We start from the raw sequence: 61736 nt of genomic DNA, 5'->3' as shown, positions 1-61736 counted from the left end.
ACATGAGACAGACCCGTCTGAAAGAGTGTGCACAGATAAGAGGAAAGATCAAACAGAAGAAGAACACTCAGTGACAGAAAGATTGTCCACAGGAGCTTGAGGAAAAACAGTCTGACACGAGCGGAGAGAAACTGAGAGAGAGAGAGAGAGATTCAAAGGGTCATCAGGAGAGGGAAGCTCACCAAACCTGTCAAGATCTCGGACAGCTCGTATTTTACCACAAGATCAAAAGAAAGAAATCAAGAAATGTAATAAAATTGTAATTCAAAGTAATATATATATATATATATATATATATATATATATATATATATATATATAATGTGACATTATTGTGACAGTTAACTGTATTTCTCCACACATTATCATTTTCATTTCTATTGCTTCAATTATAAAGTACAAAATATGTACAAAATTTATTTTTTATTGATTTTAATTACAATAATAAAATGAATTACAATGCAAAAAGTTAAATTTTATTAATATTTATTATATTATGATTGATTTAATTTGAATATATATTTTTAATAAATTACAGTTATGAGAATGAGAATTTTCATTGCTCCAATATAAGAAATTTGAATATATATATATATATATATATATATATATATATATATATATATATATATATGGCTTCAATCATACAGTACAAAAATGTGTACTGAATGTAATTCATGCTGATTTTAATTTAAATTACAATAATAAAACAAAATAAATAAAATTACAATATAATATATATTTTTTTCATTTTACATTTATTTTTATTAACTACAAAATAATTACAATAATGAAAATTTTTCTTGTTGAAGTAAAAAAAAATGCTATTTTTTGCATTAAGGAAATGAGAGTGTTTTTTTCTCGTTTCAATATTTCTCATGTTACACCGATAATATATTTATATTTTTTTGTCACAGTCATGAGAATGTAGTAGGATGAAATGTGCTTAATTTCCTTCCAGGCTTCATTTTCTTTACGTTAGTTGCCTAGTCTTTTCTTTTGGTTTTGTGGTGAAATGCGAGCTGGTCGTTTTCTTCATGCGACTCACCCATGCAGAGATAAATGAAAGGAGAAAGAGTGCGCAGGGAAGAGATGAAGGCAGACAGCTGTGTTTTTGTGTTGCTATTTTGAGCGTCTGGCCGCTGCTCTACTCCCCTGGTCTGGCCCGGCCTATTTCTGTCCTGGGCTGGTCCTGCTGCTATTCTTGGCACCTAAGCGAGAGAAAGAGAGAGAGAGAGAGAGCGCGCGGTTAGGAAGAGTAACAGAGAGAGAAAGCGTGAGACAGACAGAGAGAGTTTCCTGTACAGAGGTTGAGAGGCAGGAACAGAGCTGACGTTCTCACCTGTGACGTCTCCTCACTGATCTACCTGATGAAACTCAGCAGGGACAGCTAGAAGAAAACACAGAAGAGATCCGGAAACAGCAGAACCGCCCTGCAAGAGAGAGACGGATCAAAGGAGAGGAAGTTGGGACGCTGAGACCGAGGTCTGAAGCTTAAGTTATGCTGCAGACCATTTATGAAGCTGACTCCAGCATCACTGCAGAGTGGAGGAGGAGAAGCCTGGACACACACGCCACGGCCATCGGATCAGGTACAACACCTGAACACACGTCCCAGAGCACGCTTACTCACACGAGCAACGAAATCTCAGATGTTTCTCTGGGAATTACATCATTAGAATTTTAAATTGATGTTTCTGTGTTGTTGATGTTCAATATAGAGCTATTTGGTCAGGTGAAAACCTCAGACGCAGGTGGTTAGTCTTCATTTGCTCTTCATTAGATTTGTCTACAATGCAAATTATTACTTTGAGGTTTTTCATTTAAAAAAAGTATTTACTTGAGAAGCAACATTTTTTTCGGAGAAATCTATTAAAATTTTGTGAGTTTATGCTTAAAACAAGAAAAAATATCTATTAAAGATATTTTTTTTATTGTTTTAAATGGGCTATGTGTAATAATTTTCATGCATTAAATGTTTTTTTATTGCCAATGTGTGAACAGCTTGTAGTTAAACTTAAAAACGAGACATCTGTAGACTGATTTGTGACTCGGGACGTTTTTGCCGGGAGAATCAAAAGGATGTGAGCCTCTCTTCAATTATATGACACATGAAACGAATGCTATACAATGTTCAGATCAGGATGATGAAAAAGCCATTCTGTACTGTAATGTCAAAGTACCATACAAAGAAAAGGGATTCATTCAAACTATAGTCTATGTTTAAAAGATAGGTTATGTTATAGCCTAATCAAACTATCATCATAACGGTGTGATTATAATCACCTCATCTCTGTCGACATGATGCCTGTGAACTGCAGAACTTGAGCAAACATATCCACATCTCAGAAGCTCTTTGCCGTTTTCTCACCGCTGTGATATATTTATTGTGTGTTTATTTTGTCATTGAGAGGAAAGATCGCAGAAGATATTTACATAGGCTAGGTTACTCATGTAAACACCGCTATCAGCAGCGTGGATGGCGTCAGGGTGTTCGTTAACAGTAGGCCTGTATTGCTGCAAAGGTATTTCCAACTTATTTTTTACTTCTAAGTGAAGAATGAAAAATAACTTCGCCGTGACGCGAGTATATCAGGGCTTTAATCACGATCATTCTCTCGCGCGTAATGTGCGTGTTCACGAGCACGAGCAGGAAGTAGCTATCTGCAGTTCACTTAACGGCCACCGGGGTCGCTAATAACAAGCGTTTCTGAATTCTACATATGTCTTAATTAATGTGTCTTAATTAAATAAATGTTTAGATAATAGTCAGTAATACTGAGTAAAACAATAATTTTCTGCAGTTTACCAGAAACAACTGAGCTATTAAGGAGATGATCAGGTAACGTTAGGCCTATCACATATGAGGACGAGCTCAGGGAAATTGTGTTGCTCAAATGTCGCTACACACAAATAGTTGTCATATTTATAGTAAGAGTATAGAGCTTTAATGAATGTGAAAAGCAGCTCGGGTCATGTGTTCTTGGGAGAAGTCGATGAGAAGTGTTTGAGTTCATATCGAGATCTCTGCCGTATTCTGTTTCTGTTTCTTGTGTGATGCGAGTTATTGAGAAGTTTCACATCACACTATTCGTAGATGATTCAACAGCTCTTGACCAGGTCAAATCTATATTGAGATGTCAGATAGTTTCATGTCACATAATAATCAATTGTATCATTTAAAAAAAGGCAAATGACTCACATCAAATGATTCGCATCATGTTTCCTCACGACTCTGTTGTAAACACCAGACACTCATTTGTTAGTCAGGCCTTTTACAGCTAAAGTCCAGCAGGAGGTTGCAGATCTCAAATCAATATATTGAAGCTGTAGTATAGAAGATGGACTTAAAAGAGTCCTTTTTGCTTGGTTTTGGCAAGTTATGTTTCTAACTGAATACTGTGCAGTATACTGCATTTTGCATGCATTGCATAATTAGCCTATAATATAAAAAGTAGTAGCCTATGAATTGTGCAGTGATACACGTTTTAATCAGTTGAATGCTAAAGTGTTGTCACATTACCTCAATTATTTGCACATTGAGTGCCATCCAGCATTTATTCCAAAATGCAAAATCTTACTCAACATGTTTGTCTTGTTTTCCAGTACAAATATCTAACATTCCTAAATTAAGATTTACTGGAGAATCAAAATGGCTTAAGATATTAATATCTTATGTCATTTTCCTTCTCAAATAAATATATCTGGATTCAATACTTTTTTAGATATTTATACTGGAAAACTGATAAAAAAATACAGATTTTTTTGCAGTGAGAGCAGTACAGTATGCTTCCAAACATAGCTTTTAATCTACCAGTGTGTTAACTCTGAGTTAACAGCGTAAGAGTTCAACAGTGCAACTGTTTTTAGCATGTGTGTCGACTGTTTCTCTTAGACACCTGAAGTCGTTCTGCAGGGAATAAGAGCTCGATCAAGTGTGTGCCTGCGTCCCATTTAGCATATTTATACTATGCACTAAATGTATGTACTTGGCTGGTGATGAGAAAGTACACACTAAGAAGGTAAAATTGATAGCACAACCACCATTGTCACACACTGTTTGCATACGCATAAAAGCGCAAACGTCTAACCGAATTCATTCCTTTTGGCCTTTCATTGCAAAGCTGAATTTTCAGCATCATTACTTCAGCCTTCAGTGTCACATGATCCTTCAGAAATCATTCTAATATGCTGATTTGCTGCTCAAGGTATATATTTAGTTGTGCTGCTTCATATTTTTTGTGCAAACTGCTACTTTTTCAAAGGATTTTTTAATAAATAGAAAGTCCAAAAGAACAGCATTCATTTGAAATGTAGAAATCTTTTGTTACATTCTTTACTGTCACTTGCTGAATAATAGTAAATATCAATAGATTTTCCTAGCAGAATCTAATGTTGTCAAGTGAGATCAGAGTTTAGGAGGTGGATGCGTGTTTACTTCATACTTGATTTGTCGTTTCTTCTGAGAAACATCTTTTGACAGTGTTGTGTTGTGCTCAGGTGTGTTTGTGAGTGGCGTCCCGCTTTAGGAATAGCGTGAGAGGGCAGTTATTTACCCCTCTGCGCTCCCTTACTGCCCGCGGCTGCATGTTGAATGTTCTGGCCTCTTGACTTCAAGCCTGACTATTCTTAGCCACCATATTTTGGGCTTAAGGCATTAGGATGCTAAGATTAGGCCCGGTTATCGCTCCGTCTGAGTTAACTCCTCACGTAACTACATACCGGAAGGCTTTATTTATAATGCACGCAGTTTTTTTAATAACAGCAGGAGAAACAAACGATGAGATGTTTTTGAAGTGAAGGTTTTGAGAGTCAGAGAGTTGTCTTATTGGTGTTATTTATTGCGTTCAGAGCACATGCCGCAGTATTTTTGGTGTCGATTGACACCTTTGGCCAGTGTTGTGGTTCTGTTTTGGTGGCCTGTGCTTTTTGTGGTTTGTGTATTCTGGGCCGGGGGCCCGGTGGAGTCTCTGTGGCAAGAGATGGTCTCATAACGAGGCGGTTTTTATTTCATCGCCTGAACGTGGAGGTGATGCTGATATTCTGAGTCGAATGCAACTGTTGCCTTTTGCATGGTTACCCCATATCCGCCATCAAAGAATAACTGTGTGTGACCAGAGTGAGGTTTTATTTCACCGTGGTATAGAGTATTTAGAGAGCTACAGTGCAGTGGAGAGTAGCTCAGATTGTTTGATCATTGAAGAATTAGATACAAATGTTTGAGTTCGTATTAAGATCCCTGACGTATGATTGGAGACTTTGATATCTTGTCAAACCCCAGCACATCATTGAGATCTCTTATGGAAGTCCAATTTCAGCCACATTAAAAAAACACTTTATTTCGATGGTCCACTTTAGTCATTCTACTAGCTATAAGTAACTTTGCAACTATATGTCAACTAACTCTAATTAGAGTATAAGTACACTGTCTGCTTAATATCTGCTAACACATTATTTTGATGCTCCTCCAACAGACATTCTACTGACTTTGCAACTACAGTACGTCAACTTATTCTACTAACACTCAACCCTAACTTAACAGTTTACTACAGTCTAGTAGTACTATAATGACTGCTAGGTGACATGTGGTTGCAAAGTTACTTACAGTTAGTAGAATGTCTAAAGTGGGCCATCAAAATAAAATGTAACCAACAAAAAAAGAAAAAGATGATACTTTGGTAAATCATAATTATGACATAAAAAGTCAATTTTGACATACTATAATTCTAAGATAAAAAGTCAGAATTATGATTGTCACGAACTGCCGAGACAAGAAGGATGAGGATCCAAATGCAGTTTCATTGAAAGGGTAATCCACAATCGTATATTGTCGGAAACAGGTAAAGGTCATAAACACCGGGTAATCAGTCCAAACTATAACAGGGTTATAGGGGCACAGGCAAAAACAGAGGAAACCAAGATAAAGAAAACCAGGAGAATGCTTGGAATTGCAGTGTGACACTAAACAAGACTTCGCAGGGAATGACAGAAAGAACCAGGCTTATATGAGCAAACAAGATGATGAGACACAGGTGAAATCAATGAGTGCTAATGAGTCCAGGCAGGGAATTATGGGAGATGTAGTTTGTGAGGGAATGATAATAGTCTATTGTGGCTCTGGTGGCTTTCAAGGGCACTCCAGCTGGTGACCGTGACAATGACATAAAAAGTAAACATTATGAAATAAATGTAAAATTTATGACACACTAAAATCATAATCATGAAATGAGATATAGTCGAAATTGTCATACTAAGTCATAACTATAAAATTAAGTCATATGACATCAAAATCATGAGAGACTAGTAATAATAATAAAAAAGGCATAAAAATTAAAAGAATATGAGATAAAAGTCACAATTGTGACATACTAAGTCATAATTGAGATAAAGTCGAAAGTATGACAGACTAAATCAACTATCACAAAAGGTTATGGCATAAAAATATGACATAACAGTCACAATTATGAGGAAAAAGTTGAAATACCTGTAATGGCATACAAGTCATTATCATATAAAAGTCATAATTGTGAAAAGAAATAGTTATGACATAAAAAGACAAATTATGACACACTAAATCAAAATTATGGCACAAAAAGTCAAAATTATGACATAATTCGAAATTATGAGGTACTAAGTCATAATGAGATAAAAATAATTATGGCATAAAAAGTAGAAACTATGAGATACTAGGTCGTAATTATGACATAAAAACATGTAATTTTATTCATGTCTTATTGTCTCATAATAACTTATGTCATAATGACTTGGTATGTCATCATTTCAACTTTTCATATCATAATTTTAATCTTATAACCATTATAACTCCTGTATTGTAAATGGGCTTCCATACATCTGAAACTCCAGAGGAGACACGCATTTTTTACTGGGGTCTTTTCCTCAGGAGGAACATCGAAGAAACTATTTGAGAGACTGTATATTGATATACTGAAACTGAAAGTCTATCTCATTGTTGTCTTATACTTATGGTTGTGTTTGTGTGCTTTATAAAGAAAATAGCATATGCAGTAATAGGTTTATTAGTGAGGAGATTGGAGCAGCAGATTAAGGTCATGTTTACGAGCGCATTTTTACAGCGCAGCTTTTTTAAGGCATGAGACGCACATATACTAGACCAAACGCCTTTCCTTTTTTCCACCTGTGTAAAAATACATTAACTGCAACTTAAACATGACAGTCACACGGTGTCTCGCTTTAGAATTGAGCTCAAATAAGATTTCGGCCTCGAACGGGAGGTTGTTGAAATACCTCTGTGTTTACGCTCAAGGCATTTGAAACAGACCCCATAAAAAGACCCTCCCTGTAGATTATGCCCGTAATTGCCCTTGGGTTTATTTAAAGACCCTAAAGAAGGGTTTTAATTAGTCATTTTCATGCAGCTAACACTGCAATCCTTCACATATGAGCTAGTCTCAGAAATAAGTTTGCAATCTGTGAGGCATTTAAACTGTATTTGTGCACAAACCGTTTGGCTGAAATGAATCAAACTTGGGCAACGTAGCATGTTACTGGAAAATCTGAACAGTTATCTAATCTCAAGTGTGGCTTTATTGCATTAAATCAGGTTTGAAACTCTTTGTTGAGTGTATTTGTGCTGTCTCTCTCTCAGATTCAGAGGGGTTGTCCGCGTCGGGCACATCTGAGGTCAGCATGTTGGACTGGGACCGTGATTCGGATGACTGGGAGAAGCAGTTACAGCGCGAGCTGCTTCTGATCCAGAGACAGCAGCAGATCCAGAAACAGCTGCTGATCTCTGAGTTTCAGAAACAGCACCAGAACCTGCTGAGACAACACCAGGCCCAGCTCGAGGAGCACATCAAGGTACAGCCGTCTAACAGGGAACCTTCCCACAACTTTGGCAAGGTATACTTTCTCTCAAAGGTGTTATTAATATATTGTTCAAAAGTTTTAGTTGAATATTCATCTAACATTTCAAAAATGTTACTACTTGCTTTTAAACATGTTCATTGAACATTGTTTGCGTAATGATAACATGGAATGTTCCCAATGACGGGGACCCGTAATGCTTTATTTTTTTTACATGTACTTTCTAATGTTGTTGTATGAGCATGAGCAAAATTACAAAGCACGAAGTCCCTCCAGTGGGAGTTATTCTCTATATCAGCGTCACTGTTTCTGAACTCCCTGAAACGCCTCCATTGTAGTCTTGAGTTTACTTCCGGGAACAAACACGTCACAATATTCGTCTTTTAAATAATTCATTCACAGAATAAAGAGGCGGGCCTGTTGAGTTAGTTAGTAGTGTGTTGAAACTGGCGGATATGGTAAGGGGCGTTGACTAATGGTTGACCAATCACAACACACTGCTCCAGCCGGCCAATCAGAGCACTTTGTGCTTTTCAGAAGGAGGAGCCTCATAGAGACAGGAACTAAACAGAGCGTTACTGACAGACCGGGAAGAGAGGAGCTGCAACAGTGGAAAATATGGGGAAAATAATGTGTTTTTTGATCATTCAAGCATGTTAACCTATGCTAGTAGAGCCCAGAAACAAAATCAAGACTATGAAAAAGGATATATGGCCTCTTTAACAAAAGAAACTTGACATTTTGACTGTTAAGAGAAAATTCAAAAATAACGTTTTCATAACGTTCACAAAACGTTCTTTGAACATAATTTGATTACACTTCATTTTAAGCTGAAGTAGTTACATTGTACTTACTCAAATAAGAACTGAGTAATATTAATTAACTACATGTACTTACTATAGAGTTACGGTTAGGGTTTGGTTTTGGGTTAATTACTTGTAATTCTGAATGATTTACTGTTATTACTATGTAGTAACGTGTAACTACACCACCTTAAAATAAAGTTTTACACATAATTTTGTTAGCCGGGAATCAGCCTTTATTTACTGTGACCCCTGATGGAAAAACCACACACTGCAAATAAACATGCAAACTTTGCAGTTATCATACTGTTTAGAAAGGATAATCATAAATTGTTAAACTAATGACTGTGACTGCACTTCCAAAATTTATTTTCCTACTTGGTATTTTTATGTCTTGTTTTCAGTATAAATATCTAAACATACATTTACTTGAATTACTTACGATATTAAGGTTTGTTGTGAAAACTGTATCAAAATGAAGTGAGTATATGCTTAAAATAAGAACATATTCGTCAATGGGGTCATACAAATTAAAAAAATAATTCAGCTTTCTGACCCCATTGTCAGATATTTGTTCTTGTCTTCAGCAAAAACTCACCAAATAATAATAATATATGTATATATATTTTATTTTAGGAAACAATACTTCTCATTTTACATATTTGTGTATCTCAAGTTATTGATTGTAAATGATACATCTTGAGTAAGAATGTTTAGATATTTGTACTGGGAAAAAAGACAAATTTTACTGAGGAAAAAAAACAGTTTGGCAGTGAGTGCAAGTTTATCTCTGCTAAAAAAAAAGTAAACCTGGTTACTTGTTCTCTGTGTGAGAATACCAGGAAGTTACGTGCAATGACGACAATGTGACGTATCCATCTAAAACTGTTTTCATTAGAGCAAACTCCCCCCACAGACACTATGCCGTTAGTTCATTCATTAGTCAAATCAAGACGCTGTTTGTGTCAGATACTTGCAGATCGGATGAAGCTGATCTTCTTTCTGAAGCGGATCAGTGTGGTTTAAGGTCAGTTGTCTGACCTACAGGAAATGAATCGATTTAGTCAGAGCTGCTCAGCTGATCTCATTACCTCATTGTGTGTGTGTGTGTGTGTGTGTGTGTGTGTGTGTGTGTGTGTGTGTGTGTGTGTGTGTGTGTGTGTGTGTGTGTGTGTGTGAAGCATTGAATGAGTGCATACATGCAGAATAGTTCAAAATGGGCCACAAAAGTCACAAAATATTAAAGTAATTGTTATCTGCACTATTTCATTTTCAGTGGCATTTAATCTTAATCTTTAAACTTTTTGCATGTTTAGTTTGAAAAGCATGTTTTCTGATAAATTATATTTAGATTAGATTCAACTTGAGTCAATGTGCAGAGTACAGTACAAAGCCAATGAAATACAGAAGCATCTATTCAGAAGTGCAAATAGCAATAAGAGCCAAACTATGCAAGAACTATTAAAGTCCCCCTGTAGTCAATAATTTGATCCCTTAAAACTCCCCTTTTATCACCAATATGACATATTTAAACGTTTTTTTCCTTAAAATAGCTTGAATGTAAGTCGACACCCTTGCCTCATTTAGTATGCGCGGTTCTATGAATATGCAAATAAGCCCCGCCTCCACTCACTCACTCGGCTCAGAGATCCACTGGTTGACGATCACACGTTGATCTGATTGGTTACAAGGTAGTTTGTGACGTCAGAAACACCAGCGATTTCAATGCACATGGTTTGTCTTAAAGCATATTAAAAACACCACATAGACATACACAACATTAAAAACTTGATATTCACCATCACCACATGGGGACTTTAAGGTCTGAGTAGATTAGATGGTAAGCAAACAATCAGTTTTCGTAATCAAGGTGTTGGATGCAGGAGAAATGCAGGAGTGATGAAAGGCTTATTGGCCGCAACGCGTAGGTGTGCCGTTGCCTGTCACTTGTTTTTAAAATCTAAGCCATGAAATAATAAAGGCTTTTTTTATTTTTCTACAAACTAATACTCGAGTGCCTTGGATTGTTTTTTCTTATGAAAGATATGAGACACTTTGATAAGGGCCAGATTATGGCTAGACGACTGGGTCAGAGTATCTCTGAAACGACAAGACTTGTTTATTAAGGAGATAGAAATGGGAGATGATTGTCACAATGCAAAAAAAAATATATATTTTTTGGGGTTCATATTCATATTTGTTATTTAATACTACATTAATACATTAAGTGTGCACTGAAGGTCCAAATACTTCTTGGGGACACTGTATACACTGCAAAAATACACTGTTCTTACTTAGTATTTTTGACTTGTTTACATGCAGTCCAAATATTAAAAAATTCTTATATCAAAAAGCATTTACTAGATAAGTAAAATGACATAAGAAATGATGTCTTAATTGAAATGGAACACAAGAAAAATAATCTTAATTTAAATGGAAACAAGTATTTTTGGTGTATTTTTCTTACACCATTGGCAGATAATTTTGCATGTTTTATGCAAAAACTCACTTAATTTAGATTTTTTTATTTCTCCAGAAATATAATTTGACGTAATTTTACTTCTCTATAGTAAATGCTTCTTAGGTTTAAGAATTTTTAGATATTTGGACCGGAGACAAAGATTAAAAAAAAAAATCCTAATTATAATTATCATAATTGTGAAAAAAAAAATGCAGTGTATCGCCAATACATCAATCTGAAGTCAGTTTGATCTCTAAATATCAACATCAGCCATGTTGTTTAACTCTGCATGTGTTTAGGACGCAGGTTTGATGTGTGTTTTCCTCCGTCAGCTCCAGCAGGCGCTGTTAACTCTCCGGCAGCAGCAGGAGGTGTTCGCTGAGGAGCGCCGGCTGGTGTGTGAGGAGGAGAGAGAGGAGGTGCGAGAGGACCTCGAGAAGGAGATCCACAGGAGAGACACACAGAAACACCAGCACCACAGACGGAAGGAGCGATCCAAAGAGAGTGAGCAAACAACACTTCCCTGACAGTCTTGACAAGTTTCAGTTTAGAATTCCCCAAATTAGCCCTGTAGTTTTTTCTTTAGGCTATACACTTGAAAATGAAATATTTATACTCCGGAAAATATTCAGCTATGACTTAATCCTGGTTCACCACTAGGTGACGCTGTTTCTGCACATGTCTCTCCTTTCTTGAGTTGCACATGTAACTTGAGCAGTGAGAAAATCAAATAATAAAAATGCACTGAATTCATTATATAAAAATATAATGGGTTATATTAAGACACCGGAACAGAACTTTTAACAATATCAAATTTTATATGTCAAGCATACTTAGAATAGAGATAGCACGCAAAAAAATAGATATTTTAAATGACTGAATTGCAAGGAAAACTATTAGACTTAAGTGTAAAATATTTTAAATAAAGATGTATTTATTATAAAAATAGGTTTATTTAAATCTTATTTATTATATGAATCACATAATAATTATTTAAATATATTTAAATTATAAATATAATTAACAGATATATTAAAATATTAAAATGTAAAACTATAGAAAATGACTGTTTGCTTGAGATAATGTTAATGATAATGCATGCAGCAAATGATAATACATAATAAATAAATAAATAAATAAATAAATATGAACAATTAAATTGAAAATCAATACATTTATTTGAATATATATTAAATACATATATAAAAGAAAATTTAAATATAGCCTACATTTATTTCATTATTTAAAAATAAATATTAGGTAGCTAGATATATTAAAGAAAATTTCACGTCAGTTCCATATTAATTATATATATCCATTACCTATTAAGTCATTACATATATGCTGACTTTACATACGTTTCCGACATGTTTCCAGCAGGTGCGATGGCAAGTACTGAAGTTCGTCAGAAACTGCACGACTTTCTGATGAGTAAATCTGCTAAAGACCCGTCCGTGTCCGGCGCTGGTTACCCTCTCAGCCGCTCAAAACTGTGGTACAGGTACATCACACCCCTCCTTACTCTACAGTTTAGACTTCTTTTCCATGTGAGTGTTTAACAAAATAGACTAGAATGTGAGTGGAATCAAAAGTATGAAAAGTGTAACGCGCTCTCATGATGTCACCACAGCTCCGCCCACCCGGGTCCTGCAGAACAGAGCTCCCCTCCTCTAGGAGAGACTCCGCCCACCTTCAAATACCCTCTGACCTCTGGCCTGGACTACAGAGAGGACTTCCCTCTCAGGAAGACTGGTAGGTCAGAGTTCAGAGGTCACGCTGAAGAATCCTGTCCTATGATCCTTACCAAATCAGTATAATCTGAGACACGTTTGGAGGCCTTCAGGTTCGGGTCTCTGATGGGAACTGTGTGTGTTTTTTTCATAACTGATGCTTCTTAAATTTGATTTTATTCTGAAGTCTTAAATACTGTAAGTCGATGTGTTTTGCATATTATTGCTAATGGCTCAGTTTGATTATAGCGAGCTGCCTTGCTGTTTACTAGTACCTACATAGGCAGCATGTAGACTGTTTGCACCCTACTTAACTAACAATGCAATGTTTTATATATATATATATATATATATATATATATATATATATATATATATATATATATATATATATATAATTGACCTAAACACATTTATTTGTCTTGTTTTCCAGTACAAATATCTAAACATTCTTAAATCAAGATACTTGAGAAGCAAGTCTTATTTTCTGGAGAATATATCAAAATTAAGTGAGTTTATGCTTAATTAAGGAAGACATCATATCTGCCAGTGTGGTTAGAAAAATATACTTAATTCAAAGAGAAAACAAGATAATTTTTCTTACCCCATTGAAAGATATATATTTTCTTATTTTACGCATAAACTCACTTAATTTTGATGTTTTCCTTCTCATGTATATGTATCTTAGTTTAAGATTTTCTTTTAGATATTTGGGTAACACTTTATTTCACAATGTTCTTGTTACATATGTTACCATAGTAATAACAGTAAATGATGCATAATTACATGCAACTAACCCTCAACCAAATCCTAATCTAACCCTAACCCTATAGTAAGTACATGTAGTTGCTTAATATTACACTGTACTTAAATATATAATTACACTGTAACAACGACACCTTAAAATAAAGTGTAACCGATATTTATAATGGAAAACAAGACAAAAATACTAGGTAAGAAAAATATAATTTCTGCAGTGCAAACTTTCTCAATGTTCTTGCAAGGTTCTCTCAAAGTTATGAACAAACGTTCGTTCAAACATTTGTGCATCGTTAGTTTGTTTGTCCAAATGGATGGATTTTTTTAGTTTGTTTGCCCTAAATGCAGCATAACTTTTGCTGCTGTCTAGGTAGGGTGCTGGCTAGGTTTTGTAACAGAGCTCAGTGACGTCCAGCCACTGCGATATGAACTGATGTGTGTTCTTGCTCCGAGCTCGTGCAGAATCTAACACCATTGCACGAGTGTCACGGGGGCTCGGCGGAGGTGACACTGCCTAAATGTTTGCAGATGAATCTGGACGATATTTAATCACTGGGGTCAAGGGTCAACTTAGCATGTCACTGAGCCCGGTGGCCTGTGGGCAGAGCTAAATGGGGCCGGTGAGTGACCCTGTTTAGCTTTAGGGTCAGCGCGGTGAGAATGACCACGCTTGTGCCCACTGTGTGCCCCGGGGCGGCCGGTGTGGAGGTTTGCAAACAATTACCCAGCGGAGGGGTTGTAGAGACGGGACCCGGGCCAGGCAGGGGTGCGTTTCCCGAAAGCATCGTTAGCCAACTATGTTGGCAAGCTCCGTCGTTCAACGAGTCGGTGTTTCCCAAAACCATCGTTCCAGCGAACATTCGCAAACTGCATCGCAAAGCTGTGTGTTCGTAACGACAGCTCTCCACCTGTGGTTAGAAGCAGAGTTTCTAGTTTGCGTGACATGTGGACTCAATAAATCCTTATCTCGAGCCAAATATGCAAGCTGACATTCAGTGCAATATTTATAGTTTATTTATAATACATACAAATGTCATGTACGTCTCTTAGTTTGTCAAGAGACTACGCATGTGCGATTGTGCTCTACTACGTAAGAACGAGCCTATGATTGAATCTGGAAATAAAGCAAAATAACGGAGAAAAATGAGAAATAGTCCTCAGATGTCTGTAATTTATATCAAAACATCTAGCGTTAATTCGAGCTCAGACAGTTTCATTAAAATAAGTTATTACTCCACCACGTGCGTGATGTCATAAACCAACGTGTTTGAACGACCACTTTGCGACAATGTGATTTCGGGAAACAGTCGTGACTAATAAAGTTGATTTCTTCAACGATGCATCGTACTATGGCAGTGAAGCAGCGAGTTACGTCGTTGTACGGGAAACACACCCCATACAGAAATGTAATATATGTCAATATAAGTAAATTACATACATAATGTCAGTGCCCATGTCTGCTGCCTATATGAGAATATGCAAAATTCATATATATAAAACACATAGACATATATGAAACATATATTTCAAAATATAGCAAAAATGGCCATTTTCATGTAAGTGCCATATATTTTCCCATATATGCACATAAATGTTAAATATATGTAAGACGCATATAATATGTACTTATTTCAATGCATCAGTATCACATGCATGTTTGTTTACATACATTTATTAAATATGTGGGAAACAAATATGTATGTCACACATTTCTACTTAATGTTGTTAAGTAGCCAATAGCATACTGTAATATATGCAGATATATGGTATCATATATGGATGAACTCAAATATTTTCTTCACATGTTTGGACACAGGCATATTTTGTGTTCTAGATAAGTCAAATATATGTAGCCTATAGATATATGTCATGCTATTTAAAATATAAGTACATATATGGCCATATATTACATTTTTGTATGGCGAGTTCCCCGGGACGGCTCTCGGCCCCTAATCAGAGGTTAACTCGTCCCGAGGGCGTAGGTGGCTTTGGGTCGCACGGTTGCGAATCACCTCAGATGAGTGTTCAGGATGGTCGTTGTGCGCATTTGACCTTTCACCCTGTGCTTAGTCTTCAGGATTGTTTTGCATGTTTTATTGTCGGATAGGTTAAAAAGTCTGAGTGTTCAATGTTTTAAAAGTTTGGGGTTAGCATAAACATTGCGATTATTTTTTCATGTTTATGCTCACCAAAGCTGCATTTATTTGATCAAAAATCCAGTAAAAACAGCAATATTGTGAAATATTATTACAATTCAAAATGGCAATTTATTACATTTATTTATTATATAAATGTAATTTATTCCTGTGATCAAAGCTGAATTTTCAGCATCATTACTCCAGTCTTCAGTGTCACATGATCCTTCAGAAATCATAAAAAAATGCTGAAGAAACATTTCTGGTTATTATCAATGTTGAAAACAGTTTCATATTTTTGTGGAAACCATGATGCATTTTTCAGGATTCTTTGATAAATAGAAAGTTCCCAAGAACAGCATTTACATTATTAATGTCTCTGCTGTCACTTTTGATCAATTTCAAAAGAAAACAAAAGTCTTTTAAACGGTAAAAAGTAAAAGTGATGCTTGTCTTTGCAAACACCACAAAAAAAAAGTACAACATGCTCACTTTTCCGGGAACTCGCATTTGAGTCAACATGATCTTCAACCTCGGATTTTTTCTGCATATTTCGGCGTCTCGTAGCGAGGCTGATTTCGAGATGAGTTTGCAGAGGAAGGTGATACGCCTGACTCGATGATAAGACTGAAAACCTTTTCAAAGGAAATGTAAATATAGACCTGGTTTTCATCCAGGCACTGTTTTCATGGAATTTCTAGCATGGCCTAAAAACTGGGAAAGGGGGTCCTGAGGCTCAACGGGCCGGAATACCGCAAACCACCTGGGAGATTTTTCCTGAGCGCAGAGGTTTGCGAAGACATCGAAGATCACGAAACCGTGGGCCGTCTTTTCATCCCCTCTCAATAACTCAGGTAACAGCTTTTAAAAAAGAGGCCCGTCCGGTACATTAGGGGGGGATACAAAAACAACGACGCAAAAGCTGAAAAAAACGGAAAGAAAAACAGCCTGCTTTTTTGTCAATGGAATAATTTGTCTACGCTGACAAGACAGTCTGCAGGGCCACTTCCTGTGGCTCCGGTTTCAGGCCGTAGATCAGAACGAACAGAGATAGAGCAGGAGCAGCCAATTAAAACACAAAACACCTCTCTGTGCCTGAACAGAATGATTTTTATGACTGTAATCACTCCCACAACGAGAAGCTTCGCACATCCAATATTCAAGATGTTTAAGCACGGCTAGGTAAAGATGAAAAAACTGTTTTTTTGTATGAATTGAAATATCAAACATTCTGTATGTAGACTCTCCTTGACGTTCTGAGGCCTCATTCCCGGTTGATTCCCGCTCAGATTCGGCCAGGCGGGATAATCATGAAGGTAGCGTTTGTTCTTTGCCCTGGTCAGGACCTTCACGGCTGAATGATTGACAGGTGTGAGGGGGGGGGGATGCTGAGTGGTCATGATGTGCAGGCGACAGGTCTGTTTGTGTAAGGAAAGAGAACAGCGGGAGAGACACTGGACTACTACTAGTGCAACTATGACTTACAACTAGTGATTTGGACAAACTCTTAAAACCAAGTATTCATGTTTAGCGCTTACTACTTTACTAAGTGATCAGACGCACCATTTTCAGCAAAAAATAAATATTTTCAGATATACATTTTACATTTATTTCAGAAATGGTCCAAAAAATATACTATATATATATATATATATATATATATATAATTTTTTTTACATTTTTTTATTCTTAATTAACTGATATTTCCTCATATGTGTAGATATAGTTTTTCAATCTAAATATATTTATATTGTCCAAAATGTATTTTAAACAAATAGATATAGTGCATTTACAGAAAATTTTAATTATCCTTAAAATACTTAAACTAATACATTTAGCCATTTGATGGTTTATATAAAATATATTTAAAATTTCAATAACTGTTTATGTTGTGAGCCATGCTGTTTGCAACATTTCTTTATCTTATACCGTATATTCTACGTATATTTTGGGAAGTCAAACTATTTTTTGCCGTATAGAAAGGAGGGAACTGAGCCTAGAGACAGAGCTGGTAAACATCCACCTAGCAACAACCCAGAATATCCATGCAACCACATAGCAACACCCTGGAAATCATCTAGAACATCATAGTAACCTCATAGCAATGTGCTGTAAACCACTCAGAACACCTTAGCAACTGCATAGCAACCACACAGAACGTACTAGCAACCAACCAGGAATGTGCTAAAAACTACTGAAGAACACTTTAGCAAATCACATAGCAACACCCTGGCAACCATATAGAACACCATAGTAACCTCATAGCAACTGTAAGCCACTCAGAATGCCTAGCAACCACATAGCAACCACACAGAACATTCTAACAATGATCCAGGAATGAAACTACGGAAGAACACTTTATCAAGCCACTTAGCAACAACCTGGCAACCTTCTAGAACACCATAGTAACCTAGCAACTAATGTGTTCTAACAGCCACCCAAGAATGTGCTAAAAACTGAAAAAACACTTTAGCAACCACATAGCAAGACCCTGGATATCATCTAAAGTGTCATATTAACCTCATAGCAACATGCTATAAACCACTCAGAACACCTTAGCAACTGCATAGGAACCACAAAGAACATTATAGCAACCACCCAGGAATGTGCTTAAAACTGCTGAAGAACACTTTAGCAAAGCAAATAGCAATACCCTGGCAACCATCTAGAACACCATAGTAGCCTCATAGCAACTGTAAGCCACTCAGAATACCTAGCAACTGCATAGCAACCACACAGAACATTCTGACAATCCAGAAATGAAACTACTGAAGAACACTTTATCAAGCCCCTTAGCAACACCCTGGAAACCATCTAGAACACCATACTTTATAGCAACTGTAAGCCACTCAGAATACCTAGCAACCGCATAGCAACCACACAGAACATTCTAACAACGTCCCAGGAATGAAACTACTGAATAACACTTTAGCAAGCCACTTAGCAACACCCTGGCAACCACCATAACAACCACATATCCTGGCAACCATCATAGCATTATGCCAGTAAGTTTTGCAGGGGCAAGAACCACTTAAATTTTTTATTCAAACATTATAATCTTTTTTTAAATTTTTTTTTACATAATAACTATAAACTTGGTATCAGCCACCAGTGGCTTTAAATTAAATACACTGTTTTGATTCAGATCCTTACGATTTCACAGTCGGAGCAATAACTGTAGTGACTAGGGTATTTGGGTATCACATGGATTGAGTGCTCTGTTGTGAGGTGTAGCGGTTAACAGGGTGTGCTGGTTTGTTAGCACTGGTAATGTTGCTGGTGTGTACGTTCTCATTCCTCCCGCCATATGGAACTGGTCAGCAGCAGCTAAACAAGACTCACAGGTGCACATGAGTTAGGTGGACGGACCGCTCCAGCCGTCACCCGCTCATGCCATGTAACCCCGTCCCTCGGGTGTTTGTTTAAGGAAGCTTGAGTCGGGCTACACTGAAAATGCCTTTTAATGACACGGCCCAACGTAAACATGCCGACCTCTCTGCGTATTTTCCCAACGAATTAAAAATGTGTAAATCCTTCCCGCTAATTGCTGGGCAAATATTTTTGCGGTATTTTTCTAATAGCTCTTATTCATCATGTGTCAGAGAGGGTAAATTACAGTATTTCGCCATTGCCGTAATCTCTGATCTCAGCCCAGTGCTCCTGAAACTCAACGCATCCGTTTCATTATGATCAGCCTTTTTTTTTGTTAGCCGTCTTCCATTTTATTAATCAATGTGGGGCTCTTAAATTGCTTGTAACATGTTTTGGGTTAACAGCCAAATATGACCTGTTGGGTTTTTCCCGAATGACAGCCGTAGGACTGCAGGCTTACAGTGGTGGTAAAAACTTCGGAAACTCAAAACATAGTTTCCTACTGGAAATCAGTTGTATCCTTAAACTATATGCATGATTGTAAAGTCAAACACATTCAAAAGGCCCCACGTTTAAGTTGTCTGTGCGTATGTTCACTATTTATCCCCAAAAGTATAGGCAAGTCTGAGAAAACCCACAGTTAATTATTCATAATTTATAATATGCAAAGGAACATTTGTTTTTGTCAACAGTTTATCTTTTAGGGGTAGGATGTAGTCATTTTTATTTTTATTATAAATACAATTATATTTAATTTAAATTTTATTTAATTATTTTGTTATACATTTTGATTACAAATACAGTTATATTTCATTTCAATTTTATATTATTTTGTTATAATTTTGCATTTTATTTTAATTATAAATACAATTATATTTAATTTCTTTTTTCTTTTTTAGTAAATATTTATTTTAGTTTTGTTATAAATATAATAACATTTAATTTAAATCTATTCATTTTTATTTTAATTTATTACAAATACAATTATATTTCATTTTAATTTATATTATTTTATTATAATGCATTTCATTTTCATTATAAAAATTTTAATTTCAATTCTATTTTTAAATTTTTTATTATAAATATGTTTAATTTATTTCAGTTTCATAATTCTGTTTTAAATTTATTTATTTATTATTAAGTCCTTGTAATAGTGTGTGTGTGTGTGTGTGTGTGTGTTTTTTAAATTCCTCCTCTCCTTTCATCTCTGTCCCCAGCCCACAGTGTGTTGTAATCATGTCGGTCTCCTGATGTGTACATCTTTGATACCCACTCAGCGGTCAGACGGTGGTAGGGCTAGCCTGATTAAAATCCAGGGAATTTTGGTACTCCATAGGTCACAATGGTACAAAAAAATAGGATTTCCCCTTTTTTTCCAAGCCAAATCTCCCTCTGTCTGTGCCGATATCTCTGTGTTAGTTTAAACATGGCTACCGTAGAGGTTTGTGGTTGGCAGGCTGGCAGGTTCTGGACTCCTACAGCCAGCGGAGAGCTGTTGGAATAATTTAATGTCCTCCAGATGAACGATGGAATTGATCTTCCAGTTCTTACCTCATTACAGCTGGGAGACATCCCAGAATTCCACAGTGTGGCTGGACCGCGGCCACACATTCACTCAGCTGGTTCTGTGAGCTGCCTCTTCAGACCACTTGTATATATGTGAAAATTAAGTGACATTGAATTTAAAACTATTTTAAAGGTTACTAATTTTGTTTTGGAATCTCGAATAGGCTTACATGTAAAAAAAACACTCATAATATACTTTGCAGCATCAGCTCATTTTCTCACAGTGTCTGAAACGGTTCGACCAAGGATTCAGTCTCTCTAAGCCCCGCCTTTCAGAGAGTCTGCTCTGCTCTGATTGGTCAGAAGGCCCAGTCTGTTGTGATTGGTCGACTGCTTACAGCTTGTCGGAAACCAAAACGCCTTTTACATGCACAAACAGCTCAATTACACACTGCATGAAAAGTAAGATTTGAAAAAGCATAATGGGGCACTTTAAATTTTACATGTATTTATTCAAAAATGTATAAAGACATTGTTTATTATCCACTGAGAACTGTAGATTTTGGAACTAGAACTCTTATTAATAGCAGATAACCTCAAAATAGCCAAATATCAGATAATTAATCGGCCTGGCAGAAATAACCACTGTAATCTGTTTTCTCTTTCCTCTCAGCATCTGAGCCCAATCTGAAGGTCCGGTCCAGACTCAAGCAGAAGGTTTCTGAGAGAAGAAGTGGACCTATACGCCGCAGAGACGGCAGCGTTCTCGTCACGCCGATGAAAAGACGAACTTTAGAACTAACAGGTGAGCGAACAACCCTCTATCTGCAACCTGAAACAGATAAACAGCCCTCCTGTCAGAAAACACAGATCAGTAGCAAGCTATGTGAAGAGAGGTTTTGATGTTTGATATACAGACCAATGAGCTTCAGCTGTGGGCGGAGCTTACTGTCAACACTTCCTGTTTTCCTCTTGTCTAGATTCTTCAGCCAATGAGAGCCCTGCAGGCTCTGGACCGAGCTCACCCATTGGCTTGTGCAGCAGTGAGAACGGAGCATCATACCGGTCCAGCACCAGCCAAATTGAGGTACCAAAGCTTTTTTTTTAGATTATATAAAATTAACATTCGAGTACTGCACAAAAATGTTACTTTTAATGGCTTATTATGACTAACCTCTTGTCTGAATGTCTGAATATCATTGCATTGGGAAACAAAGTCTCAAAGCAAGTGGCAAATCTGCAATCAGATATTGATATATTGATACAGATATCAAAGCTTTTCTCAGAACTCACTGACATTTCTGAGCCATTTTTGCAGTGCAGTGTTTTTTTGTGAAATGATTTGCTTGTAATGTGGATTTGTGATGTTTTTATTTCTCTCAAAATAATTTCCATTTGCTTTGTTATATTTAATGCAATGTCATTCTTACATTTACGTTCCAGTCCTCTCTTTAAACTAACAGGTTAATACCCTTCAGCAGCCCACAGGGGCAGCTGTCTTTTTATGCACTTGCGTGCAGTTTTGAGCCCATGATTGCATTTTTGGGAACTGAACCATAGACCCCAAAAACTGAAACTAAATAAAATCCTCCATTATAGTCCCGTGCCTCATTACTCTTATCAGACTATGAGGTGAATGAGTCATGCCCCCCGAATGATTGGTTGTTTGGAGCTGAGCGTACACAGACCCCGTCCCGGGACGCTCGTACCATTAGCCTGACAAACAAACACATCGAGACACTGCATTTAAAACCACATTTGATGTTGTAGGGTTCTAAGAAGTTTGAAGGTGTGATTATGTATGTCTGTGTGTGTGTGTGTGTGTGTGTGTGTGTGTGTGTGTATGTGCGTAAGTGTGTGCGTGCGTGCGTGTGTGTGCGTGCGTGTGTGTGTGTGTGCGTGTGTGTATGTGTGCATGTGTGTGTGTGCGTGTGTGTGTGTGTGTGTGTGAGTGTGTGTGTGTGTGTGTGGCAGTGCTGTGCTGAACTAACTGTGACAGCTCTTTTCCGCTGTGGTTTCTGACTACGCTGGCGTTTGGGGAAGGGGGTGAGGGGCTCCGGGATGGTGAGGTTTATTTCTCCTGTGAAGTTCTTCCCAAGCATTTCCTCATGGGCAGCGGGCCAGCGTACTCTCCTCCTGTAGGCACACACTCTCTCACGAGAGACGGCTAAACCTACAGCCGGCCGTTAGTGAGGGTGTGTGATCATCTGATCATGAGATTTTACTACTTTAAAACTATGACCTAAAGATGACATCACATCATTAACACACACACACACACACACACACACACACACACACACACACACACACACACACACACACACACACACACACACACACACACACACACTCACTCACTCACTGTTAGCTGATATTTACTGACAAGGTGCAGAGGTAAATACCCATAACACTAGAAAACACCTAGCAACACCCTAGCAACCACTAGAGAACATTTAGAATACTCTAGCAACCTTCCAGAGTTGCATAGTGGCACACTAAAACATTCACAACACCCGAGCAAGCACATAGTACAGCCTAGCAACACCCTAGCAACCACTAGGGGATATTCAGAACACCCTAGCAACCACTAGTGAGCATTCATAACACTCTAGCAACTATCCATAATTGCATAGCGATACCCCAGAAACCATTAAGTGTTAAAGGGCTAAAGTGAAATCTCATTAGTCCAAAATCAGATGACGCTGCATTATATAAGAGGTGATGTAACGATGTCAGTCTGTCTGTCTCCTCCAGCGGTGTCTGTCTCAGAGCGGCGTCCTACAGACGGATGGATCCCTATCCCTGCTGAATCTCTACACGTCCCCCTCTCTGCCCAACCTCACGCTGGCTCTGCACCCTGCTCACGCACACCTCTGCGTAAGTTCCTGCGCATCAATGATGAGGTCAAACTCTGTGAAGATGCATAAACAAAGACAGTGAATTTTTTCTCCGGGAACAAACATGTAATAATTTTCCTTTTATTTAAATAATTCCCGCCCAAGGCATATGCAGAATAAAGGGGCGGGGCCTGGTTGAGTTAATTAGTAGTGTGTTGAAACTCACGGTTATGTTAAGGGGCGTTGACCAATGGTTGACCAATCACAATACACTGTTCCAGCCCACCAATCAGAGCACACTGGGTTTGTCAGAAGGCGGGGCTTTATAGAGACAGGAAGTAAAAAGATCATTCAAGCATGTAAACCTATTCTAGCAGAGACCAAAAACAAAATCAAGAGCATAATAGGTAGAATTAAAAGGCAAATGGAGCCTTAGATTTTTCCTCAGCAATCTTTTCGAGATATCTTAACATATTGCAAAAAAAAAACATTTTCTTATTCAGAATTTTTGTCTTGTTTTCCAGTACAAATATCATAACACAACATTCTTAAACCAATATATGTTTACTTGAGAAGCAAAATGACTTAAGATATTAAGGGCCCTATTTTAACGATCTGAAATGCAAAACGCAAGTCACTTTGTGGGCGGATCTCAGGCGCTGTTGCTATTTTACCACCAGCAGGATAAATGACTCTTGCGCCCGATGCAAATCTAAAATGGGTTGGTCTGAAGTAGCTACATTATTCATAGGTGTGGTTTGGGCGTAACGTGAAATAAACCAATCAGAGCGTCATCTCACATTCCCTTTAAAAGCAGGCGCGCTCGTTCCATGGCGGATTGCTATTATAATGGCGGATTTGCCAGGAGCGGTTCACAGCCGAGGAGACCGACGTTCTCATCAGGGCCATAAAAGACAGAGAAGTGACATTGTGTGGGGATGGGAGAAACTCCCACCCAATTAGCTTCGGTTAAACAGGCGTATAATAGTTTGGGTAAATGTGTAAGCTTAGATTTATGCCTATTTTTTCACATCTTCATGGACACCCCAATGATTTCCCTCGTGTGGAATATTTTTCCTTGTAATTATGTATGGTTTGCAAAAATTGGAACTGCTGCGTCTGTGTAAATGAGAGAAGTGTATGTGCGTTGTGCACACGCTACGTTGTGGCCAAGCATGCGCCCTTAAAATAGCATCTGAATAACGCACCACTGACTTTAGACTAGGTTTTCCTGGTCTGTGGCAGAATTGTTTTCTGATACTGCAAAATAGCATCAGGGAACATTTGCGCCGGAACACGCCTCCACTTTCCGCTGAACCGCCCCGTGAGCGCAAGATCATCCCTAATGTACCGACGTGCGTCCGTGGAGGGAAAAGTCCGCTGTGCGTCGGAGGCAAAATAGGAATGATACATGCATCGGTGTACAAAGTCAATTGTGCTGGGTGCAAGATAGGGCCCTAAGTGTTATTTTCTGAAAAAAATATTTAATGCTTTTGTGCATCAAATAATTGAATATGTCTTTATGCTTAAAACAAGAAAAAGTATGTCAGTGTGGCCAGAAAAATAAGTGTAATTCAAAGGGAATTTTTTCTTTATTTTTGTTTTTGGCATAAACTCACTTCATTTTGATAATTCTTTTTAGAAAACAAGACTTAATATCTTGTAATTTTCATTCTTCAGTAAATGTATCTTGATTTAAGAATTTTTAGATCTTTGTAATAGACTATTTGATATTTTAGATTTTTTTTTTAAAATACTGAGGAAGAATATATTGGCCAAGATACAAAAGTGAGAGATCTCAAACACTTTTCATCAAATTATTTGCTCCTTCATTTTACACTGGAGCTTTGTAGTTCAACTGTTGTGGCTCATTCAATCTAGAGTAACATCTGAGACACTGTCGATACTTAAACGAGACACGCTTTGAAAGAGCAACTTCTCAGAAATACGGCTTTCTTCTGGGAATAAACACAAAAGCAGCATCGCCAGCTCTCGTTCTGCTGCGCAACAGATATGAATAGATCGTGCAGAAAGAGCAAGGGACTGCGAGACGGTATTTTTAGGAGACAGTGAGACACAGAGTCGCATCTATTTGCGGAGAAAGCACAAAAACACTGAATGAGGAATGTGGCGTGTGCATTAAGAGGCAGCGATGAGACCAATCGTCTTTATAGAGCGCAGAGATCAGCCGTGTTTTTAGAGAGATGTTTGTTGTTTGCTGAAGGTTTAGGTGCAGATCTCATTTTCTGCTTTCACTGAGTGCTAGTGTTCAGTCCCAGCTGGATTAATGTACAGCCCTGAGGGCTCGTGACCTCTGACCCCTGGGATCTTTAGCCCTTGGGTAAATAAGGCGCTCGGTTTAGGGTTTCAGAGTTGTAGAGTTTAGCATCTCGTTCATCACGGGCTGTTAAAAAGCTCAAGAAATTGTGTTCGGAAAGCGCGTAACATGCCAACAAATCAAAACACGGATCACTTTTACCATCGAGATGAGAATACTTTCAACACTTTCACATTTTAAATTAGTTGAATGACGCACGAGGGAGCTCTAAATGCAGGTCGGTCAGTACGCGCACCTTATGGACGCCGCCGACGTGAATGCTGACTGGATGTGTTTTAAAAAGAGCACAGTTATTAATATTTCTTATGCATGAGGCATTATGTAATTCCCTCATGCTTGAGTGAAAATTTGTCTTTAAATGCAAAAGTAGGGGAATGTTTTATGATTTAGAGCACATGTCGCCTTTGGCGTCCTTAGATGAAGTTTAAAAGACTCTTAATATTCAGTTAAATCATTATTCATTTGACAGCACTGAGACTATCGGATGAACTGAATTAAGTTGAATTATGACACCTGTGTAGAGCTGCTTATACCCGAATCCAGTTTGTTTCATAATTGACAACATAATTGACCATGAATAATAACAAGTCAAGTCAAGTCACATTTATTTATATAGCGCTTTTTACAATAGATTGTTTCAAAGCAGCTTTACAGAGATAACAGGATAGTAATGCAAAAATGTTTGTTTCCAGAAGAAAATAGCGTCACAGTCCAGCTTAAGTAAGTTCGGTGATGTTTAAGTTTTGGTTTTAAAAAAAGTTATGAATATAGTAAATTTATATATACAGTCGCTCTGGAGTAAACCATGATATCATCGTCCAGCTCAGTTTTGGTATAATAGTGTCAATGCAGGCAGATCAATATTATTGTTTAATATTAAATTAAATGTTAAATTTAATGTCCCCAACTAAGCAAGCCAAGCCAATGGCAACAAAGGTGGGAAAAGACGACAGTGTATGACTAGTAATTGTACCCAGACAAAAAAAAAAAAAGTCTTCAATAACACTCTTGCCTATTTTTTGTGCTTTGATCCGTTGCATCTTTACTAAACTAAAAGTTTGCATCATCGATTCTATTACTGTGAAGCTCCTTTGAAACAATCTAGGCTGCGTTTCTCAAACGCATCGTGAGCTAACTTGATCGTAGAGCCCATTGGTGGCAACGGTTACTTACGACGCTTTTGAGAAACGCAGCACTGTGTTTAGCAATATATAAAGAAAGGTGAGCTAGAATATGATGAGTGTCCGTCTGATCTCTCCTCTGTTAGACGGGTACGGCGCTGAAGGATCGGAGCACAGAAGGTCTGGCCGCGTGTCCCGTCTCGCTGGAGAGTAAAGTGAGCAACGGGCAGCAAGCGCTCCTGCAACACCTTCTCCTGAAGGAGCAGAGACAGCAGAGGATGATCTCGCCTGGTGAGCAGATCTGACAGCAACTGGAGCCCGCAGGACAGCACACATCCCTCAACTATATAGACTTTAAGAAATATATAATAAAATGGCAAAATCACTCAAACTGAAATCTAAATGAAAACAAAAAAACATACAAATCAAAACTTTTTTAATACTTTATGTGACTCGCCCTTAAAGTCCCCCTGTGGTGATAATCAATTATTTAATGTTGTTTATATGTCTAAGTGGTGTTCTTAATATGCTTTAAGACAAACCATGTGTACATTTTAGAGTATTTTCTCCTTAAAACTGCAGTGAAACAAAGACAGTCTCAAAAACACGGGCCGTTTCTCAAAACCAAGAATGCAAAGAACGGACTTGTGTTCTTGGGGAGAACGCTCTTGCTAGTTGTTCTTGGAAGAATGAACTTACAAGGTGACGAGCACACAGAACGCTACTGACAGTTTGAGGCGATGTGTTCTTGCTGGTATTGCGCTATACCCCCGCACAGCTCCGTCTTCAGTACCCAAACATAACAAGAATTATTGATGATAACAGCCAGGTTTTTAGCATGACTGCCCGGTTGGCTCGCTTTCTACACCCGCGTGCGCTTATGGAGATTCTTCACTACCGAAAATGTTTGAGCATATTTTCGATTCGCCATAAATTTTTGTAAAAATGGCAATATTTGAAATCTACACAGTAGATTTCTCGCATCAAATGTTCTCAGAAGTGAATTTAGTGATCAAATAACATACGAAATTGTAGAAAAACGACTTACTGTTGTTCTGCCTTTCTGCTCCCCGCTTCTTCCTTGAATGCCGAAATGAATGCTGGGATATTTCTGCCATCAAGTTCACACAAGTTACCAACCGATGCATCCTCCGTAAAATGGGCGTGTCAAGAACACTTCCGGGGTTTTTAACCGTTCTTGCCAAAATGCAAACTTGTGTATTGAGACAGTACTTGGGCAGCGACTGATGACGTTTCACAAGTCCACAAGAACACAAGTACAGACAAGAACGCATATTGAGAAACAGCCCCTGTTTGAAATCGCTGGTGTTTCTGACGTCACAAACTACCTTGAAACCAATCAGATCAACGTGTGATCGTCAGCGAGTGGATCTCTGAGTGCTGTGATTGAGTGGAGGCGGGGCTCATTTGCATATTCACAGAACCGCGTATACTAAAAGAGGCAAGGGTGTCGAGTTACATTCAAGCTATTTTAAGGCATTTTTCAAGGAAAAAACTTTTAAATATGTCATTTTGGTGATCAAAGATGAGTTTTTAAGGGATACAATGATTGACTACAGGGGGACTTTAATAGTTCTTGCGTTTTTTAAAAAGTTGAACTCATTTTAACTTGAGAGACGCTGCTAAAAATGCAAGCGCAATGGTTAAAGGCGTCCGTCTAGCGCGTTTACATTGAAAAACAATGGAATAGTAGTGTGTGAAGTGCTGATGTGTGGCTGATGTTTGATTCCTGTGTGTCCAGTCACAGGCAGCGTCCCCGTGCTGTCCTCGTCTCCTCTGGCGATGAAGGAGCGCACGCCGGCGAGCGCTCGCGTCAGGTTACCGCGACACCGGCCCCTGAACCGCACGCAGTCGGCACCGCTACCACAGAGCGCTCTGGCCCAGCTCGTGATGCAGCAACAACACCACAACTTCGTGGAGAAGCAGAAACACTTTCACCAACAGGTTCACATCAGCCAGGTAACTTCACACACATAAATAATGGCTCAAACACCACAGTAAAAGCTCAAGTTTGGGTGCTAAAAAGTAAGAAAACGTTCTACATGCATGAGAAACTTTTAATTTTTGTACAGATTTTCACATGGACTCAAATAAATGGGAAGCAGTGAGTGCTTTAAGTATAGTCATTATTTCTATAGCGCTTTATACAATACAGATTGTTTCAAAGCAGCTTCACACTAATAAACAGGAAATCAAATCAAACTGGAGTCAAAATTCACTCTTATTAGAAGCTCTTATTATATGACAATAGTGTTATTATTCAGCTTGAGGCAGTTCAATGTTGATGTTTGATCTCTTAAACTCGGGTGTTTGAGGGTCATTTAATGGACAGTACATCATCAAAACAACAGCACTGTCATGATTTATCAATTTGTAATAGATTTACAGGATCTTAAACATACCAAAAAAGACTTTAGTGTTTTTTTTAAATGTCTTTAAATGAGTTGAGGTTTTCTTAACAGTGGCAAAATACAACTTCGGTTGTGAAACTTCGGTTGTCCTTTTAATTCCCAGCCTGGATGTAGTGAAGGAGAGTGATGACATGATGATAGATGGAGTTATGTTACATAAATGTGTCTTTCAGAGCTGGTGAAGGACTGCAGCATTTTCACAAGATTCCAGAGTGTCATCTGGAGTGTGTGTGCGTGCGTGTGTGTGTGTGCGTGTGTGTGTGTTAGTGAGTGTGTGTGTGTTTGTGCATGAGTAAGTGTGTGTGGTTTGTGAGACCCCGCAGTGTGTCTGTGTTCCTATTAAGAGTTTTAAGGGTCCTTTTCTCTTAAATGACTGTGTAAATGGAGCTGACTGATGCCTCGTTGAGACAGGAAGTGAGTTAATACAAGGAGAGGAAGTGAGTAAGTCCCAGCAGGATGTTTTACTGCAGCTGTTTTTAGCTCATTTAACATTCAGACAGTCAAACATTCAAGATTTTTTATTATAATTATTTATGTATTTATTTTTTTCATTATTTATCTTTGTATTGTATTTTATTTTGGAAAATGGTCAGTAATTCAGTAATGAAAACGGTATATTTTGCAAAGCTGGGTAGTAAAAAAAAAAAAAAAAAAATAAAAGCTTTATTTTTACCCCAGTAATACACCCAGTTCTTTATTATAGTCTTTCTTTCATTTCCTGAAGGCCTAGGAGAGGATTTTGCAGGCAGACGCTGGCGGCACTTTAACACACATGCATCCGCGTATATAATTTAGCCACTTTTCATTTTACACAAAACTTTTACAGCTGCTATTTTTTGGGGGTGGTATTATTTTACCCTTTTACAGCAGGACTGAAGCCAGACCGGTTGGCGTGTTCGGCGAGCGGCAGAAGACAGATTTTATGACGGCTCTGACCACATTTACAAGGAGATATCAAAAAGAATGAAAGAGCATGTTAATGTGTCACTTCTGATTAATTATGATGACACATAACTGAACTCAATTCTGGAATAGCAATTGTGACACGGTTTCAAGTTCCGAAAGTACTTTTCCAAATTATTTTCTCCATAAGAATCAAATCAATTACCCCATTAGGTTTTAAACAGTTAGCAAATCTGGAAAAATTATACAAAACTGTGCATCTAAAGTCTTGAATGTGTATGTAATGGAATGAACTACTCATCCCATGATGCTTTGTGAATGATGTAATTGAATCCGCTATGATGATGCATTATAAAACTCCTCTGTTTCTCATGTGTTGTTCTGTAGGTTCTGTCTCAGTCCATCGAGCAGCTGAGGAACTCCAGCACTCATCTGGAGGAGGAAGAGGAGGAGGAGGAAGAGCACAGAGAGCCCGAGATCACATCGCCCCCTGCTGGAGTCATCCGCAGCCGCACACACACCGAGCCCAGAGTGATCCGGCTGAAAACGGAGCCCGAGAATGGAGAGATTGAGGAAGGAAGAGGGGAGGGTACAGAAAGTGATGCAGGTGAAGAACCGAAGGAGATTTCAGCTGAGCTGAAACGAAGCGACGCCGAACGCTGTCTTGAAAATATGACGGAAACTGCTGTTTGAGAAAAAAAGGGGAAAGAAAGGGCTGAATCTCATGGAAATTGTTAATTATGTCCAGGTCATATAAAATAAAATAAAAATGAAAAAAAAAAATAAACTAATTTCTTTTTGCTTAAAGAAAATAAATCCTTAAGATTTTTCATTTTGACTTATTTTTAAAATGACTTTTTTTTTACTTATTTAAAACTATTATATACTTTTTGCTTTGTGACAGTTGTTTTTAAAATTAATTTTTTTAACTTAATTGAAACTATTATACTTTTTTTTTTGCAAATTGATTTTAAAATGACATTTTACTAAGAAGTTGGGAGATAATTACTGTAATACAGTAAATTAAAGGCAGATATTTAGAACAAATACTGCATGATGCAAAAAACACTATAAGGCACCATCAATTTTGTATTACATTAATGACATTTGTTTTGCTTCACAGTAATGGATATTTGGCAGCGATGGCTTTGCAAAAACATCTTAAATCTCACCTAAAATGAAGTTCCACTTACTTTAAGCAAAATGTCATTTCTTTTGATTGTGGGGTGAAATGTGACCTGGACATTTTTGAACTGAGGTTCAACCAAAGAAAAAGAGAGATAGTAAGTGGTAAGGAAGAATGAAAGTGAAGTCCGATACTGAACAGAAAGAGAAAGTCAGCCGGTATGAGAGTGAAAATGTGTTTGTCTGTGTTCTGTGCGTCTGGGATGTTCCTCATGGAAACACTCACTCAGTCGGAGTTCGACCTGTTAGTGTGACACTGTATGTGACCTCTGACCTCTGTCTCTGCTGTGATCTTCCTTCTCGGTGGTGGTTGTTGTTGTTGTTGTTGTGTGTGAAGCTAAATAAAGGAAAGCAATGACCGCAGAGCTTCATTTGACCCCCCACATTAAAGCAACAGTAGCACAGCAGCTGTTTTTCCAGCCGGCCTCGTGTGAAGGGTCGTCTGACTAGAGGAAATGATGCGGCCAGCTTTTCTTTTCAGTGTCTGTCTGAAGGGTGACGCGCAGAAACCTTGCTAAATGACGTCTTGAAATCACTGTGTTTCACACACCACAATTTAGTGATTTTCTATTGCCGAAAGTAAATGAACTCGTATTGCTGCGGTTAAAACTACTAGGTTTCTCGATTCTTGTCACGATCGCGCCTCCGATTGAGACGAAATGCTCCCTGCTGTTGCCTGGAGGCCGGATTCACCAAAATCTTCTTAAGAAAGAACTTACGAAATTTCTTCAGAAAAATTCGTAGGAATTATCCTAAGTGTTATTGTTAAGAACATGTATGGCGCTCTCATATGTGCTGAAGCTGACGAAAATGATGCTGTAATTACAAATTAAAAACTGAGGTCCCTATTTGACTCGATTTTTGTGAAATTTCAAATTCAGAAAAAAGTCACATGATGCATAATCATAACCAATCATTGTTTATTGATTACTGGTGTTACTTTGAGAGAGCTACTCGTGCACATCCTTAGCGGTGTCAATTTAGTTTCATTGAGTTACAATTGTAGTTTTCATTCATATTATGAATAAGTTTATATATATATATATATATTTTTTTTTAAAGTTTTATGGTTTTGTTGCATTTGTCATTTTTATTAGTTTAAATATATCTATTGTTTTTTAGTTTTATTTCAGTTTAAGGTAGTATAGTACAACAGAAAATTGAGAAATGTTGGCATCTTGTTTAAATAATTTAAGGTTATTTAAAAAAAAAAAGAAATTACACAACAGTGGCGTTTTGGGGGCCTGGAAAAACATACTTTTGAAAACGGGGTTAAAAGTGCAAGTTTTTGAAAACGATACCGTTATCGTCTAACTACTAAAATGCAGATTAGTGAAAACTAAGTGTATAGGCGAGTGTGTTTCTTTACAAAGTGACATCGCCAACTACTGGCCCGGCGGGAATAATGCAATGTTTTAATTTGTTTTCGTGGATCCGTGAGAACGAGGAATTAAACATTTTCTCAGTTTTTTTCTTTGCAAAAATTGTAAGAACTTTGGGAATACAAAATATTCTTAACACTATTCTTAAGTTAGAAAAGAAGAAGAATGTTTGGTGAATCCGGCTCCGGGTTTTCTGTGTGTGTTTACATGACGTCGGTGTTTGTGACGTGTGCAGTTCGACCAGTCAAGGATTCACATGATTCAGTGATTCGGATCAGTCAGTGTTGGTGTTTCGATGTGTCTTATGTCTTGCCTGGTGTTTGATTCTTATTTGTTAGTGAAGAAAATAAATATAATCGGTGTGAAGAGCCAACGAGAACTTTGGTGTCGATGACGAAACCTTTTGTCCATGTGACGTTTGTAGTAAAAACACTGATATTTCATGTCCATATCATCTAAAGTTTTCATTTTCACGATGACGCCAGCACAGATCCTCTGAGATGTATAAAGTTTTGTGAATTTGCAATATCATTTTGTGATCGTACACTGTGTTCAAGGCCTGTGAGATGTGCAGCACAGATTAATTAATCGCCGTCACTAATCGCACTATTGAAATGAATGATTGACGGTTTCTTAATCATGTGGCCATAAAAGTACAACAAAAGCCTGTTTTTACTTCACTGCTATGTAAATAAAGTTTATTATCCACTGTTACGCCAGATTGAAACAATAACTGCATGAAAAAACCTCGAGTCGAAGGTCATGTTTACGTTGACATTATAGTTTTAAAATAAAAGTTGTTTCTAAAACTTGTCTAAACCTCCTCAGACTCGTTGCATTATTGCCATTTTGGAGGGTGGGAAGGTGATTTCTGCGCTTTCTCTGGGCTTGACCTCGCTGTCTTTACCTCTGCCACCCTGCACATTTTTCCCACACAGCCTCACGTCTCAGGGTGATGTTGAGGGAACGTTACGTTAACCTCTTGTGCTTGAGCAGAGCTCGGGGATCAGGTTAACCCTTTGAAGTGTGCTTGATCTTCTGCCTGCTATCAAGGGAATGTCTCTGACTCAGATATACGACCATCACATCACAGACCTCTATGGGAGCAGGAATGCCGCAGGTTCAATATACGTTAAGCACTATTGACAGCATTTGTGGCACTTTTTTTTTTTTTAAGAAATGAATACTTTTATTTAGCAAGGACGCATTAAATTGATCAAAAGTCACAGTAAAAACATTTATAATGCCACAAAAGATTCTATTTCACATTAATGCTGTTCTTTGGAACTTTCTATTCATCAACAAATCCTTAATGTATCAGGTTTTCTGCAAAAATATTACTGTTATCAACATTAATAATAATCATAAATGTTTCTTGAGCAGCAAATCAGCATATTAAAATGATATCTGAAGGATTGTGTGACTGAAGAAATTATGCTGAAAATTCAGCTTTGATCACAGGAATAAATTACATTTTACTACATATTCACACACACACACACACAAAAAAAACATTGGACTCATGTCTCAGCTTTTAAAACAAGCAAGAACTGTGGTTACAGTTGGACATTTATAATGTATGTACATGAGGCAACTCTTCCATGTAAAAACACACAATGTTTTTTGAAACTATAGCCACAAGTCTTACACATTATACATTAGCATGAATTGCTTAGTAACCTTGTCTGTGAAAAGTTATGAATAAATCTTTAAAGTTAGTAGACCAAAAAGTAACTTTTAACATCCAAACTCGAAATACTAAAAGTGCCTCAACCTTTTTTTACTAAAAAATCAAACCTGAGCTTCTGAGCTTTGTATTACGATGCAGTTATAGCAAAATATGCTTATCATCTGATAAACGACTTGATGACTGCCTAGCATCTAGTAAACGAAAAATTTAAATACGCCAAAAATCTTTCATCAAATTGATATTTATTTCCCTAGCAGGTCCACGACCCCTGGAGGTTGACTCTGACTCTTTGCTCTGCTTTTAAAAAGAGTCTTGTTTTCTTCCATGCAGCTCTTATTCTCTGGAAAATTCTGTGGTCAGACCTCCATTTGACATCAGATCTCTATTTCAGCAAGGGGCCATTTGGTTCTCCACAAATAAAAGCAAACATCATTCATATATAGATTAGGAAATGCCTCAAAATAGAGGAATTATCCACCCGCCCCCAATTAGAGAGCCTTCCACCTTCCCGCAGAGGTATGCCATTCATCTTGGGACTCACCAGGGTTTCCCACCGGCAGAAAACAAGCCCACCTGCATCCCGAAGCCAGCTGTGAAAGCAAACTCCAGCGCTGCAGTTTAAACGCTGCATGGGCTGCTTCAGTTTGCAGATATTCTGGCTGTTACAGGTAACATGTTAGGCCTCACATGACCAATTCATGTTCAGTGCCAATACCAAAGACTATGGTACAAAGACGGTGCACTCATGAAGAGAGAGTGCAACGCATAATATGTAAGGGATAATGTAGAGCGAGGCGGTTGTTATAGCGAAATACACCCCCGACAGGCTGATTAGGACCCCGACGCGGAGGGGTCTTAAATCAGCCTGAAAGGGTTGTATTCGCTATAACAACCGCCTCGCTCTACATTATCCCGCTTATTACATGGCTACTTACCAAATAAATAAATAATTTGACACAAAATATTGATTTAAACAGGAGTTTGTTGATTTAAAAACGATTGTATTGCTTCCGCTAAAGAAAATAGTCCGTTCCGTCTTTACGATTAGAATTCATAACGCTCTGTTTTTCATGGCAACGGTGTGTAATACTTAGCAGTGGTCTGTTATCAATAACAGACCGCATTCTACATTAGAATTCAACCAAGCCATGTGACAAGGCGGAAAAAGTCCCGCCTTCTTAATAAAACAGACAATCATCAATCGGTAAAGTCAATGCGTCACTGCAGCTGAGATGCACTTATGACTGCACATGCGCATCCAGGCTTAAAAATTATTTTTTTGGTCATGATGTGAGCATTTAGAAACAAAATGTCAGATTTCATTGGTGATTTTAAATATGAAATTTTATTGTAAGCTTGGTGAACAGCTTTGGGGAATGTAATGTTTCCCCATCCGAAGAGATAGGAGCTGTACTTGCATGACTGGAAAAGCTGCCCAGAGGCGTTTCAAAGATGGCAAAGATTTAGGCCTGGCCTATGTAAAATTCACTTTTATATTGTTTTTGAACATGTGTATGTGTCTGCAGTGTGTGTAAACAACCAACCTATTGTGATAAAAAAAGTGCATCCACTCCGTTTGATAAATCTGAAAGTGTCTCAAAATGAGCTGTTCAGGAATATTCTCCAATGTGACGTCACATATGCTTAGGCCCCGCCCACGACTGGTGAAGTACTCTGCCCTATTAGCTTAGCTCCTCCCCTCAGTGAGCTGTACACAGTCCGCCATGTTTATCTCCTCGCCAGAACATTTAACAGCAGTATTCAAATCAGAAATGTATGCTTATTAAAGCTACTAAAGTTATTCAATCAAGAGCACTGAGTGATTTTCAGTTTTTCTTTTGTTGTTTGGTTCATATTAACCGCATATACTATTATGCTCCTGTCACTTTAATACACAGATCTAATATACACATGTGATTTCTTTCCCTGCTGTTTACGTTCACAGACATAACCGACATAACAGTTTTAAAATAACCTTGTGTGTATTTGACAGTTTAAGTGCTTCGGATGTGTGCGTTCAGAAAACATAGGCCTATATCAGAAGTTTAGACTGATATGACTTTAAAATGCATGCAAAATAAAAAACCTAAATGATGACGAAGAACTCCAAGGTGATGTGAGCATGACTGCAATAGAGATGATAATCAAAACCAAACAGATGTTTTGTTAGATTTTGTCAGAGTATGAACGAGACACTGTACAGGCTCCGCCCTCTTCAGGGCAGCAGCTCATTTGCATTTAAAGATACATACACGGAAACAGTATGTTTTTCCTTCCACTCAAAAATGAGCATTTACAACATGGTATAATAAATAATTTTGAGTTGAATCTTTACAGACACATTCTGGACACATCTTGTAAAAATCGACATAATAGGTCCCCTTTAAAGCAACTTTGCCAATACTGAGTGGTATAAACCACTGAAACTGAGGTTATTTTATTTAAATTAGAGAAAATGCTCTCTACACCTATTTGTCATCACTTTATTTATATAAGAACCACAAAGGCCAAACTGTACGCAAAATATTTAACATGACACATTTAATATTTTACAAATGCATAAACATCAGCAGAAATGCTTTGAGTGCTTGGTTTCTAAACATCAGTTGAAGGTTTGGTTCCATGCTTTCAGCAGTCAATAATTCATCTCCCATTGCCATCAACACCAGCCATGTTTATCCTATTTAGTCTGGGTTGTATTTATTTGTACGTTGTGTAGTTTTGTTCATGGTTTTGGAGGATGAGGGTAATTGACAATGAGAACTGGGAAGTGTTTTCCTCACTTTTAAGTGACTGAAAGTGTGTGCTGGATCAAACAAGCACTGGCCTGGAGCACATGCATGGCCTGGATTGACAAACAAACTGCCAATATTTTTTCGTTCCGGATGGTTTGGGACTATTTCAACCCTTCATGATGTGTGTGGTCGAGGTTCCTGAAGAGAAACTTCCTGTCATTTAGTTTAATGATGTTGCTCATGCACACGGATCGACTCTGGCGGAGAAACAAAAACAATGTCACTCACCATGGAGAGACTCCACAGTCTGAGTTTACCGTAGAGGAAAATAAAATCAAAAAATGACACACTTGTGTCAATTGTAATTGCAGTGTCAATGGATTTTGATAAAGTAAGATGGATTTTGTTTAAACTGATTTCATTAAATTAAACGATGATCAACAATATGTAACTTATCTTTTTATAAAAAATTTTTTTTTACTTGAGCACCTGCCCCCAAAATGTCTGTGCAAGGCCCTGAACCAGAGTATATCTGTGGAGAAAAGGGAGGCATGTGAACCATAAACATACGGGTTTTTGGAAACCGTACCCCCCTCCACCATGCAAATCCTCATGACAAACTGCCCGTGTTCAGTTTATGTGCACCTCGCAATTATCCTGGTTAATCTCGAAATGCCGTGGAGCTGATCATTAAACAAACAAAACATTTATCCCTGTTATTGCATTGACACTGAGGTCCCACGTGAAGTTTATTATCCCCTTCTTTTACTCAAGACGCCAGAGAGAGAAGAAAAACACAAAAAGGAATTCACATTCTTGCAGCATGACCTATATATACTGCAGAGAAACCCTGGTGTGAAAGATAGTAAATTTGTGTTGTGCATAAAATATGTGACATCAACACGTTCGGAAAGCTCAAAGACTGTGAGATGCTGCGTTAAGAGTTATACTGCCATAAAATAGTGTAAACTGCATAAAACAGTTTGCTTTTATGTTTTGAAATGGGGCCGAATCACTTAAATGACGTCATCCGAAAGCCCATGTCGAGAATGATGTGCCCCTAAAGATTCATAATGCACGAAACAAATCCTGCATCACGGGCCACAGGGAAAAATATTTAAGACTGATGAACCCCACCGCTGAGTCACTCAATGTTTGAAAATATTTCAAGCTCTTTTTTAACAACAACAACAAAAAAAAGTCTAGGACAGTGGTTCTTAACTGGTGGGTTCAGTGGGTTTTTCTTCCAGTGAAAATGACAGACTTCTCTCTGGTGATGTGTGCAGGACTTCTCCAATCATTTAATCCGCTTAAACCCCGCCCCTTCTGAAAGCCACACCCACATCTCAACATCCAATCAACAGACGATACATAGAGCTAAGTCCCCTACCCTAATTTTTTAATAATCCGTTATACTCAGATACATTGCATAATACATTTTTTTCAGTCATGCTAAAATTAAGGACAAAAAGTATTCCTATAGCCTAAACTGTATTGCATATTTTTTCCTACAATGTTTGTAGAACAGATTAAAGATTTGATGCTCTCAAAACTGAAGTCATAAAAACTGTGAATGTGACATGGTCCCCGCTCTATATACTCTCATTGAATAGAAAATACGTATATTGTGGCATAGGGAAAAAACTGAATAGATCTGGAATGACAAGGGCTTTTAAAAATAAAAATAAAATTTGGGTGAGCTGTTCATTTAAGATATATCGGCTGGTTCCCCACTTGATGTCCAAAGTAAGCAAAACCAGTTGCATCATTTAAAGGAGAAAAATAGGTGGGATTTTTACGTAGTCCACCTGTTGGCAGGAATTTTGCACAAAGTAGGCTATACTAGGAAAGACTTGTGAAAGCTGACGGAGCTGCATGTGGGACAGTGTGTGAATCTGGTTTATTATTATTCTTCCAGCGTTCCTGTGTGCGCAGGCGTTCGGGTATGAAGCGGTAATGTATCGTGGCTGTTATTCTTTCCCTACATTATTACCGCATGGGCGGTGTGGGACAGCATTGGCAGCGGGATAAAGAGAAAGACTCGATACGTGAGAGTATAAAACAGACCACCCTGGACTCAAACACAGGCCTGATGAAGCTTTTCATGGCGGTGTGTTTCTCAGCTCTGGTGCCGTCCGATTGTTCATGCAGTTCAAATAAGCTGGGAGAGACCCGTCTACTATAATACGTGGCTTTGTTCGGTTAGGCAACAGTTACGGCTTCAACACTGATGGAGAAAATTGAGTTTTACAGGATAAATGACGCAATAAGCCGTGCGCTCGGGGCAGACCACCGCAAACGTTTGCTCCCCGTTTCTTTTTTGTGCAATGACTGACAGAACTGAAAATACTCGTAATGAAGTCTAACAGGTTCATTCTTTAAAAAGTCAGCATGGGTTTTTATCACTGTGAATTTTAAAGGCTACAATAACACGGCTGCAGCCACTAGACGAGTAATCAAAACATTTCGCTGTTTATAAATGAAAAAGGAAAAAACTTATGATCGCTCGGGTAGCTTACAGCTGTCAAAAGTCTCGTATTAAAGCTGGGAATCAGTGAATGTGAACCGAGACAGTTTTTCTTTTGGTTTTGAGCGAGAGCAGGTGCAAATGACACCAGCATTTTAAAGGGATAGTTCACCCAAAAATGAAAATTCTATTTACTTTACAACCCATAAGACTTTCGTTCATCTTCGGAACACAAAATTTTTATGAAATCTGAGAGACTTCTGTCCCTTCATTGATAGCTATGCAACTACCACTTTGACACTTCAAAAACTTCATAAAACAAACCTCATTGCTTCTTGCAGAAGCTCAAACTTGCTGCGTAACACAAGAATGAACATCATTGGTTCTTGCAGAAGCTCAAACTTGCTGCGTAACACAAGAATGAACATCATTGGTTCTTGCTGAAGCTCAAACGTGCTGCGTAACACAATAATGAACATCATTGGTTCTTGCAGAAGCTCAAACTTGCTGCGTAACACAAGAATGAACATCATTGGTTCTTGCAGAAGCTCAAACTTGCTGCGTAACACAAGAATGAACATCATTGGTTCTTGCTGAAGCTCAAACGTGCTGCGTAACACAATAATGAACATCATTGGTTCTTGCAGAAGCTCAAACGTGCTGCGTAACACAAGAATGAACATCATTGGTTCTTGCAGAAGCTCAAACGTGCTGCGTAACACAAGAATGAACATCATTGGTTCTTGCGAAGCCAGAGTTTGAATTTTTGGGTGAACCTAGTTATGCAGACAACACATTTTAGCTCTGATTTTATCATCCAGAAATTGATTGGATCATGAAAAGTGACCATTAGAAAATGCAGCAAAGTTTTAGGAGGGTTTTGTGACGTAATTCGAGGGAAATTCGTTTCAGATGGGGAGCAAGTTATTAAATCTTGATTATAAAGATGCAGTATTTTGTGTACTGATGAATCATTCACCATAAGACTAGAAACATGTTTTTATGGAAGTAAAGTTTCCTATAAACCACTTCTGCATCTCTTTGTGGTCATTTGGATGTCTTTGACAACTGTATATGGACAACTGAACTAGCTCAACAAGATTCTCTTGTATAGAGTGCTGTTGGGATACTGGATTTTTGTAGGCCATAACCCAGACACAATTTAGTGTTTTTAGCACTTCCGGTTCCATTGGCCTAAAGTCAATGGGTTTTGGTTAAATGCTTAAAATAAGGTTTTACACTCCTGGGATTTTTTTAAAGCTTTTACTTGTCCTGAACAAATGTCTAAATGGGACTGAAGAGGTTGTAAACGTCACAGCCTCACTATGCTTGTAAACGCTCTCTTGCAAACTATTCTAACTTATGTTTTTTAAATAAAGACTAAAAGAGATGTTGAATCTTAGCAGTGGTGGTGTTGAAGCTGTACGAAAGTGGTGTAGTTCATTTATAGCCTAAATTTAGCATTGAACTACAGATTGCTTCAAAATTCATAAAAGTTTTGATCATTTGTTGCAGATTATCATGATGAATAAAACATGTTAGAATCATAAACTTTTGTTGGTCACAGAGCTTATTTTCTGAAATAATCCAGAAGCCTAGGGAACAATCCTATTGGGTTTCGGTCAGGGAAACCAGGCTGAAACAAGTCATCACCACAGCTCTCTATACAAGTTATATTGGCTACTATTTTGTCATTATTAAGCTTGACAGCCTTGCCTTGACATGTTTTGGTATAGCAGAGCTGTGCGAAGATCTTCAAGAATTCTCCTCACAGAATAATATTTAAGCATACAGGTATGGAGTAAATGATGACAGAGATCAAATGATTGCTTTTAAGTTATAAATGTCCTGCACCGTGGAATTCAGTCAACCAGCATGCACACTCATGGCTCATGTATAGAAAGATGAATGAGCCTTTAGTGGAGCTGGTTTATGAGTTTGTCAGGCGGATTGCTCTTACGGTCCGCGCTGTTATCTCAACCCCTCTGAGGGATCAGCACTCCCTCTCAAGTTATGGGAGATAAGACCCCTGGAGGAGGGGGAACTCACTCCTGGAGTTCAAAAGACTAAAGTTTTATCTGCAAACTGATGGAGAGACGTTTTGTGGATGGGAGGCAGACTCTCCAGTCCAAAGAGATCTTCATCCATTCAGCTCTGATGAAGTTTTAGGTCACTTTCACCTCCCCCACTCCATCAAAAACACGTCTTCGGTCTCTCAGCCAATGGCACGATTGCATCTCATCTATGTAGATCCGTCTTAAATGCTATGTAAGATTAGTGCATCCAAAGTGTGTTGAATATGCTGTGTGTGAGTGTGTGCATGGTAAGGATTCACTTATTAAAACTCCCACTAAAGCTGCTTGTTCAGTTTTGTGAATCTAAATGAGCTATTCCAACACATTTATTGCTCATTTTGTCAATTTTTATATCATGCAATCCATTAAAATTTGAAAACTGGAGGTTTACTTAATGCATTAATCATTTTTGTTGGCATAACTTGGCCAGGGATTTGCAGTTCCCAGTGTGTTTTGCATGGAACAAATGGGGAGAGTAAATGTTGAAATTAAGTGTTATTTTAAGCATTTTTGCACAAGATGGAAAAAAAGAGGGAGCATTTATGTCCAGTATTGTTGGGATTTTGAAAAGTTTCTATTATGTTGCTTCATACGGTGGTGAAAAGTGAAAAATGACGGAATAAATAGCATTAATTACTAACAAGCAACAGCACATATTTGCATGCTCATAGTAAATGCTCATTGAGTAAAGCAGCATTAAGCTCATTTTTAATAGTTGGTCAAATAAAAAATATATAATTAAGTACTGTGATAAAAAAATGATGAAATAAATTATTTTAGGGACACATGTAAAACCATATTGATTCTACTTAATTGGCTCACTTTCTCATGTTTTAATACATTTTCAGTAAACATTTTTCTCACGCTTGTCGTCTTTCCTTTAAAAAATGAAACGCGTCCCATATCATATGAAACACGTCTCCCATTTCTTATGTTTAAAAAAACCCAGGAGGGAGGAATTCAGTTTACAAAAATATTGTTGAAACTCTCTATAATTTAATAAAAGGCCTAAAAAAATGGAATGAATCTAATTATGCACATATCTCTTGGAATCAACTTCGCTCTGCCCTCTGTAATACATCCATGTTTGTTTTTCTTCATTGAAGAGCCACATCAAAAAATGAGTTTTTTTCTGGTATGCCGAGGCTAAAGAGGTTATACTTAACTTACTTACTAACACAAATAGCCCACAGCAAGGTAGCGTTTCACGGGCTCACTCTCGGCCCGTCCCGCTCTCATTCTTTGAGATGCTTTTTAGATTGTGTCCCTCTTTATTGGAAGCAGATACAGCTTATGTAATCTTTACTTATCTCTGTTAGTTGTCAATTTGTCACTGTGATCAAGACGACGGCCATTGAACGTTTTTAGGTGTGTGTACAAAGGCGAGTATCACTATCCCTATGGTGTTTTGAGTGCTTTTAACCTTGTTGATACTGAATGTGGTTGCTAGGGTATTCTAAGTGGTTGCTAGGTGCTTTCCTAAGAGTCCAGATGTTTCGCACACCCTGTTCAATATGATAGTCTACATAGCAGGAGTATGAGATGTTGCAGTAGATGATCACAATTCAAATAAAAGTGGCAATATTTATCAAAATAATGACAATATGACTTATTTTTTGGGCCAAATCATTTAGTCTTAATACTATCGGCTATAGGCCACATCTCCGTCTAATTTGTTTTTGCTTAAGAGTCATAGAGCAATGATACGCTCACATTCGCCAAGATAATCCATCCTGTCACTGCTAACATTGACTAATTCATCTCACTTTTTATTCAGGCATTTACATCAAAGGAACGGTCACATCCATGAACTTGAAGACTCAAATCAGTGGCGTTATCAGGCTGTGATGTCACTGACGCCTCATTTAAAGGAATTCTGGGAATCTTCCTGTTCTGGTATCCTACTGAGATGAGGATTCAGCGTCTATTTTTTTCTTTTTTTACACGCTGTGGTTTTAATCAGAAACTGGATCTGCTCTTCTAATCAGTGCATTGATTTCCCTCCTGCTAACGTGGGTCAGACGGAGCAGATCTGCTTTCAAACGTGACCACAACTCAAGCGCCAAAGAACAAATCCCCTCTCTGTGTGTGTGTGTGTGTGTGTGTGTGTGTGTGTGTGTGTGTGTGTGTGTGTGTGTGTGTGTGTGTGTGTGTGTGTGTGTGTGTGTGTGTGTGTGCATGTGTGAGAGGAGAGCAAACGGAAAGCCCTTCCTCAGACCGTCGCTTTGCTTTTTGATCAGGCGCTCAGGACGGTTGCTATTGCAGTCTAGCATTTGATTATAGCGGAAAGCTCTTTTTTTCAGTGTCAGATGAAGTTTTTTGGGAAATCTGCCCCTTGAACTGCGACTGCATGGAAACCTCAATCTGTGGCTTTTCCAAGTTCATCACAAGCGCAAATGTTCAAAGCGAGCTTGACCGTGGTAAAGTTAGAGCGACTGGACTGTATGCAACACTCACCACAGCTTGATTGGCACTGAAGAAGATTTGCAGGGTTGAATTCTATGTGCATTATCTGGTTTAATCTGTTTAAAAAGTGCATGAAGTCAAGTTTGGCTGCATGGTCAGATTGTACTCATACTCTGATGTTTAGCATTTAAAGGCAATTGTCTCTTTTTCTTTCTAAAGAACATTCAAGTCATGTTGGAATGATTGTATTTACAATGCTGATTTTTTTAATAATGCAAATTTTTTGGGGGGACTCTGAGTTGGAAAAGTCAGAGTCAAAACTAAAGCGGTTTAATAGCCTATTTATCAAAAGACTACACAATTTAAAGTTTACCTACTCTTTTATGTTTTCTCTTCCTATTGTTGCTGATAAAACTGGCCAGAACACAACACTCGTTTAGCCAGTTTATGAGGCACAGGTTTGCATCTCTAAACTACATTTCCCATGATTCTCGGTGGCAGCACCAGCTCAAATACATAGATTTATGCTGCATTCACATGCTTTCAGAAGTATCATAAATACGAGTTTCCTAGTCGGAAATTGGACATGAACACCTTCTCAAGTCATATTTACTACTGGGGAACTGATATCATTTTGATACCCTTGTTTCTGAGTTGAGCGGGACATGAACTTTAAACATGGCAGAGGGGAGAAAGATTGGTTGCACATTTCATAAAGTGATGTTTTTTAATATCTTATTCGGGTGAAAATTTGTGTTCTGGTCAAGTAGGCCTTTATCAAGCAGCTTCATTTGACTGATCTTCCAATTTTGAGGAGTTAATATTTCATTTCATGTGCTTCTGGACTGAGCCTCCCTGTTATTATAACTGTCTATTGGGGCTGCAGATAAATATGAGCCTTGTGCATGTCAGCCTGAGCAAATCTTACCGATGCTTTGGAATATTCATGCCTTTCGACAAGTACAATTTACAGTTCTCTCAAACATTGAGCTTGCTTATCTGGACGGTGTGGACGGAGCGGTCTGGAGATGAATGAAGTGGTATGAAGAGAGTGCGACAGATAGACGTGGAGACTGGCGGAGAGATTCGGGTCGGTGGAGACAGACTTTGTGACAGCATAACCCGGCATGATAAACTGGTTCATTAAGCTTTCAGTTGAAAAACAGCAATTCGAACTTGGGCAACTCCAGCTGTGAAAGAAATTACGAAATAATTCCACAAGATAAATCTCTCTAAATATGAAACCCCTTGACTTCCCAGCAAACACAACCTCTTTGCATGACTAAGGGGTCTTACATGCTAGAAAGGGGAAAAAAACACACTAATGGAGAGTTTGACGGATAGCAAGACCCATTTTAACGATTTCATAATTTCGTTTTTACATTTGCCAGCGTAATCTCTAATTTAGTTTTTTTTAATTCAATCCATGCAAACATGGTCTTTTATTTATTGTGTTGAGCACGACTTGATGAGAATCAACTGTCTCCTTTCGTGTCCGACCTATAAAACGAGAGAGACAACGATTGATCCAGTTCTGTCTGGATTGTTTCAAGTCTTAAACCCTGACGACCATCTGTGTCAAAACTCAAGCCAACGAAACTTTTAGTCGAAAAAAACAACAAAGACGACTGTTTTTCTTCCCGTTTTTTTTTTTTTTTTCAATAGGAACTTTGAGATGATGAATAAATATTGTTTTCCAGAAAGGTTGTGAGTCAGTTTTGGGCTGGTGTTGTTTGGGGGTGGTATTACAGTGAGACTGTATGCTTTCTGTCCTGGTTATTTCTATTGGCATTTTGTTTCTAATCCAGCAGGATTTGGGTTTTGTTTCATGTGGATTTGGAGGTCCAGGAACCAGAGGGTGGAAAAACTCCTCTAGAGCAACACAGCAAAGAAAAGAGCAACAATAAGGTGGACTTCACCGCAAACATTTCTGGATGTATTTATTTATAGGGGAACATTCACAAATCCAATTTGGCTCCAAAATTCTAAACAATTCAATCACTTTTCTGGGTTTGTACAGGAAATCTTTCTGCCTTGGGAAACATGATCATATAGTTGATTATGTACAGATTAGTGGAGTTTAAACACACAGTATAAAGGTTGATTCACAAGAGAATATACAAAACGTTTTGGATCTGTAAGATTCATCAAGGACACATTAAACTGATCAAAAGTGACAGTGAAGACATTTATAATGTTACAAAAGATCTCTATTTCAAATGAACACTGGTCTTTTTAACTTTCTAGTCAATCCTGAAAGGGATTTATCTCAGTTTCCATAAAAGTTTCAACATTGATAATAATCGGAAATGTTATATATAATGTATATAAATATTAGAATGATTTCTGAAGGATCATGTGACACTAAAGACTGGAGAAATGATGCTGAAAATTCAGCTTTAATCACAAGAATAAATGACATTTTACAACATATTCTCATAGAAAACAGCTATTTTGAATTGTAATAATGATTCAAAATATTACTGTATTTTTGATCAAATCAATGCAGCCTTGCTGAGCCTAATTTAAACATGGTCCAATTCATCCCCTGACAAAGAATAAATTGTCCTTTGCACCATTTTTCAATCTGTTCGACAAAATCAGTCAATGACCAATAAAATGTAAGCTTTCGGGTCATATTTAACATCATTGATCTCTAATTGTTCAATTTATTCTATCTACTATTATTAATATTTCCATATCACACCATCTCTATATCAGTGCTTTGAAGTACAGTACAGTAAGTGAACTTTCTGCTTTTTTGTTTCGTATGGCGCCTGTGTTTAATACCAAGGGTCTCTTTGTCTGTGTGTGAAATAAATGTGCTTCTGTAGTTAACTAAAGTGCAGGAAAAGCATGAAAGCAGAGATGTGTGTGTGTCTTGACGTCCTGTCAGTGGCCGGGCCGGACTCAAAGGACTCCCGCTGTGTGTGTTGTGCTTTGACTGACGGATCTCAGATGCCACTGTAACATCTGCAGAAATACACAACATGTCTTCTGGTGCTCGGTTCTGCTCATTCTCTGTCACCGTCGTGGGTCTTTTCGCCGACTTGAAATGTCCTGGATCTGAATGCTGGAAAGCATGAAGTGGCGTTTACTTTCGTAATGGGATATTTTTGACACTGAACAGGAATTAATGTCAGTGGTTCTTAATCAGGAATTAATTGAATGATGTCTTTTGGGAATGCACGATGTGAACATTTTGGCCGATACGATAACCCATTATTGTTTAGATTTGAAAGTCGATAGCCGATGACAATGACATTGAAAATTAACATATATCGGCAGACACCGATTTGGTGGCTGATATACCGTGCATCCCTAATGTCTTTATTACAGGTTGAAAAAGAAGAGGGCTTGATGTTTTCATACAGTTTACATTTTGATGAAAATTATGAAGACAGATTTTTTTCTTTGGAATAATGCTATTCTAAACTATTACAAACATCTCTATAATATAGTCATAATAATTCCCCTATAATCTAATTTATATAAAATGCAGGACATCTCAACATAATATAAAGGTACAGAATCAAACTACAGATTACTAAATCTGGTCAGTCAAAAATTTGGAACAACAATTGGGAGTTTTGCAGTTTATGGAAACCACAGAACAAAAGAGTAAATAAGGTTCCCTTTCGTTGTCACTCCGAGTTACGTCGGATGACGACGAATGGGGTTTCGCTTAGAAAGCCTATCAACTTCGAGTATTACAAAACGAGCCAATGGCAAAGAAATGCCATGGGTCTGCGGAATTTGCATGGCGTAACTCCGCCCCACCTCGTGGGTATAAAAGGAGGAAGCCGGCAGCAAGCAGATATGTTTTCGCTTCGGAGCCAAGTGTATTCTTCTCTCCACAAGCCATCTCTGAATTGTCAGCTTTACAAACGAGTACCTCGAGTGTTGGTGTGACGGCGATCTACGGCGAGAGCGTGCTTCCTGCTGATCTGTTGCAGTGGTCTGCCAGTCGGTGCGTTTCTCCCCGGGTGCTTCAACACTTGAGTTTTCTCTCACTAAAAGAGCTTACACGTGGCACTTCTTTTTAAAGATGTCTCGCCCGTGTACTTCTGGTTGCGGCAGATTGGTATCGGACTCTGATGGGCACGAGCGTTGCATAGTATGTTTGGGCATTGATCATGCTAGAGCAGCGCTCGTGGATGCCTCATGTTCTCTCTGTGGGAACATGACCATCGCGTCATTACGGTCGAGACTCCGTGAACTCGCAAGAGTGAGAGTCCCCTCATCCACCCCCTATCCTGCGGCTGGTGGCCAGGGTGACCTGAGGGTTACGGTCTGGAACAAGGCGCCGACTATGTGTCCGCGACCCCAGCCCCCCTCTTCAATGACGGTGCCCGCTAGTGAACTGCTGATTCCCGCGGGTCTAACCTCTGGTGGCCCGCGTGTTTCAGTTGAAGCTACAGAGGAAGATGCCATGTCTGTTGCAGCATCACTAGGCGGGTTTGACTCTTCTGGAAGTGAGGGCTCGTCACAGCTGCCACCTTCCGGTGTGCATACGGCTGTGCTCGAGTCTGATCCGTAGATGACGGCCATGCTTTCCCGGGCAGCCGCGAGCATCGGACTTGAGTGGAGGCCTCCACCCTGTCCTGAGCGCTCGCGGCTGGACGATGGGTTTTGGGTAAGGCCGCCGACCCTCGTCCTCGGCAAACCCCAATACCTTTCTTCCCGGATGTGCATGATGAGATCTCGAAGTCCTGGAAGACCCCCCAGTCTTCTCGGGACCGCTCGCTGGTCTCATCCGCCTTTCCTCCCCTCGATGAGGCAGCTGCCCGTGGGTACACTGGGCTTCCCCCGGTTGAACGCTCTGTTGCCATGCAACTATGTCCTCAGAGTGCTTCTTCTCGGGGCGAGCCTAAGCACCCATCCAAAGCCTGTAGATTTTCGTCGACCCTGGTGGCGAAGTCTTACAGAGCGGCGGGACAGGCGGCTGCTTCACTGCATGCTATGGCCACTCTGCAGGTCTACCAGGCCCAGATGCTCAGAGACATGCACGAGGGTAGGACAAACCCAGGGCTCTTTGATGAGCTGCGCGCCGCGACCGACCTTGCTCTCCGGGCGACGAAGGTTACCGCGCGCTCCCTGGGTTTGGTGATGTCCACAGCTGTGGTCCAGGAGCGACATCTGTGGCTGAACCTGGCTGACATGCGGGACGCTGAGCGGACCCGTCTGCTTAACGCCCCCTTGTCCCAGGCCGGCCTCTTCGGCGGTGCAGTTGAAGACTTTGCCCAACAGTTTTCAACTGCCCAGAAACAGACCGAGGCCATCAGACACATTCTGCCCCGCCGGCCCGCTGCTGCCTCCACCTTGCCGGCCGGGCAGACGCCTCGACCTGTTTCCCGCCGAGGGCGCCCTCCTGCGGCTCCCGCCCCTCCCGCCCGGACCACGCAGCAGCCTCCACCCAGGGCCGGTCGCGGAGGAAGCCGTAAGAAGGCGCCACAGCCCTCTCCTGCCCCGCCCCCCGCTAACCGCCGGGCCAAGCGGCGCTCCTGAGACGGGCTGCTCAGGGATGATGGTTGTTTCTCAGGAGGTGGTAGCAGGACCACTCCTTCCCCCGGTGGAGGGCCGGGGGAGAATCTTTTGTTCTCCACTCCCCGCTGCTCACCCACGGGTGGGAAGCACCCTAATGTGGTTAAAGTCAGAAACAATCCCCTCTTCCCTGAGCTCACAGAGTTCTCGGGCGACACAGAGCGCCGCCCACAAGCTGTGCTCTCCTCGCCCCCCTCTGTCCCAGAGGCGGTTGACACGGCGTGCCGTCCACGGACCGCTTCGCCCCTGTCCCCCTCTGTCGCCAGACCCCTGGCAGAGCAGGCCCCCGCGGGACGACCAGCCTGGTCCTCCCCTGGCCCCCTCTGCCAGGGAGCGGTTGCTAACTGTGCCCCCTCTCCGGGCCGCTATGCCGTCCACGTCTGGGCCAGTTACTCCGCTTCGCTGCCCCTCCGGGGGGGACGCCTGTGGCTCGCATGATCCCGTGGTTCAGTTCCTGGGAGCCTGGCTAGAGCTTCCCCGTCTGTCCCACTGGATCGCGCGTACCGTCAGGCTCGGCTATGCGATTCAGTTCGCACGGTCTCCTCCCCGCTTCAGGGGAGTCCGCTCCACATTGGTCGGTGGCAATGCCCCTATCATGAGAGCAGAGATTGCCACCCTGCTGGCGAAGGGTGCAATCGAGACTGTCCCTCCAGCCGAGATGAGGTCCGGCTTCTACAGCCCCTACTTCATTGTCCCCAAGAAAACCGGTGGGTTACGGCCAATCCTGGACTTGCGCGTGCTGAACCGCTCCCTTCACAGGATGCCGTTCAAGATGCTCACCGCCAAACGCGTTTTCGAATGCATACAGCCCCAGGACTGGTTTGCAGCGATCGACCTGAAGGACGCCTACTTTCATGTCTCCATTCTTCCTCGACACAGACCGTTCCTCCGGTTTGCTTTCGAGGGGCAGGCATACCAGTACGCAGTCTCCCTTTCGGGCTAGCCCTGTCTCCTCGCATCTTCACGAAGGTCGTCGAGGCGGCCCTTGTTCCCCTTCGAGAACAAGGGGTTCGCATCCTGAGTTATATCGACGACTGGCTGATCCTAGCTCACTCTCGAGATCAGGTTTGCGAACACAGGGACCTAGTGCTTCGGCACCTAGCCTGTCTGGGCCTTCGGGTCAACTGGGAGAAGAGCAAACTTTGCCCCGTGCAGAGGATCTCTTTTCTCGGTATGGAAATCGACTCGGTCGCCATGTCCGCGCAGCTTACGAGCGAGCGCGCGCAGTCACTGCTGACTTGCCTAAGACAATTCGAGGGCAAGAGTGCGGTTCCACTGAAACTTTTTCAGAGGCTCCTGGGGCATATGGCATCTGCAGCCGCGGTCACGCCGCTCGGATTGCTTCATATGAGACCGCTTCAGCTTTGGCTTCGCGACCGAATCCCGAGGTGGGCATGGCAACACGGCACGTTCCGAGTACCAGTTACTCCGACCTGCCGTCAGTTCTTCACCCCGTGGGCGAACCTCGGTTTTCTCAGGGCGGGTGTCCCCCTGGCACGAGCTTCCCGGCATGTTGTTGTCTCAACAGATGCCTCCACCACGGGCTGGGGCGCCATGTGCAATGGACATGCTGCTGCGGGCTCCTGGACAGGACCCCAGCGGCTGTGGCATGTCAATTGCCTAGAGTTGTTGGCAGTACGCCTTGCCCTGCACCGCTTCCGGGCGTTGCTCAGGGGTCAACACGTACTAGTCCGTTCAGACAATACCGCCACTGTAGCGTACATCAACCATCAAGGTGGTCTACGCTCCCGCCGTATGTCACAACTCGCTCGCCACCTCCTCCTATGGAGTCAGAAGCATCTGAGGTCGCTTCGAGCCATCTTCATTCCCGGAGCGCTGAACTGTGCAGCCGACGAGCTCTCACGGCTTCAGCCCCTCCCTGGAGAATGGCGACTCCATCCCCAGTCGGTTCAGCTGATTTGGGACCAGTTCGGGGACGCGCAGATAGATCTGTTTGCCTCTCACGACTCGACCCATTGCGCCCAGTTCTATTCCCTGACCGAGGGCACGCTCGGCACGGATGCTCTGGCGCACAGCTGGCCGCAGGGCCGCAAGTATGCGTTTCCCCCAGTGAGCCTTCTTGCGCACACTTTGCGCAAGGTCAGGGAGGACGAGGAGCAGGTCATTCTGGTTGCCCCTTACTGGCCCAACCGGACCTGGTTCCCCGAACTAGTACTCCTCGCGACAGCACCTCCCTGGCCGATCCCTCTGAGGAAGAACCTTCTTTCTCAGGGACGGGGCACCCTATGGCACCCTCGTCCCGATCTTTGAAACCTCCACGTGTGGCTCCTGGATGGGACGAGGCAGGTTTGAGTACCCTACCACCAGCGGTGGTGGCTACCATCACTTCCGCTAGAGCGTCGTCCACGCGACACGTCTATGCGTTGAAGTGGAACCTCTTCGTCAACTGGTGCTCTTCTCACCGAGAAGACCCCCGGAGATGCTCGATCATTGTTGTGCTTTCCTTCCTTCAACAGGGGCTGGAGCGAAGGCTGTCTCCCTCCACCCTGAAGGTCTATGTTGCCGCCATTGCCGCACATCATGACCTCATCGAAGGTAAGTCGGTGGGGAAGCACGACCTGGTCATCAGGTTCCTGAGAGGAGCGAGGAGATTAAATCCTCCTCGTCCTCCTCTCGTTCCCTCTTGGGACCTCTCAGTGGTTCTAACTGCCCTGAAGAGTGCTCCCTTTGAGCCCCTGCAATCAGTCGAGCTTAAGTTCCTGTCTATGAAGACAGCGCTCCTGGTTGCACTGGCCTCCATCAAGAGGGTTGGGGACCTGCACGTATTCTCCGTTGACGAAGCGTGCCTGGAATTTGGGCCGGCTTCCTCTCACGTGATCCTGAGACCCCGGCCTGGATACGTGCCCAAGGTTCCTACCACTCCCTTTCGGGACCAGGTGGTGAACCTGCAAGCGCTGCCCTCGGAGGAGGCAGACCCAGCCTTGGCACTGCTCGGTCCAGTACGCGCTCTCCGCGCCTATGTAGACAGAACGCAGTGTTTCAGGACCTCACACCAGCTCTTTGTCTGTTATGGTGGGAAGCTGAAGGGAAAGGCTCTCTCCAAGCAAAGGTTGTCTCACTGGATAGTGGACACCATTGCTTTGGCTTACCAGCAGCAAGGTCGACCGTGCCCCCTTGGTGTGACTGCCCACTCCACCCGGAGTGTGGCGTCCTCTTGGGCTCTAGCGCATGGCGCCTCGCTAACAGACATCTGCAGAGCTGCAGGCTGGGCGACACCTAACACATTCGCCAGATTCTATAATCTCCGAGTGGAGCCTGTGTCCTCTCGTGTACTCGCTTCAACCAGCTAGTACCGGACCCGCTCAGGTGTCTTCGCTTGCTCGCCATTCCACTCCACGGACTGGATACGTGCGATATTTTCCTCAGGTGAGCTTTTCCGAAAGCCCTGAGCTCCTCCAGCACTCCTGAAGTCGGCGCCTGTGTCTATTGCCTGCGCGTCGGCTAGGTGCCTCCCGTGTGCATGGTCCCTCCTCTGAGCGACCCCCACATGTGTATTTCCACTGTAAGCCTCTCTGAGCGTGTGTCTTTCCCTTGGCAAGCCACCTTGCCACCCCTGGGGTTGAAATATTCCACCTGCGGCTGGACACCCCAGTGTTTTCCATATGCTTCCTTCGGGTCATATGTGTATTCTCTAAGTCCCCCCCCCTCCGGGCTGGCATTAATTGCATACTTCCCCTAAGCTTGGGATATGCTTCCCAGTGTACCTTGGTATTCCTGTGATAAATGGAGTCCTTTGTCCAGGCTGACAGGGATCTCGATGTACACAGGGCACTGGAAGACAGCTGAGAAGGTGGCGTGATTAGACTGGTAACCCCATTCGTCGTCATCCGACGTAACTCGGAGTGACAACGAAAGGGAACGTCTACGGTTACGTATATAACCCCTTGTTCCCTGAGTAGGGAACGGAGACGTTACATCTGACTGCCACTTTCCGCTGTACCGCGGGGATCGCCTGAGCTCAGTCTTGGCTCCTCAGCGAAGAAACATATCTGCTTGCTGCCGGCTTCCTCCTTTTATACCCACGAGGTGGGGTGGAGTTACGCCATGCTAATTCCGCAGACCCATGGCATTTCTTTGCCATTGGCTCGTTTTGTAATACTCGAAGTTGATAGGCTTTCTAAGCGAAACCCCATTCGTCGTCATCCGACGTAACGTCTCCGTTCCCTACTCAGGGAACGAGGGTTACATACGTAACCGTAGACGTTATTTCTCACAATAACGGTTTATATCTCACAAATCTGATTTTTGATGTTCTGCTTTTATTCCTCAGATTTGCAAGTTTATATCCCGCAATTTTGACTTTTTGACTTTATCTGCACAATTGTTAAAAAAAAATGGGCTACACAAAAAAGGGTGTTTTTGTTGATGGTATCATGTAAAAAATGAAGACCATCTTTTTTTTTGTTTTTTTGAATCCCGATTCTGACATCCAAAGGCACAAGACATTTTTTTCTCTTATTCAGTGGATCTTGCCCGTTTTCCTCCACTTGTTGCCACAATTAAGCGCAGTGACGTCTGGTCCCAAATGAGTGAAACGGCTTCTCCAGAAGAAATGTAGGGCGGGACTTGATTATCCATTAGGAACTGATTAGATAGTTGTGGTTTGCTATTGGTGGATGTCATATGAGTGACAGGTCGAGTCCTTTGAACACCTGCAGATCACCAAGGCTTTAAGGAATCATACAAAAATGAGGTAAAAATAGTCAGCCACTGAAATGTTTGCCTGGGAAAACGAGTAGGCTGGGACTTCTGCTCGAAGAGTTTGGTGATGTTTCTTCATTCTTGACTTCCTGTAACAGTCGTTTCTCTTCGTCCTCCGTCTGTCTGTCATAACCCGTCTGTCCTCATCCGTCTCTCTGTGACAGCAGCGTTTCTGCCCTCACACACACACACACACACACACACACACACACACACACACACACACACACACACACACACACACACACACACACACACACACACACACACACACACACACACACACACACACACACACACCTCTTTCCTGTTTGCTCAGGTGGATGAAGCTGTGGTTTGGAGTGAACCAGTATTGACCCTCGACTCTCAACACACACACACGAACACACACACGCACACGCACGCGCACACACACAAACGCACGCGCACACACACACACACACACCTCAACCTTTTAACTGACAGCATCACTTAAGGTTCATGCAAAGTCAACAGATCACATGTCTGGATTAGTTAATGAAATGTGAAAAAACGTAGTAAGTGACTCTCAGTGCTGAAATCAACAGAAATCAAAACTAACCCTTTCAAAATTGGAGTTTTGTGACTTTTCGTCCATGTCTTTTATCATCTACTGTATATGCGAGTGTCACGCTCAAAGTTGTACACACACACAAAAGAAAAACCAGCAGCACTTGTGGAATGTAGATATTAAACCTTTTACAGATTTGTACTTGCAATCAACCAATAAATAAAAACAATTCAGATATATCAGATGTATAATATCCACCAGCCACCGAAACAGTCTCAAACTGGTCTCTATTCATATGAATTTGTAAACAATTTTTTATTTTTTAAAAACATACAGTATCTAAACATTGCTTACGATATGTAGACAGTGTGTAATATACCCACGCTAGCTAAGTAAACGTTTGTATCAGTGTCAGAAATGAACAGGTCTCAAGGCAAAAAATACCTCAGAAATTTGGCAGTAAAAATGCGATCATTTATTTTTGTATAAAATATGAACAAATGTTCATTTGAATCGAAGTCATGCACTCAAATTTCATATAATGCATTGATAAAATTTCAGGTGTTCGATAAAACTGCATGACATACAAGGTGTTTATATTAGAAATGCCCTTGAAAATCAGATCCAGGGGGGCAAACGGCTTTTAAAAAAAAAATTTTTTTGTGTGAAATTCTGCTAATTGTACGTGTGTCTGGAAGGAGAGCTGCACACCTGCAGGGTCTACGGCCATCATTACCCAGACTCCCCCTCTCAGAGAGTGACACGCCAGACCCTTGCAGCACATCCAAGCTGGAACAGGATATGACATCGGACAGAGAGCTGGACTCTCCACACATGGAAACCATCAGAACTCATAGTCATTTGTAGTGACGGTGGTGCTAAAAAACTTTTAGACACAGTTTTCTCTCTCTCTCTCTCTCTCTCTCTCTCTCTCTCTCTCTCTCTCTCTCTCTAATGTAAGACCTTCAGGAAGTTCCACATAAATAAGATGCATTGTGGTACAAGCTGAATAAATTTTATGTTCTCTGCATTTCTAGCATAAATTTAGCGTTTACTTCTGCTGATTCAACCATATAAGCTGACCAGGTTGTGAACGTATCCCTATGCCTTTAGATTCCGTGTTAAAATGCCAATGTGAACGCTAAGCAAACCAAGACTAAATGTTTTTTTTGTCAGAACCAAGCAAACCGAACTACAAGTGTGAACACACGCAGAGATGAAGAAATATCTTAAAGGGTAACTAAACACTAAAACAACTTTTTTAAGTTAATGATCTGTAAGAATGGAGCTTCATAAATGCTGTTCATTGATTCCAGTAAACTTTTTGACATTTTGGTTTAAAGTGTTTTAATTCTAAACGCAGTTTGTGACGCAGAGGTTGTTGGTGACGTAGGCAAGTTCCATACAGACAGATGCGTCTCAGGTGCACGCCCCCCTCCGCTGGGCTCTGCCCACTTTTCCAGCATTTTTCAAATATTGCCAGTGGGTGGAGTCAGGCTCTGACCAGGGGTTTAGTTACCCTTTAAACCGGCCTGATTCGTTTAGCTTTTGCCATAAGACATGCATTTGCAATCTTACACTAGTTTGGTCCAGCTTAAAAACAAAGATGGTCTTAACTGGTTTAAGTTGTTGTTAACCCCCCCATCCATCCGTCTCTAGTGCAATATATCTTTGTTCGCATATTGCACGAGGTTTGTTTTCCTCTCATATTCAGCCCCATTAATCAAACGTGGCAGTGAATCTCCTCAGAGGTTTCGGGTTGGGAAGTGGGTTTTTTTTTCGGGCAGTAATCACTGTATTTCGTGCAGTGTTCAAACTTTGAATTGAAAAAGTGGTGTTGCTGTGGAGAGAAGAAGCATCGCGTGTGTTGCACGACCTGTCATGGCATCAGACGTTATCGCTCGCACTGTTTATCTTAGCAGTTTCCTGATTGGGGAGCCAATTAAACACGCCAGTCTCTGGTTTGATTGTGTCACGATTCATTACACAGAATTACCTCTTGCATGAGTGGACGTCTGTGGAGGTTAGCGAGCCCAGTCTTTCCTCGTTGTTTGTTTTCTTCTGTCTTCTTCACTGGTTGGCTCATTATGCGTCCTTCAGCTGAATCAGTACGATGGACAGATATTTGAGGAGGTAAAGTATGAATTAGCGGAGCAATGTCTTAAAGGGACAGTTCACCCAAAAATGCAAATTCTGTCATCATTTAACCACCCTCAAGTTGTTCCGAATCTGAATGAGTTTCTTTCTTCTGCCCAACACAAGAAGATGATATTTTGAAGAAAGTCGGTAAACCAAAACAACGGGCCTCATTGACTTCCATAGTATCTTTTTCCTCGTACAGGTTTGGAAAAAATGATGACAATTTGCATTTTTGGGTGAACTTATTATATCCATATGCACTGATCAAATGACAAATGATATGATCTAACAATGCACCATGTAAAAAAAAAAAAAGAAGATGCACTTTTATGTTGACACTCATGTTAGCCACATCTGTATTAAAGAATGCATGCAACGTCTTAAAGAAAAAACCCTTGAAAAACTTGTTTGACTGTTATAAAAAGATGTCATCAAATATTTGATAAGTTTTAACAGTGTATTATTCAAAAACTAAAGTGTATTTATGTTGTCAATGTCTCATGTGGGATACAGGATTTTCAGAGAGTTCAATTAAATGTACATGCAACATTTTGGTTGCATTTGTGAGCCAATAAAAAAAAAATGTGGTTTTGAATAGGCACATTCTATGGTAAAATTAATCATAAGCCCCTGAATCTAATCAAATCATAACTGTGTTGTGGCATGCTTGGAGAAACCGCCAAATATCGTATCGCTAGCTAAGAGAATCGAAGTTGTGCAAAGGCAAGTACCACTCGTATTTTCTTTAAAAAAACAAAATGCCACACTTAATATTTCAATATTGCAAATAATTAAAAGTGGCATTTTGAGCACATATTTTTCTTCAAATGAGGTTTGTTGTGTTTGTTTAGCCCTGACTGACACTTCAGATCCTGCAGAGTGGAAAGATCAACACCTTCACTGAAGAACATTACACAAATAAACTTCAGCTTGTTCTCAGAAATGCCACGGAGAGAGACAAGCACTTTATTTCTTCTTATTTTAATCTAATCTAATCTGACGTGGCACTTTTGAGTAGCACTGAAGTTCAGCCGCAGTAAAGCGTGCTTGGTTTTTCTCTTTCTGCAGGTACTTGTGCTCCAGGTATGTGCTCATGCAGCGTTTGCGTGTGTGTGTGACTATGCTCGGCGTGTATAGTTACATGTGTGTGTGTGTGTGTGTGTGTGTGTGTGTGTCCGGACCAGCACGCCCGCGGGTCGCTCCACAGATGAAACAGATAAGGTAATTGGCTCTAATGAAATCCAGACCTAGCAGTCCAAAATCTCTCTCCTGTTCCTCTCTCTCTTTTCATTCAAATCCATTTTTTCTTCTCCCTTTCTGTGTCTCTCTTTCCTTCTCCCTCTCATGCTCATGTACGACTGTTTAAAGTTTTCGAAACTTCAGGCTTAAGCGAAATTTTGAAACCAAACTTCAGGCTGCTGGGCCCGTCGCCATGTATAGAGGGTCTAATTATCGCCCTTTTGCTGCCTTGGAGTTTACGGCACAGGAAAAGAGTCATTATGCATTCAATCCATATTATTTTTTTAATGCGGAGGGAAGGTTGAAAGGTCGCCAAAAGGAGGTGCAGAAAAATGACTTTGAAACTTGCAAGCAGGGATGGGAATCTCACGGAATACAATGATTAATGATAGGTGATGTGTGTTATGTTTTTCTATGTTCAAATACTTCCCGTCTCAGTTTAATATGGAGAGATAAAAGGAAGCCATTCGCAGGTTGAAACACTGGTGATTTCAAAACATTGTTCTGTTTGTTTGAGCAGCTCAACACAGCAACTGTGGCTCAACCAATGGCATGAGATGTGGGCGGGACAGATTGATCGACCAATGGAAGGGCTATATATACTGTATAGAGCATATCTCAACTGCTTGATTGTGGATTTTTTTAATGACTAATGTAAAAGAACCAGTTCATAAGTTCAGTTCGTGAATCTGAATGTCATTGAGGACATTGCAAGAGAAAAATGTTTTTAGTTTACGGTCTTCACATTGAATACAGATGCACGAAACACTATCAGAATATTTTGATGCAGTGACTATTTTACTAAAGAATTCAATAACTGTTAATGCAACTGAAAGCTTGGGTTTCCCCTCATCTGCATTTTACTGTCAATAAATGAATTCATAAGGCAGCGTTGGCAGAACAGTAGAGAAAGGAAAGCGGAAAAAATGAAGGAACTTTTTTTCTTTCATTAATTATGGTTTGGACTTTCGCTTAAATATGCCCAAACAGGACATAATAACAGGTTTAAATGAAGATGAGGTTTAATGTAACAAATCATACAGATCCCCAAGCAACATCCCCTATGGTGGGCTGTGTGGTTGCTAGGTGGTGGTCTAGTCAAAAGAGGTATCGTTCATGTCTGTAGCACAAATGGCACAAAGTTTAATTCTCAGGATTAGGGGGTTGAAACCTTAACTCTAAGTATGAGCAATGCTTGACTTAACAAACATTACTAAAAACTAATTTAACACGCAAACGGATCCCAGGGAAGAGGGAGGAACGGAGACCTAATGAGGAAGGATTTACAACGCCCCACTGAGACATGAAAACCCAGTTTGGGCTATTAAAACCTCTTATCTGTCCACAACTTTTAACTTGAGCTTCACACTTCTGTAGAGTGCTGGGTTTGAGGGTGCGAGAGGCTCTTTTACCCCTGCAGGGGGGCAGAAACGCAGGGGTGATGAAGTGGTTGTTGGTTCAGACTGCATGGGGCGATGGACCATCTGTTTCAGGTTTTCGGTCGATACTTTTCTCTTTCTCTGTGGAGTAATGGTGCATGCAAAACAGCAGGAGATACCTGCTCCTGACCTCCGGAAACCTCAGACGTAAACTTGCTTTTAGATCATAGAATGAACAAAATTTCAACTGAATCGGCCCATTTTTCACAAATGTTCTCATGCTGTATTTAAAAAAAGAAGTGAATGATATTTGAATGTTTTAAGTAATGGATGTCACTTCATTTCTATTTTCTGAGTATGAATTATCATATGCAATTAAAAGATACAACAATATAATGCAAGCACTGTAAAAAGGTTTTGCCACAAACTTCGCCATGTTGATGTCATCACGAGACAGCTTTTCAACTTTTTAATTTCGTTTAAATATCGCGAGATCTCGTGACAACCCTAGTTCTTCTGAATGCAGCAAAGTTTAGGGTTCATGTAAAAAGAAATTTCAGAATCTGAAATCAGATTGGATTCATTCGGATTGACAAAAAACAGTGCATGTAACATACCTAATGAAATCAAATTTAATATAATGAATTCAGAAATTATATTATTATATAAAAAGTGCATTTTTCCTGCATGGACATATGGAGATAAGCACACTTCTGGCACTCGAAAAAGGATCTTTCACCCAAAAATGAACTTTACTCACCCTTATGTTGCTCAGACCGGTATGACTTTCTTCTGAGGAACACAAAAGAAAATATTTTGAAATACATGTGTGGTTCTTTTTTGTCCATACAATAAAAGTCCAATGTTATATGGATCCCAACGTTCTGCAAAATATCTTCTTTTCTGTTCAACAGAAGAATGAGAGAGCAGATTCAATCTGACTTGTGAACAAATTGTTCAGGACTGAATTTCCCAATAGCATAGCCTACGCAATTGGAAGAGAGCACTTATCTTAATGCTTTCTACAAATATATAGGCTTAGGATAATTTGTGGACATTTCTGGTTCAATCAATTAATTGAAAAGATCTAAGTCCAAAAGAATTATTCGTTTACGAATCAGACTAATGTGAAGCGTTCTCAATGACCTGTCAACTAGCGAGACTGAACTTTCATTTGAGAAGAGCAATCAAGCAGAAATGCAAAGCGAATCGGATCAGAGTGACACAGTTTGCAAATGAATCTGGATCATGAATGAGGGTTAATAAAAGTTGAACGGCCACTTCTCAGGAATGCTTTTGAAACATGAGAAAACCTGCATTAAAACTAAAATGAATGTTTAAAAAGGGGCTTTTTTCCTCTTTGAATGCAGCATGTGGAGTTTAATGGTTGCTGGTGGGTGGATTGCATGCAACTCCATTGATGGTTTTGACATTTCGGGAATCACGTTTGCCATTCTTTAGCGATGACATGCATGTGTTCACAACATTTTCTTAAAGGATGCAAAAAAAAGAAAAGAAAAAGAAAACTCAAGCTCACTCATTCGGAAAGATTTTTCTTTACGATTTTTAAAAGCACAGAGCAATTTTCTTGTTTCCTCTAAAGTGCTCAGACAGGATGTGAAACTGTTTGAATCACTTTTACAGCGAGTTCAACAGTTAAAACACAGCCATGACTCAGCAGCGAGCTTCCCTGCTGTCTACTGTCTACATTAGCAGCTCCCTTCTAAGGGAGCATCATCACTGACATGGAAAAGCCTTCGGTTCAAAACTGTACATTAGCAGAAACTCTGAGCATTATACAAACAGCTTAGTAAAAAGTGAACATGGAAAAAGCCTTGACATAATGCATGTACCCTGAGAAACCCTAAGCTGACACGTTGAAAAGAAGCAAGCATCATGCAGTCATGATGAACTTTATACACTTGTGTATCTGTTTAGCATTTCTGTCAGGGTGACAGCAGTCAACGAGGCTTAATGAAGGCCTGAAGCTTTGCCCTGG

General features: G+C 40.1%; 1 protein-coding gene across 4 annotated transcripts; it reads left to right on the top strand.

Moving 5' to 3' along the window:
• The first annotated feature begins 1217 nt into the window (after positions 1-1217).
• On the top strand, positions 1218-31793 carry LOC143738128 (histone deacetylase 9-B). 4 transcript variants are annotated; one of them, XM_077230054.1, is made up of 11 exons: positions 1218-1592; positions 7628-7839; positions 11442-11613; positions 12487-12610; positions 12740-12861; positions 21285-21416; positions 21592-21698; positions 23369-23491; positions 27057-27201; positions 28673-28890; positions 30633-31793. In XM_077230054.1, the coding sequence occupies exons 1-11, from the start codon at positions 1502-1504 to the stop codon at positions 30936-30938; spliced, it is 1752 nt and encodes a 583-aa protein (XP_077086169.1). In that variant the 5' UTR covers positions 1218-1501; the 3' UTR covers positions 30939-31793. The 4 variants fall into 4 exon arrangements, with proteins under 4 accessions (XP_077086169.1, XP_077086168.1, XP_077086170.1 ...); XM_077230053.1 differs by having other exon boundaries at positions 7628-7881; positions 12490-12610; XM_077230055.1 differs by having other exon boundaries at positions 1228-1592; positions 12490-12610.
• Positions 31794-61736: the final 29943 nt, after the last annotated feature.

Source organism: Siphateles boraxobius, unplaced genomic scaffold (assembly GCF_051911475.1).
Source record: "Siphateles boraxobius isolate OS27281-9 unplaced genomic scaffold, OSU_SipBor_1 139, whole genome shotgun sequence".
NCBI classification, from domain to species: Eukaryota; Metazoa; Chordata; class Actinopteri; order Cypriniformes; family Leuciscidae; genus Siphateles; species Siphateles boraxobius.
This window is presented reverse-complemented; position numbering and strand designations above follow the sequence as displayed.

Excerpts from the sequence above, each read along its gene's own strand:
- LOC143738128 (XM_077230052.1), top strand. The coding sequence starts at position 1,502 with ATGCTGCAGACCATTTATGAAGCTGACTCCAGCATCACTGCAGAGTGG. Across the intron at positions 7,882-11,441 it reads CTTCCCACAACTTTGGCAAG|CTCCAGCAGGCGCTGTTAAC; the intron begins GTATACTTTCTC and ends TTCCTCCGTCAG. Across the intron at positions 27,202-28,672 it reads GCAGAGGATGATCTCGCCTG|TCACAGGCAGCGTCCCCGTG; the intron begins GTGAGCAGATCT and ends CTGTGTGTCCAG.